This window comes from Dasypus novemcinctus, chromosome 28 (genome assembly GCF_030445035.2).
Source record: "Dasypus novemcinctus isolate mDasNov1 chromosome 28, mDasNov1.1.hap2, whole genome shotgun sequence".
Classification (NCBI taxonomy): Eukaryota; Metazoa; Chordata; class Mammalia; order Cingulata; family Dasypodidae; genus Dasypus; species Dasypus novemcinctus.
The window spans coordinates 15,305,402-15,377,490 of record NC_080700.1 but is presented as its reverse complement, the minus strand read 5'-3'; the positions used below and the strand labels follow the sequence as shown (position 1 = coordinate 15,377,490).

The window sequence follows — 72,089 nt, the reverse complement described above, 5'->3', positions numbered from 1 at the left end:
TATGAAATAGAACAACTGTTTGTCTGTATTACAAAGTTTTAGAAATGCATTGATACATTGGAAAATGCAACAAATGGACTATAGTCAGTGGTAATATTTTAATATGCTTGCATCAGTGGCAAAGAAGGTACTTTATCACTGGGAAGGGTTAACAATAGGGGAGCATACGGAGTATGGATTTTTCTTTTGGAATGATAAAGTGTTCTAGAAATGACAGCACAACTGTGTGAGGAAACAGAACCACTGAATGTCCACTTTGATGGATTATTCAAAGCATGGGACTGCATTACACAGAGAACCCCATGGTGGATTATGAACTGTGGTTAACTGTGCAAATATGAGAATGTTCTATCATGAACCATAACAAATGCTCAGTATATGGTGCTCATAGTAGGGTAGTTTGTGGAAAACACACTGAATATAAGCTATAGACCATAAGAATTAGTAATATTTTGTTAATTTTCTTTCATCATTCATACCAAATGTTGCACAACAATCAAGGTACTGGTGGTGTGGCCATGAGTGGGGGTCCTGTATGTTATGCATAGTTGTTTTGTAAGCATACAACTTTTCTAATTAAATAATAATGAAAATAAAATTGTTATAAAGCCCTCATTTTTAAAAAAGAGTGTGATACTGGCACAAGGGCAGACATATAGACTAATAGTATTGAATTGAGACCTCAGAAATCCAACCCCGCTTTTATGGTCAACTGATTTTTGACAAGGGGGCAAAGAACACTCAATTGGTATAGAAATGTCTATTCAATAAATGGTGCCAGAAAATGACATCTCCATTTACAGAAAAAAATAAAAGTATCCCTAAGTCATGAATTTATAAGAATATCAAGTCAAAATGGATCAAAGACCTAAATATAAAAGCCAGAACTATCTAATTCTTCTGAAAAGACAATTATAGGGAAGCATCTCCAGGACCTCCAGTCCTATTAATTTCTCTCTTATTACCTGCATAGCAAGTCTGCATTGACTACCAGCTTTTCTGTACATCTATTGACCTTTGGCCAAAGCTGTGTAATCTATTAACTAAACATAAATGGTTGTTAATCTCCACAGGCCCAGAGTTATTTCAGATGTTTAATCCTCTGCTTAGTTTTGTAGTTACAATAAGACTTTTGATTTGCACCTGATTTGGGAGAGCCTGGATTGGAGAGAGGGATTTGATGGTGCAGCCTGACCAAATAGAATGTGCTTACTTGACCAGCTCACCATAAGAGTTGTCCACACCCCAGCAGATTTTGGACTTATTGGCACCTCCCAATTTGTATACATTGTTGGTAACTTGAGACCTGAATTGAGCTTGTGTCCTCTGTGACTTGTGGTGGAAGTACAAAAATGTCCATGCCTGATATTGTCAGATCCTTGCAATGCGTAATGTTCTCCCCCTATTGCTTTGTTTTCTCCTTTTCCAGTTGTAAAGCTCTTACCTAAGTGTAAACTGCTTGACTCCTGTGAGTCCTTTCAGCAATCAAACACTTAAGGTGGGTGTGTATAAACACATGACTTTAATAATCCTTATTTTTCCTCAAATCTAAATTCAATGTCCATTCCTGTATTTTCTTCATCATCAATTTTCAATTTCAAATGTCTTACACTCCTTTAATGTGCTCATAATTTTATCTCACAATTATTTCATGATCATTGACAGTATTTCTCATATATTCATCTCATTATTGTTCAATATAATCAGTTCATCTCGCACTTCATTAACTACACTTGCTCTTTGTGTCTGCTTTACTAATAGGGCAAAATCAAAACTCTGCCTATTCTGGACCCATCCTCACTGCTGAACATGGTTTCAGAATAAGGCATGATCTTGCTGACTGCTTTAACTTAAATTTATGGTCTAAGAGTGCAAGTGGGCCATCAATAACGTCCCTTTATCTATAAGACTTGATTCCTTTTTCCCTCAAATTCCAGCAGCCTTACCATTGCACTCTTAGTTTATAAATACTAATGCTATTTTAATTTCAAAGTAAGAGCATACATAAGCTAAGGTTAACAATTTCACACTATCAAATATATAAAACAAATATATCTGTACCTACAGACTGTCTTCCCTCCAAATATCTTGTTAAAATAGGTGAACTTCCATTGTTTCTACATAAAACCAATCTGTTCCCAGGATCATAAACTCAAAGACTTGGCTCCTTCAATTATTCTGACTCATCCATGGACCATAAATATTACTTCATCGTTCTCACTAGCCTATACACATCTTAACAATAAAGCATTATATTTCTCCAAATACATCTAAATTAATCTTCAATAATTTGTAGGAAACTTCTCATACGGATTGTCTATTCTCCTGCCACACCCTTGCAAATCCATTTACTGTGACATAGTGAACACAAGGTGTACACTGGAACAAATATGGACCTTTAAAAACCAAAAATAAATGTGATTGTGAATTTTGTCCACGCTGGGGGTTCCTTGCAGGACTGAGATAAAGATTGACATTCATTTCACCCATCTCAAGATAGAGCAGGTTTACAGGTGGCACTTGGTAAAAGCATTTGAAGACATACTCTACCTTCAGTAAGCAACACATAATTGTCAAGCAGCAGGGAAACTTACAAGCCTGGACAGGACAAGGCTGAGGAGTAAGATTCTTATTGGAGTAAGGGCCTTGTAGAGCTAACACAAACCCTGGGTTATCCAGGGTTCTTGTGCATGCCCAGTACTGGAGACATCACCCTAAGACTGCACTTCTGGCTGATCTTTAGGACCCACAAAAGAAGGAGGTCAAGCCAGAAGAGGAGACAGCCAGGCTTTTTAAGAAGGAGTGCTGCAGCTCAGAACCAATCTGCAAAGAATGGAAGAGGTTTTTTAGTATTTTTTTCAACTCCTGGCTTTGAAGGAAATATGTCACTCACTGACTGCTGAGATAGGGATACAGGAACCTCAGAGACAGCACATGACAATGAATACAGTTTTCAAAAATAGTTGGAAATGTCATAAAACAGATAACAGCAACCACATGTACATACATGCAAACATATTTATGACAAAATAAGAAAGATACTCATAACAATACATGCATTACTTCTGCAGCTAGAAGCAAGGCCTTATTGGTATTTATAACTACTATTTTTTTTCACTGCTCATTCCATATTCCCTTTGCCCTCAAAATAAACCTCAATTGGGTATGGTTATTAGTCTGGTGGGATAATCTAAATATTCATTCATTTTTTGCTGTTTGTTTATCCTTTCTTTATTTTTCTTTTTAATTAGAGAGGTTGTAGGTTTACAAAAATGTCATGAATAAAATATAGAGTTATCATATGCCACCCTATTATTAACAACTTGCATTAGTTTAGTACATATTTTACACATCATGAAAGGTCATCAACTACAGAAGCATTCACAATTTGCATGGTGTAGTACTATGCTTGCTTGTTTTTATTTTCATTCTACTAATGCATATACAACCTAAACTTTCCCCTTTTTAACCATACTGACAACTACTGTTAAGTGCTATTAATTATCTTCACGTTGTAATACCATCATCACCATCCATTAACACAATTTATGATCAAACCAATTAGAAATTCTGTACAATTTAAGCATTAGCTCCTCATTTCCTCTGCTCATCCCATCCCTTGGTAACCGATATTCTAGATGCTGCCTCTGAGTTTGCTTGCTCTAATTATTTAATAAAAGTGAGATTATGTTAATACAATATATGTCCTTGTGTATCTGGTTTATTTCACTCAATTTGATGTCTTTAACGTTCATCCAGTTATGGCGGGTATAAGAATTTCACTTCTTTTTACACCTGAAAATATTCCATGGCATGTATATACTAAATGATATTCTCTTTTTGTTTGTTTGTTTGTTTTTCTTTAAAGTCACAAGAAAGCACAGATTTTTAAAAAATAGAAATCTATTGAAATGTACATCACTTTTGGGAAACCATATGAAAACTTGATTCCCCTCTCCCAATAAACTTTTCTCAGGCTCAAAAAACTAGAGATCACCTCCAGAAAAGCTGTGTATTAAATTCCCTGACGCCCCAAGATGTGCTTGTGGAAAAGTTTCACCGCAGACTTGATGGAACTGTGCTTTTACATTTGAAACAAGAGCGTATCTGTCAAAGGGGTGCTGTACAGTGTTTGAGCATGGAGCAGGGTAGGGTCAAAGCCCCAGGACTACCGCCTCCACCTCTGGGGACTTGGGGGACGGGAGCAAAACTCCCCGGGCGCGGGGTGCTTAGTTCTGCTAGTCCTGCGCGCGGCCGTCTGGCGTGGCTCCCGGTGTGCCGGCTCCCACGCGTTCCCGCACAAGTGCGAGCGCGGGCGCGGTCCACCTGGCTCACGTGCGCTTCCGGCAGGTTCTCCAGGCTGTAGTCCTGTCGCTCGTGGTTACGGTAGGTGCGCTCCGGTAGTTCCTAGAAGGCGGCGGGGCGGCAGGGCAGGGGCACCAGGGCAGCTCCAGTCTGGGGTGGGCGACGCTTGGAGGGTCCCACGCCAAGCCCAAGGCGCGCTCAGGCGTTGGAGGCCTGCGGGGCCCTAGGCCGAGACTCAGCACCCTGGGCCGCCCTGGACCCCCTCCTCTCCCCCGGGGACTCGCCGCCCCTCAGCAGGGGGAGGTTGTGCCACCAACCCCCCCTTCTCCCCTCCCCCCCCCGCCCCTTCCTTGACCTTGGGGAACCCTGGAGCGCCCTGGCTCGGCCCTCCTGCGGCCGCAGGTCCCCGCATGGTCTTTGGCGGGCAAACAGCTCTCATTTCCCCGGGGCCAGGCGGCCGGTGGCTCGGTCTGGCAGCCACGGAGCAGGAAGAGGGGGTGGCCCAGGGGTGGGCGGGGGTGGAGGGAGGACTCCGGTGAGGCCTGGCTCAGAAGGTCGACCTCTACAGGACGTCCCGGGGGCGGACTAGGCAGACACACCCCCAGCCCAGGCTCCTGTGTGTGTTGGGGGAGGGTTCCCTTTAGTCCCCTGGTACCTGCGGAGTTCCTGGAGAACCAAGGTCAATACTAGGGACAGCACCACCCCTCCCCTTCCCTGAAACCAACCAGAAACCAACTGTGGAGCTGTACCAGGGAGGCCTGCGTGCAGTAGGACCATGGGGACCGAGCCTCAACCTCAGCCAACAAAGCCTTGCCTGCAGGAATGTCAGGTGGGTCTCCACCCACACCCCACTCCTCTCATGGAACGGAAGTCCACTAGTAAAATAGGGACTCAATAGACGGATCTGGAACCTGGGCATCAATAACCCCCAAAAAATGGCTGCTGGAAGACCCATCACCCCCAAGATCTTGCCATCCAGAACAAAGACTTCCTCTGGAAGCCAGAAGAAACCCTGGATATTCCCTAAGGACTTTATGGTTGGGCCCTCACAGGGAATTGATGGGTGGGATGATCACTCAGAACAGCAAGCAGCTGGAACCTCTCTCCTGCCATTAGCAAAGGTGTGGGATTTTTTAGAGTTCAAAAGGCAGGCACAGAGCTAAGTGCTCTTGCTCTCCCACTCTCTTGTCTCTGGTCCCATACCTGCCCTCTGTGCACTGCTCTCACCATTTTTCCTCTGCCATGTGGCCATGCAAGTAAACCTGGGGATATATAATCTATAATGGGAAATTCTGTAAATCAGCCCTCTTTATCACTTTTCACCCCCTTCCTCTCTACCGGGGACCCCTGGTCTGTTATTTTCTCCCATTACTCATCCCTCCCTACCTGAATAAATTATGGGCCTCACTCACCCAGCATGCTCTTGAAATTTATTTCTGCAGCATAGCCAAGAACCTAAACAAAATCTGATAACGGAACCAAGAGGGTGGCATTTCACAGGCAGCACTGTGGCTTCTCGGTGGTAGCCCCTTGGCTGCTGTGAGTGACCAGCCTCAGGGGCTCCCTGTGGGCCTTTTGCTCTCAAGACAGCTTGGTCTCTGGACGCTGAGGCCAGGGTGCCCACGGCAGGAGAGGAGGCCACAGGGACAGGGTCCTTCTGGGGGTAGAGGGGCCTGGGCAATCGGGAAAGCTGGCCACAGAGAAGGAGTTAGGGGTGCCACTCCTCTAGAATGCTTTCTTTGCAAGAATTTGAGAAGGGTTGGTGTTAATTTTTCTTTAAATACTAGGTAGTGCTCCAAAATGTATTCACCAAATGCAGTGCACGTCCCATGATGATGAAAGAGGTTTTTTATATGGAAGGAATGGGGTGAGGGGGTTGGAAGGTATATGGGGACTTCATATTTTTTTAATGTAACATTTTTAAAAAATAAAGAGAAAAAAATGCTAGGTAGAATTCAGCAGTGAGGCCATCTGGTCCTAGGCTTTCTTAGATAGAAGGTGTTTGGCTATTGATTCCCTCTCTTCTTATAAGCTTGCTGTGGTCTTCATTTTCTTCTTGAGTCAATTTAGGTAATTTGTGTATTTCCAGAAAAATTTCCATTTCATTTGGATTATATACTTTGTAGTGTATAATTGTTCACAGTATTTGCTTATAATCCTTTTTATTTCTGTAAGATCAGTAGCAACATCACCATTTTCATTTCTGATTTTAGTTATTTGTGTCTTTCCTTTTTTTCCTTTGTGAGTCTAGATAGTCCTGTTAATATTATTGATTTTTAAAAAAATAAATATATCACTGGGGATATAATAGTTTCTTTAAAAAATGGGCTTGAGAAAAATTGATGTCCATGTACAAATGAATGCAGGTGGTTTTGTACTTCTCGCCATATACAACAATCAAATCAAACTGGAATGAAGACCTAGATATAAACCAGAATTGAAAGCTCTGGGAAGAAAAACACAGGGAAACAACTTCAGTATCTTTTATTAGGCAATAGTTTATTCACTTCTATACTCAAAGCACAAGAAAATATTAAAAAAAAAAAAAAGGTAAATGGGACCTCAAACTTTAAAACTTTTGCACCACAATGGATTTTACCCTGAAAGGAAAAGACAACCTAGACAATGAGAGAAAATATTTGGAAACCACATATTGGGTAAGAGTTTAATATCCAGAATATATAAAGAAATTCCACATTTCAACAATAAAAAGGCATATGAGCCCATGGAAAAATGGGCAAAAGAATTGAACAGATGTTTTTCCAAGGAAGTTGTACAAATGTCCAGATAGCCCATGAGAAGATGCTCTCAACAACATTAGCCATAAGGAAAATACAAATCAAAACACAATGTTTAGTCTTCTAATCCTTGAAGAAATATGTCCTGCCATTAACTTTAGGTCTTTCTTGATTTTTGCAGCAATGTTTTATAATTTTCTGTGGACAAGTCCTTTACATTGTTGGTTCAATTTGCTCCTAGATATTAACTTAATTTAGTGGCTATTGTAAATCATGTTTTTCTTGGTTTCTTTTTCTGATTATTAATTAATAGTATATAAAAACACTACTGAATTTTGAGTGTTGATCTTGTACCATACCATTTAGCTGAATTTATTTATTAGTTCCAGGACCTTTTTTGGTGTGAATTTTCCAAGAATTTCTGTATATTGGTTTGTGTCATCTGCAAAGAGGGAAAAGTGTTATTTTTCCCTTTCCAATTTTAATGCTTTTGATGTGGGCTATGGGTGGGAGGCTCTTTGTCTCTTCAGAGATAACCTAAGCTGTCTGTGACTTGTGGGTGTGAGATGGTAAGAGGCTGCAGTCCTGCCCTTCGTGACCGTGGCAACGACTCCAGTCCCAGGAAACAGTTTAACAAAGCAAAGTCTATAAACTTTAAATATTCAGGGGAAATGCAAACCAAATGGTCTAAAAGCTTATCTAGAATGTATGAAGTACATGCCAAAAGTTTACCTAGGATGTGGAAGATATATATGCTAATTCAAGCCTGTTGAGAACTGAAACATAAGGACCATTTAACCTTTCCTCTCTGTATAAAAGAAACTCAAAAGTCTTGTTCGGGGCTTGGGTTTGCAACAGGAAGCTCCCAAACCCTGCCGGCCATCAATAAACCATTTTTCCTTCTCAAAATCATTCTTGAGTCCTGCCCTTTCTATATGCAAATAATTGAACCTCTCTCAAATTCTACAACATTTTTGGGGGCTCTCCCGGGATTGCAAATGAAGTCCAGAGATGGTAGCATCTTGCTGCCCCTTCCAAATCCCTGAGGAAGCTGGGAGGACTCAGGTGAACCCCAGTCTGGGCACCCCTGGATTAAATTTAATCCAGAAAAGATGTGGGCTCCACCAGAATCTTCCCGACAGAAATCGAGGGCAATGGAAGATCTGAAGAGAAGGATTCTGGGAATGAAAAAGAACTCCAAACATGGAAGAAGGTAAGACTCCCCAGGTGAGCACAGTCTGGAAAGCCCTAGCTTTAATTGCTAGGAGAGGGAGGCTGATTACCTCCCGAGAGAACCCTAGTAGCCCCAGAAAATTGGGGGGAAGCCGTTCTCTCTAGGTCTGGAAAAAGGAGGAAAACTGGGGAAAAGCTTGGGGTTTTGGGTTTGTCGAACTGCATGTTAGAATCTGGTACTGATCTTATATCCACTGAAGGAGTGGGGGCTTGATTATAATAGGAAGGGTTGTTTACAGGTTCAAGTCCTAATGTCCTGGAAATTGGTCTGGATTATTTAAAAAAACTTGGTTACAGAAAAATGGATCAGCTTTTCTAGTGAAGCTTAGTCTGGGTGTAAAGTTAAACAGTGAAAAAGAACTAGCTAGAATCTTTCATTATGGTGCTGAATTGCAAATGAGTTGTCTTTATACCGAATATTAATGTTAACTGTTCTCTCTAAGGTTTGTGATGGCTGTGAGGGCAACCGTGATGGAAAAATATAGAGAGAGAAATTGTGGGTCAGATTAGTAACCATTGTGCCTCTGTCTGTGTCAGCTAAATGCTAGTGTTGGAGTTGTATGGTTATGTAAAGCAGAATGTACTTAAGCTGGAACCCTCCCTTGCCATTGGCAAGGGGGTGAGTTGATTATGGGACAAAACTGCGGAGTCTGGATGTTTGTGCATGCTCTGCTGTCTCATCTGAGTCTGCACCTTTGCCAGGGCTTGGAGGCCATCTGTGTCTGTGCCACGCACCCGGGTCTGTTGGGGCTGCCCCAGTCAGGGTGGCTGGGTCCCCATGAGGGGTGCCAAATTTGAGTAGGTTCTGTCTGCCCATTTTGGCAGAAAGCTGGAAAGGGGGGAGTGGCTTGCCCCTTTCCAATGAGTCCACACCTTCTATTCATAAGTCACATTCCTATTTGATTGTTGTGCACTGACTGCCTGGAAGGGGAAAGGTGAAGGAGATGAAAAGCAGAATCAAAATAAATGCAGTAAAGTTCCCTCCCTAGGGTGTCAAGGCCAAAAATTACATTTGCATTCTGCTCAGCTTCTTTACTTTTCCAAATCTCTCTCTGTGTAAGACTGTAAAAATACTTTGAAATGTTTTACATCTGTAAAGTTGTCTGAAAAAAAGAGGCTATCGTTTGAAACAATAGACCTCTAAGACCTTAATAGTCTTTTCAATAGTCTGGCTAAGAACTTCAGGGTTGTGAGACTATAGAGGAAAAAAGGGAAAAAAAAGAATGAAGTGCCACTTTGAAATCTATGTTTGGCTTTTGTCAGTTGCTGGCACCTAAGAATTCATGGTAAAAAGGTAAAAACATAGTTTAAAATGAATCTTTAAATGCCAGTGCTCTCTTGCTGGTGAATTAAATGCATACCTTGTAGATGAGAATTTGTTCCATTACTAAGAAAATGCAGGACTTCAAAGAATTGTTGCTAATAAAATTCTTGTAGCTTAATAAAAGTATCCAATTCACCTTAAGGTTAAAAAAATTAATAAAAATTGTAACTAAGAGTTAAGATCATTAATAAATGCATTTATATTATAAAAGAGTGGAAAGATAATAACTGAAATTATAACTGGTTGAATATAGCCTGAAACTATTATTGTAAGTGTAAATTCTAAACTAACCTTACCTTTGTTTATGGTTACTTCAAGCCTAGCCTCACCCCTTGCCTTTGCCTATGGTTATTTCATAACAGCTCCTGTCCTACTGGTATTAGTAACCCTGCTTTTTCTCATGAATCCAAGTATAAATGAAATTGCTGCCTGGTGGAATTCTTAGCCCTTGGGTTTAAACGACCACTGGAGTTTTCTTATCTCCAAGAACTGGGGTGGAAAAAAAGGGGAGGGGGGAGTCTCCTGCCTTGACGGTCAGTGTTCCTAAGAGTGACAATTCATGAGAGAAACAGTCTGTCTCCCTGAGGCTTCAAATAGCCTCAGTAAATATACATAGAATTAATCTTGTTGCTTATCCAAAATTCTGCTGAATTCAAGGTAAAATATAAAGTTCTGAAACAAAAGAAAATTGTGTTAAAACATTGGGAACATTTTGGTTACAAGCCATTAGTTAAGAAACAAAATTCTTGTGTAAAACTGCATGGTCATAGTGTAAAACTGCACAGTCAGTGCAAATTAAGAAGAGTTTCAGGAGTTTGAAATGTTTTACAGTCACACTTATTTTGTAAAAAATGAAAGTTTTAAGTAACTAAAGTTATGTTTTTGTGTCAAACTATTCATGTATGCCTATTTACTCAAATTGTTGAATTTAAATATGCAGTTATATAAGTAATATATATATTTCTGAAACCCAAATTAAGCTAAATAGTGTATAAAATAATGCAAATTATAAGTAACATCAATGAGTTGTGTTTCTGTGTCTAACTCTATTTGTGCCTACCATTTGCTCGGTGTATGTCTTCATATATCAGGATGATAGTATCAAATTAAAAAGTGAGAATTCTTTTTTTTTTTTAAAGATTTGTTTATTTATTTATTTAATCCCCCCCCCCAGTTGTCTGTTCTCTGTGTCTATTTGCTGCGTCTTGTTTCTCTGTCCACTTCTGTTGTCAGCGGCACAGGAAATGTGGGCGGCTCCATTCCTGGGCAGGCTGCACTTCCTTTCCTGCTGGGCAGCTCTCCTTACGGGGTGCACTCCTTGCACGTGGGGCTACCCTACGCGGGGGACACCCCTGCATGGCGCGGCACTCCTTGTGCACATCAGCACTGCGCATGGGCCAACCCCACACGGGTCAAGGAGGCCCTGGGTTTGAACCGCAGACCTCCCATGTGGTAGATGGATGCCCTAACCACTGGGCCAAGTCCATTTCCCTGAGAATTCTTAAAAGAGCTCTATTCTAATTGTTAAACATTACATATGCAGTTATATATGTGAATAAATATTCTTGGAGCCCAAATTAGACTAAGCAGGATGAAAAGGTCATATAAAAATCTGATTACAGAAACTATTGGGAAAGGGCCTCCTCTTTGCAAGGGCTTTGACGGCAAGACTAGGTGTGGCAGATTAAACCTATATACTAGGCTAAGGAATTAAGAATCAGTTTGCCCTGTAATTTCCAAGTTTAAGCCTTTTATCAGCCATAAAATGTAAAAAAAAAAAGATTAATTTAGTTTTCACATAAAGGAAGGAAATATTGATGAATGTAACCTGGCAGCCTACTGCCTTAGTCTCCCACTCCCAGGTTAAACAGCAACAAAAGAAACCAACTTAAGCCAGTCCTATAGGCAATAAAAGAGATGCCCAAGAAAGAGCTAAGTCAATACCGATTCAGCACTAAATTCCATTCCTTATTTGACAAAGGGAAGCAGGTAAAAACTAGAATAGTTGGAATGTGATAGAGGAAGCAGTTAAATCACAAACTTTTGCACAGGAAAGTTAGATCTTCTCAGATAGGCTGTAACTTCTGAAGTATCCAATCTATGGAGAAACAGAGGAAGAGCTTGTGTCCTAGGCTTAAAGGTATAAATTGTGTCATTTTTCTTTGTTCGGGGTGCCAGCCATATTTTCTGGTTCTGTGCCCCTTCTTACAAGATTGAGAATAAATTCTTTTCTTCTCCACAATCAGGTGAGCCTTATTTTCTTCCAGAAGATTTCTTTCCAACAAAAATAAAAATAATTAGTGGCTCTGTTGACAAATTTCAGTAAGTAAAGTCCATAAACTCTATGGAGAGATGATTAAACTAATTAATTAATTGTGTAATGTGTTTTGAAACCTGGTAGTCAATGTGCTTTTTTTAAAAAAATATTCATTTTCATAACTTAAAGAAAAAGTTTTAGCTTCCTGAAAAAATAAAAAGAGAACATTCCTTGCATAAACTATAATGGTTTCAATTTTATTTAGCTTAAGTGTAATCTCCCATAGTTAACTTATAAACAAAATTAACATATGTACAAAATCTTTAGAGTAATAAAAATTTAAGTTCATGTTAATAAAATTAGCTAAAAAAGATTGTAGATATGCTCTCAAAGAAATAAAGTAAATTTCTTTGATTAGTAAATATAGCTTAATAAGTTTATTGAAACATAAGGTAACTAGTCAATGTGGTTGTAGTCTATTATAAAAAGTTTGTAAAACATCTTCCAAACTGAAAATGTTTAAATAGTTCTAGTTCTAGAAGTCATTGTTAACTAAAACTTGAATTAGTATTTGTGGCAAGAAAAAAAAAATCTTCATGATAATAAAACCTGTCTGAAGGTGCATATTTAAATAAATGGTAATAAAAAATTATCTTGATTCTATTGGGAATCTTCAGTTTTCATTTTAACAATGAAAAATAGTTTTTCTCCCTCTATTACTAAAGTAAAATACCTACTATTATCTTCATGGTAAAATTGTATAAGTAAACAGTCATTTAATATGATGTGTTGCACTAACTTGTTTAAAATACATATATAAACAAGGAATAAACTTAAACATTGTCAAACTCTTTTGTGCATTCAAACCAGGCCTTGAATACATTGCAGGTTGCCTCTCCATGTGAGTTTTTGGCTAGGCTGGTCACTGACCCCTCAATTAAAAATATTTGCTATATCAGCCTCTGGTTCTGCTCCTGAAGTCAATGGAAACTATGTTGCTGTTTCAAGCTCCTGCAGCAGCCAATGCTAACTCAGTATGGATCAACAATGCTGCGACTTGGTCACTGTGTGAAGAACATGCTAAGTGGAGCCATGATACCAGGATACTGTAAGTAAAACTTAAGCACAATTGGCATTATGGCCTGCTCCCATGGAGAAATAACATGTAAAGTATTATAAAGCTGAAACTTAAAACTATTAATTGCAACTCTGAATCCTTATTCATTAAATAATACATTAGTTAATATTAAGTGCTGTACTTTTATCCTGCACTAAATATATGCCTAATAATTATAACGTCATCTTTTCTATTTTGGATCAAGTGTAAAATATATTAGCCATGTTAAATTCCTAGTAAATTCATTTTCTAAACAGTTAATAAACATGTCTACAGAATAAAGTGGTAATCTCAGCCAGGGTCAATCAACTTACTACTCTACTGTACTCTACTGTGTAGCAAAAATGAAGCTTGCTTACTAATAATGAGTCACCTATTGAACATTCAAAATTACCAGAAATTGTACAATTAAAACCAAAATGTAAAAAAAAAAAACAAAAACAAAAACAAAAACCTTTATTCTGTAGTTCTGATCACTCCCACAGCTGAAAACTAAGAACATTTCCAACTTGGTGTACTAATCCTGAATGAAACCAGTTGCCCAAAGGATGCCAGTTCACCAGGAGCATCTGACAGAGCACATGAGTGCCAATCATTAAACAGCTTGAAATGTGTCTTCAAACAAAGTATCTATTGCAATTTCTCTCTGAAAATAAATAACTTAGAAATATATATATATACTGTTCCCACCAGCTTTTAAAAGGGGGTGCCATCTTTATAAGCACCTAACCTTGTCTACCTCTGTAATCCAATGTCCTCTTTTAAAAATGAGTATTCCAAAATTTTAATTGTTTGTTTCTTTCAGAGTGAACATCTTATTAACCATATGAAAACTTCATCCAACTTCATACAGAAGGCCAGATCTATCTTCCTTCAGTTAAAATAAGAGTTTTACACGTTGTTAGGCTATGACTACAGCCCATGGCCAGCAGGAAGCAGTTACAGAAAAGAGATCATCTCCCTTCAGCACCCCTTTAAGATTAAAGGTGTAAACTCTTTAAGAGTAAAACAAAATTAATAGATGGATCTGGAGCCTGACTAGAAGTCCACGTGAGTGCTGGTGGCCCCGGGATGACTGCAGGGGTCCCCCAACCCAGGATTCTGCTGTCCAGAATAAAAACTTCTAAACTTCTAAAAACAAGGTCCTGGATGCTACACTAAAGATTGATAAGTAATTAATCAAAACAACAAACAGTCATCCACCTCATAGCTCCAACAATAATTATGCCAAAGCTTAGCAAGGTAAACTTTGGCAAAGGGGGGAAATGATGTGGGCTATGGGTGGGAGGCTCTTTGTCTCTTCAGAAATAACCTAAGCTGTCTGTGACTTGTGGGTGTGAGACGGTAAGAGGCTGCAGTCCTGCCCTTGGTGACCATGGCAACAACTCCAGTCCCAGGAAACAGTTTAACAAAGCAAAGTCTATAAACTTTAAATATTCAGGGGAAATGCAAACCAAATGTTCTAAAAGCTTATCTAGAATGTGTGAAGTCCATGCTAAAAGCTTACCTAGGATGTGGAAGATATATATGCTAATTCAAGCCTATTGAGAACTGAAACAAAAGGACCATTTAACCTTTCCTCTCTGTATAAAAGTCTTGTTCCGGGTTCAGGTTTGCAACAGGAAGCCCCCAATTCCAGCCAGCCATCAATAAACCATTTTTCCTTCTCAAAATCATTCTTGAGTCCTGGTCTTTCTATACGCAAATAATTGAACCTCTCTCAAATTCTACAACACTTTTTACTTGTTTCTCTTGCCTAATTTCTCTAGCTAAACTTCCAGGACAGTGTTGAATAAGAGTGGGGGCAGTGCAAATCATTGTCTTCTTCCTGATCTTAGAGGGAAAGCTTGTGTGTTTTCACCACAGAGTATGTTTTGTTAGCTTTGGGTTTTTCATCTTTTAACATGTAGAGGAAGTCTCCTTCTATTCCTTATTTACTATGTGTTTTTATCAAGAAGGGTGCTGGATTTTGCCAAATGCCTCTTCTGCATCAATTGAGATGGTTGTTTTTTTTTTTTTATCACACACACACACACCCCCTTTGTGGCGTTTTGCATGCTGTCTGCTCTCTGTTTCCATTCACTGTGGGTTCTTCTGTGTCTGTATTTATTTATTTTTATTTCCCCTCCCCCCTTGAGGCTTGCTTGCTGTCTGCTCTCTGTCCATTTACTGCATGCTCTTCTGTGTTTTTTGCTTGTCTCCCTTTTTTTGTTGTGTCACCTCACTGAGTCAGCTCTCTGCAGCACTTTGGGCCAGGTGGCGCTCTGCAACACTTGTGGGCTGGGCAGCTCTCTGAAGCATGTGGATGAGCTTGCCTTCACAAGGAGGCCCTAGGACATGAACCCAAATCCTCCCATATGGTAGAAGGGAGCCCAACTGATTGAGCCACAGCCACTTCCCAACTGAGTGTTTTTCTTTCTGTGTTGGTTTATTACATTTATTGATTACCTTATGTTAAACCACCCTTATATACTTGTGATTAATCAAATTTGATCACATGTGTAATTCTTTTTATGTCCTGTTGTATTGATGTGGGCTATGGGTGGAAGGCTCTTTGTCTCTTCAGAAATAACTAAGCTGTTTGACTTGTGTCTCTTCAGAAATAACTAAGTTGTTTGACTTGTGGGTGTGAAACGGTAAGAGGCTGCAGTCCTGCTCTTAGGGACCAGCAGGCTCCAGTCCCAGGAAATGTTTAACAAAGCAAGGGCTATAAACTTTAAGTATTTAGGGGAAATGCAAAAACCAAGGCTTATCTAAAATGTCTGGAGTCCTTGCTAAAAGCTTACCTAAGATGTGAAAGAGATATATGCTAATTGAAGCCTATTGAGAACTGAAACAAAGGGACCATTTGGCCTTTCCTCTCTGTATAAAAGACGTTTGAAAATCTTGTTCCGGGCTCGGGATTCAAACAGAAAGCTCCCGAGTCCGGCCGGCCGTCAATAAACCATTTTTCCTTCTCAAAATCATTCCTGAGTCCTGGCCTCTCTATACTCAAATAATTGAACTTCTCTTAAATTCCACAACATTAATGGCAACCACGAAGGGATAATAAATGAAGGCCAGAGACGGTAGCATTTTGCTGCCCCTTCCAAATCCCCGAGGAAGCCGGGAGGACTCGGGTGAACCCCAAATCTGGGCGCCCCTGGATTAAATTTAATCCAGAAAAGATGTGGGCTCCACCAGAATCTTCCCGACAAAAATCGAGGGCAATGGAAGGTCTGAAGAGAAAGATTCTGGGAACGAAAAAGAACTCCGAACATGGAAGAAGGTAAGACTCCCCGGGTGAGCAGAGTCTGGAAGGCCCTAGCTTTAATTGCTAGGAAGGGGAGGCTGATCACCTCCCGAGAGAACCCTAGTAGCCCCAGAAGGCTGGGGGGAAGCCGTTCTCTCTAGGCTTGGGAAAAGGAGGAAAACCGGGGAAAAGCCCTGGTGTTTTGGGTTTGTCTAACTGCATGTTAGAATCTGGTACTGGTCTTATATCCACTAAAGGAGTGGAGTCTCGATTTTAATAGGAAGGGTATTTATAGGTTCGAGTCCTAATATCCTGGAAATTGGTCTAGATTAAGGAAAACAAAACTTGGTTACAGGAAAATGGATCGGCTTTTCTGGTGGAGCTTGGTCTGGGTGTAAAGTTTAAACAGTGGAAAAGTCTAGCTGAAATCTTTTGTTATGGTGCTAATTTGTGAATGAATTCACTTTATACCAAATGTTAAGTGTTCTGAGGTTTGTGATGGCTGTGGGGGCAGCCATGGTGAAATAAATATATAACTTGTGGGTCAGATTGGTGACCTTTGTGCTTCTGTCTGTGTCAGCTCAATGTTAGTGTCGGAGTTGTGTCCTTATGTAAAGTAGAATTACAGCTGAGCTGGAGCCCTCCCTTGCCATTGGCAAGGGGGTGAAATAATTCTGGGGCAAAAGCTGAGGAGTCTAGATGTTTGTGCATGTTCTGGTGTCTTGTCTCTGGTCTGGCCCTTTGCCCCGGCTTGGAGGCCATCTGTGTCCGCGCCAAGCACCCAAGTCTGTTGGGAATGTCCCAGTCAGGGCGGCTGGGTTCCTGGGAGAGTTGCCAAATTTGAGTAGGTTCTGTCTGCCCATTTTGGCTGAAAGCTGGAAAGGGGGGAGCGGCTTGCCCCTTTCCAGTGAGTCCACCCTTCTATTCATAAGCCGCATTCCTGTTTCTTGTGCACCCGACTGCCTGGAAGGGGGGGAAGTGAAGGAGGTGAAAAGCAGAATCAGAATAAATGCAGTAAATTTCCCTCCTTAGGGTGTCAAAGCCAAAATACGTTTGCATTCTGCTCAGGTTCTTAGAAGGTATTGTAGTAACCTTAAGTGAGAGAATGTGTTCTGTGAAGGTAAAATCTGTCTTAAGGGTATAAATATAAAGGTTTTACAAAGCATTGTTTAAGGTATTTAAGTGGCTAATTGCAGAAAGTCATTATTTAACAAAACTGAATTGATAATAATAATAATAAAAGGCAATTTTATAACAAACTTATTTGGCAGCCAATCTCCCCTGCCAACTTGCTTCCAAAAAAACTGTTTCTGGTATTACATGCTACTAAGTATTTAAAGAGAAGAAAAGTTCATTATTTTAACAAACTTGTTTAGTATTAATGGCAATTATATGTTGTAAGAAGTTTGCCTGGTAACTCAGTATGTGGGATATATGGAGTGTGTTTTTATTGTTAAGGAAACAGAAGATGATTTTGTCCTAAGATAAAATGATTGATTATTGGAAAGAGTAGAGTGTGGGACAGAACCTGAATGAATACTGAAAGTGTAGAAGGTTTGTGGAAGGGAAATTTTTATGATTAAATTGAGTAAGATCAATATATAAAGAAAATCTTTTATCAATAGCTTCTTGTGCTTTAACCTCATCATATCCTCAATGTTTGAAGAAGAGTCTTACCTCTTTTAAAAGAACATTTTATGTTCTAGAAATCAAATCCTGAAAAGTAGCCTTTTATTTCAAACTAACTGCAAGAGATTTATTCTTTCACTTTAAAGGAAAAATTAAAGTAATGGTTAAGTTCATTTAATATGTTATAAGTTGAATGAAAGGTATTTAAAGGTGTTATAAAATTAATAGGTTTTAAAAAATTAATAAAAACTGTAACTAAGAGTTAAAATCATTTATAAATGCATTTATATTATAAAACAGTGGAAAGACAATAACTGAGATTATAGCTGGGTGAATTTAGCCTGAAACTATTATTTAAGTGTAAATTCTACACTAACCTTTCCTTTGTTTATGGTTACTTCAAGCCTAACCTCACCCTTTGCCTTTGCCTACGGTTATTTCATAATTGAGAAGAGCTGGGACATCACTGTCTCCTCTCCTGGTATTAGTAACCCTTTCTCTCATGAATTCAAGTGTAAACTAAATAAATTGCTGCCTGATAGAATAAGGTTAAATGGCCACTGGAGTTTTATTATCTCCAAAATCAAAAAGGGGGGTGGAGGGGGAGAAGTCTCCTGCCTTGACGGTCAGTGTTCCTAAGAGTGGCAATTCATGAGAGAAAGCAGTCTGTCTCCCTGAGGCTTCAAATAGCCTCAGTAAATATATATAAAACTAATCTTGTTGCTTATCCAAAATTCTGCTAATTTCAAGGTAAAATATAAAGTTCTAAAACAATGGTGCTAAGGCATTGAGAACATTTTGGTTATTACAATCCATTAAGTAAGAAAGAAAATTCTTGTGGTAAACTGCATGGTCATAGTGCAAATTAAGAAGAGTTTCAAAAGTCTTTGAAAAGTTTAAAAGTAACTAAAGTCATGTTGTTGTGTCAAACTATTCATGTCTGCCTATTTGCTCAAATTGTTAAAAATTAAATATGCAGTTATATTTATAAATATTCTTAAAGCCCAAATTGAACTAAGCAGGATGGAAAAGTCATAGAAATCTGATTATGGAAACAATTGGGAAAGGGCCTCCTCTTTGCAAGAGCTTTTAAGGCAAGACTAGGTGTGGCAGATTAAACCTATCTACTAGGCTAGGGAATTAAGAATCAGTTTGCCTGGTAATTTCCCAGTTTAAACCTTTGTCAGCCATAAATTGGAAAAAAAAAAAAAAAAACAAAGATTAGGTTAATTTTTACAGAAGAAAAATGTTGATGTAACCCGGCGGCCTGCTGCCTCAGTCTCCCACTCCCGGGTTGGACAGCAGTGGAGGAGACCAGTTTAGGCCAGTCCTATGGGCAGTGGAAGGATGCCCAAGAAGGAGCTAACTAAGTCAGTGCCATTTCAGCACTAAATTCTATTCCTTATTTGACAAAGGGGGGGAGCAGGTAAAAACTAAAATGGTTGGAATGTGATAGAGGAAGTAGTTAAATCAAACTTTTGCGTGGGAAAGTTAAATCTCAGATAAGCTGTAACTTCTGAAGTATCCAATCTATGGAAAAACAGGAAGAGCTTGCATGCTAGACTTAGGGGTATAAATTGTGTCATTTTTCTTTGTTCGGGGCACCAGCCATATCTGGCTCTGCGCCCCTTCTTGCAAGATTGAGAATAAAGTATTTTCTTCTCCACAATCTGGTGAGCCTTATTTTCTTCCAGAAGATTTCTTTCCAACAAAATAAGGTAATTAGTGGCTCTATTAACAAATTTCAGTAAGTAAAGGAAAGTCCATAAAAACTATGGAGAGATCTTTCCTGGGTTATGATTTTTAAAAATTAAGTAATTGTGTAATGTGTTTTGAAACCTGGAAGTCAGTATGCATGTGCTTTAAAACCTGGTAGTCAGTTATGCTTTTAAATTAATAATTTTCATAACTTAAAGAAAAGAAGTTTTTAGCTTCCTGTAAGGGAAAAAGAGAACATTCCTTGCATAAACTATTATGGTTTCAATTTTATTTAACTTGAGTGTAATCTCCCATAGTTAATTTATAAACTAAATTAACATATGTACAAAATCTTTACAGTAATGAAAATTGTAAGTGAAAATTGTAAGTTCACATTGGTGAAATTAGGCTAAAGGGAAAAGATTGTAGATATGCTCTCTTAAATAGAGAGTAAATTTCTTTCATTGGTAATTGTAATTTAGTAAGTTTATTTAAACATGAGGTGGCTAGTCAATGTGGTTATAGTCAATTATAAAGAGTTTGTAAAACATCTTCCAAACTGAAAATGTTTAAATAGTTCTAGTTGTAGAAGTTATTGTTAACTAAAGAAACTTAGATTGGTATTGGTAGCAGAAATAACTTCATGATAATAAACCTGTCTGAAGGCCACTGCAAAATACACATTTAAGTAAATGGTAATAAAAAGTTGTCTTGATTCTATTGGAAAAATTGTTTTCATTCTAACAATGAAAAATAATATTTTTCCTCTATTACTAAAGTAAAGCACCTACTGTTATCTTCATAGTAAAATTGTGTAAGTAAATAGTCATTTGATATATGTATTGCATTAAGTTGTTTAAAATATATATAAAACAAGGAATAAACTTTAACATTGTCAAACTCTTGTGCATTCGAACCAGGCCTTGTATACATTACAGGTGGCCTCTCCATGTGAGTTATTGGCTAGGCTGGTCACTGACCCCTCAATTAAAAATATGTGCTATATCAGTCTCTGGTTCTGCTCCTGAAGTCGATGGAAACTATATTGCAGTTTCAAGCTCCTGCAGCTAATAATGACTCGGTACAGCCAAGTGTACAATGGATATCGCCTCCAGACTGGCACTGTTCCATGGTGCCAGAGAGCACTATGCACCAGGCTAGTAGAATACTGGAAAATCTCTGGAATACTGGAAGGATGCTGCAACTTGCTCACTGCGTTGAAGAACATGCTAAGTGGAGCCATGATACCAGGAGACTGTAAGTAAAACTTAAACACAATTGGCATTATGGCCTGCTCTCATGGAGAGATAACATGTAAAGTATTACAAACCTGAAACTCAAAACTAATAATGGCAACTCTGAATCCTTATGCATTAAGTAATACATTAGTTAATATTAAGTGCTGTACTTTTATCCTGTACTAAATATATGCCTAATAATTGTAATGTTATCTTTTCTATTTTGGATCAAGTGCAGAAGTATATTAGACATGTTAAATTCCTGGTAAAATCATTTTCTAAACAGTTAATAACATGTCTATAGAATAAGGTGGCAGTCTCAGCCAGTCTCAAGTTAGCAAAAGTGAGGCTTGCTTGCTGATGGTGAGTCACCTATTGAACAAGTCAAAATTGCTAGAAATTGTACAATGAAAACCAAGGTGTAAAAATCTTTATTCTGTAGTTCTGATCACTCCCACAGGTGAAAACTAAGAGTATTTCCAAATTAGTGTTCTAATCCTGAGTGAAGCCAGTTGCCCAAGGAGTGCCAGTTCACCAGGAGCATCTGACAGAGCGAATGAGTGTCAATCATTGAACAGCTTGGAATGTGTCTTCAGACAAAGCTAAGTGTCTGTTGCAATTTCTCTCTAAAGATGGATAACTTAAAAAAGAATATATGCTGTTCCCACCAGCTTTTAAGGAGTGCCATCTTTATAGGCACCTAACCTTGTCTACCTCTGTAATCCAATGTGTCCTCTTTTAAAAAAACGGGTATTCCAAATTTTTAATTAAGTTTGTTTCTTTCAGAGTGAACATCTTATTAACCATATGAAAACTTCATCCAACTTCGTACAGAATGCCAGATCCATCTTCCTCCAGTTAGAATAAATTAAGAGTTTTACACCTTATTAGGCAATGACTACAGCCCATGGCCAGCAGGAAGCAGTTACAGAAAAGAGATCGTCTCCCTTCAGCACCCCTTTTAAATTAAAGGTGTAAACTCTTTAAGAGTAAAAGAAAAGTAATAGATGGATCTGGAACCTGACTGGAAATCCACGTGAGTGCCAGTGGCAGCAGAATAACTGCAGGAGGCCCCTGCCCAAGATTCTGCTGTCCAGAATGAAAAGTTCTAAACTTCTAAAAATGGTCCTGGATGCTGTACTAAAGACTGATAAATAATCAGTCAAGACAACAAACAGCCATCCACCTCATAGCTCCAACAATAATTATGCCAAAGCTTAGCAAGTTAATCTTTGGCAGAAAGGGGGGAATGATGTGGGCTATGGGTGGAAGGCTCTTTGTCTCTTCAGAAATAACTAAGCTGTTTGACTTGTGAGTGTGAAACGGTAAGAGGCTGCAGTCCTGCTCTTAGGGACCAGCAGGCTCCAGTCCCAGGAAATGTTTAACAAAGCAAGGGCTATAAACTTTAAGTATTTAGGGGAAATGCAAAAACCAAGGCTTATCTAAAATGTCTGGAGTCCTTGCTAAAAGCTTACCTAAGATGTGGAAGAGATATATGCTAATTGAAGCCTATTGAGAACTGAAACAAAGGGACCTTTGGCCTTTCCTCTCTGTATAAAAGACGTTTGAAAATCTTGTTCGGGGCTCGGGATTCAAACAGAAAGCTCCCGAGTCCGGCCGGCCGTCAATAAACCATTTTCCTTCTCAAAATCATTCCTGAGTCCTGGCCTCTCTATACTCAAATAATTGAACTTCTCTTAAATTCCACAACAGTATTCAGTTTGCTAGTATTTCAAGTATTTTTGCAGTTATTTTCATAAGGTGTATTATCTGTAGTTTTATTTTGGTATCTTTATCTGGTATTGATATGAGGAATATAAATGTATGCAGAGTAAAATATAGTCTTATGTAATTTTAATAACTATTATATAAAGAATAACCTTGGGGAATATGAATGTACACTTTGGCCTGATAGAATGAGTTAAGGAGTGTTCCTTCCTATTCAATTTTTTTGAAAAGTTTGAGCAGGATAGGTATTAATTCTTATTGGACTGTTTGATAAAATTCCCCTTTGAAACCATCTGCTTCTGGGCTTTTCTGTGTTGGGAAAATCAACAGAGAAAGAAATGAGATGAATTTCTTTACTTTATTTACTTAACCTGTATCTCCTTAACCTTCTTTACCTAACATTTCATCAATACTGTGAAGAATGAATTTGTTAGAGAATCTCCTTATACCCTGAAGAGCTCTGGTTGCTCTTCTTTGTAGATTAGATATTACTGTGGGAACTTCTGCCATCAACTGGATCCCTCAGACCAATAGGAATGACCAAATCCTATATTGGCAGGAGAAAATCAGGGGCATTTATCACACACACACACACACACACACACACACACACACACAAAGGGCTTGTCTACCATAACGGAGGGTAGAGTCAAAGTGGAAATCAGAATACTCTGTCTTGAAGAGACCTATGGCATTGATTTGTTGATCATAGGGAACCTAGAAGTAAAATAGGTATACTATATAGTAATTTCCTATTTGCTGTATGTAAGCAGAAGTATTCTAACTCAAGCAAATAAAAGTCTAACTTGAATTACACACAAAAAAAGTCCTGATCCCTCAATCAATTTCCATACTTGACAAAGCTTACAAAACCAAAATCCTTTGAATGAAAGATTTATATAGTTTATTTTCTGGCTTTCCTATAGGAACGTATCACTTTTTACCAGGGTGTCTGTGCATTGGGGAAATGAAAATGCTCAGACATTTGGGGTATTGATAAACACTGGCTCTGAATTGATTTTAAATCTTAAAGATCCAAAATATTACTGGAGTACAGTAGTCAGGGTAGGAACTAATGGGCCCGAGGTGATCATTAGAATTTTAGATCAGGTGTGTCCAAAGTGGGTCTAGTGGGTCCCTGTACCCATTCTTTGGTTATATTCCCAATTCCAGAATGTAAAGTTAGAATAGACATACTCAACAACTGGCAGAATTCCCACATTGACTCCCTGATCTGTGGAGTATGAGCCTCTAACAAGGAACATATTAAACCAAAAGAAATACCACATTCTTTGAGGGATTGCAAATGGCAGTGTCCCCAATCAGTGTCCATCAAGTCCTTTATGGGGACTTGATGGATGCAGGGTTGGATGATTCCCACCATATTCCCATTTAGCTCCCCTACTTGACCTGCACAGAAAACAAAGGGGTCTTCTAGGATTACAATGGAATATCATAAACTTAATCAGGTGGTGACTTCAATCACAGCTGCTGTTACAGTGTGATATCATTGCTTGAGACAAGACATTTCTGGGTACACTGTTATGAAGACTTTGAGCTGGCAAAAGCTTCCTCTCAATACCTATTAATAAAGACCAGTAGAAATAGTTTTATTTCAGCTGTCAAGACCAGAAATACACCTTCATCATCTATCTCAGAGGTATATTAACTCTCAAGCCCCATGGTATAATCTAGTCTGTGAGGACCTTGATCATCTTTCCCTTCCACAAGACACCATACTTTCCCATTATATTGATAACATAGTGCTCACTCACTGAACCTAGTGAGCAAGAAGTACCAATTACTATATACTTGCTGTTAAAGTCATTTGTGGGTAAGCTATCAATCTAACAAAAACTCAGCGCCCTTCCACCTTATTGAAATTCATAGGCATGTGGGACATGCAAAGATATCCTTTCTAAGGTGAAGCTTGATCTAACTGCACCTACAACCTGGTGAGCTGCAGAAATGAGGGGTCTAATGCTAATAAGCATTATTCCCTTTTATTATGAATATGTTTGTATATATACATACAGTAAATATATTTGTTTTATTCCTCCTCTTATCCCCTTGATATATAGCTTAAATTTTAATAACCTTGTGTTACAGTATTTAAGTTGAAGCACATCAAGGGTAAGATTGAATATCACCCAAGGACTTGTACCTTCTTCTGTAGAAATGGTGAGTATGCTTCTGGTTGAACACAAGACAATTTAATCAGGTTAGGTAAAAATATAACTTACTGTGCTTATGTAGAGATTAAGTACAGAATAAGGAGGGTGTCAGGGGGTACCAAGAAGACATCAGATGGACCGTGTTAGATAATTTCATGCATCAGCTCTCTAGGTTACAGTGTCCATTGTTTTGTGAAGCAAGCACTGGCCTGCTTGTTACTGTTGCTGTAGTTCTTAGATTTAAATCATTTTTCAGTTTATGGTATCTGTGGCTGATTATATATACAACAGCAAAGGAAATTGTCTTCACCAATGAGAAGAATATCCTCATCCAATCAATTGGATTCCTTAAAGCAAGAATGGGGATTTCAGAAGTAAGAAAGAAAAACGTTTATCTCTCCTTCACTAAACCCACTTCTAAGGAGTTCAACAGGACCTTCACTGAGTTTATCAACATTTGGCTGCCCTATGGAATTCATACCTGCAAATTTCCAGGGTTGAGTGAGCAAATTCCTATAATAAATATCTTAATATTTACATGTGTAATATATCATATTGTTTCTGTTTCTCTGGAGAATCCTAACTGATCCACCAGGTAAGTAAGAAGATAGTGGAATGGAATGCTAAAAGTATTTTCTTTAAACAATGCAGCCCATAATTTCCCTATCCAGTAATATAATCTTTTAAAATTGGAAGGAGTATTTAATACATTATCAGGCAAACAAAACCTGAGACATTTCATCACCAACAGAACTCATCAACAAATATTCAAATAAGTTTTTCATGGAGCAGGAAAATGATATAGGCCAGAAATTTGGATTAGCAACAGTAAAGTAACAGTGTCATAGAAGTAATAAATGTAGGTAAAATATTTTATTCTTTATTACTTGATATAAAATATAATTTTTATTTAAATTCATAAGCATATCAATGAATAATGACGAAGCTTATAAATAAATTAAATAATGGTGGCAATTTTACAGGCATTGAGAAGAAGTAATTCTGTTACATGGCCATGCACTTGGTATTTTTTTCTACTTTTTCCACTGGGTTCCACTGAGTTCCAGGTTTGGCTGCTTCCCATTTCTTCTTTCTCCACCTGAATTTTAAAACAAAATCTGTACAAAATATATATAGGAATGTATTCTGAAAACTACAAAACTGATGAAATAAACTAAATATTATATAAATTAATAGTGTCTTAGCATGTTCATGAATTGGGAGACTCACCATGGTAAATAACCAGTCTTTCCCAAATTGATACAAGAAGTGATGTGATCCCTGTTAAATATCCATTAGATTTTCTGCATGTATAAAGAATATTATTCCAAAATTTATATGATTCATCAAGGGACCAAATTCCTCTACATCAGTATCTGCTTACAAAATACATGATAGAACAGGCATAGTAAAATCGTTCCTTTCCAAAAGGGAAAAATTGGAGGGAAAATGAGTTCACAGTACCAAGTACATCAGAAAACCAGCAGGGCAAATTCCTTTAGCTTTCAAGGTCTGGGAATACTCCTCTGTGGCTCAATGCTCTGTCCTCCTCCCCTACAAGGGTGGGTTCCCCACTCTCCCAGCACAAAGTGGTCCCTTTGGCCCAGATTCCTGCAGCCATGGCTCTGTGCTTGGAGTCACTGTTCTTTCATTTCTTTCTGTCTCTCTCTCTTTCAGTCCTAGTGGGCAGCATATCTGCTGGTATACAATTCTTAAAACCTATTCAGTATCTGCAATTTATGGGAGTCCAAGTTATCAGATGAGAGTGTTCCTCACAGATCTTTCCTGGATAATAGCATGTTTGTTCCTAGATTCTCCTGAGAAGATGGAAGCCACATTTGAATCATCAATAGGAGGAGCCTCAGGTGACCCTGGACATGGCAGGTAAGATTGTTAATTTCTTAATTAATGTGGGAGCCAATTACTTGGTGTAGCCAGCATGCTGGTCCTCTTTAGCCTCAGTTGTGCCTAATACGGGGAGGGAATGGGGAATCAAGATCTAGGCTATTTACTAAACCTGTCCTCTGCAGAATAAGAAACCTCCTCATGCACCATCAATTAAGATTAAAAAGTTCCTGGAGAATGCTTTCCATCAGGTCTTTCCCTATGCTAAGTAAGTGTGTAAAACAATCTCTTCTGTTCTAATCTGTGCTTACTTTACCTTTATCAATCTACTTGTGCCTAGGAACATGCAAATCAGATTTGGAGTTCACTTGTTACAAATGGGGTAATGATGAAATGTAATCTAAAAATGAGTCTTTAAATATCAGTACTATCTTGCAATTGAATTTGATGTAAATTCAATCACAAGTAGAATTAGCTTAACTGTTGGAAAAGCAGAAAAACTTTGCAACATTACTGTTAAACTAATAAAATATTTTTAATTGCTCAGTTAATAAATGAAAGTGTCCAACTTGTTTTTAAGTGGAAACTTACTAGAAAATGTAACTTATAAGATAATTTTATAGATGCCTTTATATTATAAAACAGCAAAAGCTGAAATTACTGCAACTGGGTGGATTTAGCCTAGACTTACTGTTGTGATGGTAATCTTAGACTAATTTACCTTTGTTAATGGTTACTTTTTCTAGCCTCTCCCTTGTGAATGTTTGGTATAGTAATGGTAATAATAAACTTACCTTTGTTTATGGTTACTTCAAGTCAAGCCTCTCACTCCTGTATGCTTGCTATTGTGATTATAATTCTAAACTGAGTTTGCCTTTGCTTATGGTTATTTCAGGACTGGCTTCACCCTTGTGGGTACTTGCCCACCATTGTAATGGTAACTACCCTATACTCTCCGGTTTGAATCCACGGAAATTTCTGCTTACCATGGCTTGGAAAAGGCAAATTTGAGACACCCTGGTCTCCTGTCCTGCTACTGGTGTTAATAACCCTGCTTTCTTTCATCATTATCTGGGTGTGGGCTCCAATTTACCAAATGAGGCAAAAGCCCTGAAGGACCCCATGACCTTTGAGGATATTACCGTGTACTGGGAATCCTTGGCACTTGGGATTGGTGTCCACTATTGCAATCCAGTGGCTGCTTGAGTCCTATTATCTCCAAGGACTGGGGGTTGGGGTCTCCCACCATGAGTATCAAGAATTCTAAAAGCAGCAAGTCATAAGAAAAAAAAAACTTTCCTTGTGACTTCAATGACATCAGTGAGTAATACTGGAATTAGTGTTGCTCATCCAAGTTCTGTCAAAGTCAAAGTGGGAAATAAGCAGATATCTGAAGTAAAGGAAAATGTGGTAGATTGTATTTTAAAGCACTGGGGATAATTTGGTTATAAGCCAATAACTAAAAAAAAAATCCTCATGTAAAACTGTGTGGTCACAGTGCAGATGAATTAGAAATAGGCTTCAAAGAGTTATTTTGAATATAATGTTACTTTGCAGTTGTTTGTTTTGTAAGAGAATGAAAATTATAAGTAACAGTGTTGTAGAGAAGTGGGGTGTGCATGGTATTGAAGGCCAGGACACAAGAACTCTGAGAAGAAAGTTGGTTTATTTTGACCAGCTGGACTTGGTGGACTCTTGTCCTAATAATAACAGAGTCCCAAATAGCACTGTTCAGTCCCTTTTATACAGAGGTTTAAGACTAGGGAGACAAAGGGTGATGGTATGCAAACAGAACTTTGGTTAGTTTCTTCAGTGTTTGATCTGAGTATCAGATAGGTTATTTCCTCCAGGTGAGTTGCATATTCCCCACATTCCAAGCCAGCTTGGATTTAGCATATCTTCCACAGCTTGGATTTAGCATATCTTCCATATTCCATCTGGATGCAACCTTGAATACATCTTCAGTCTTACATCCTTTCTGAACATTCAAAGACTGTAGGACCTATATTACTTATTTGGACATTTTGGGGACTAGGTATACTTGGAAACAATTTTGAATTTATGCACAGGCTATATCATATTCCCCCTTTTGAGGCCAAGCTCAAGTTATTAAGCTTCGGCATCACTATTGTCTGAGTCCCTCTGGACTGACTGAGATGTATATAGAGCCATGAGATGGGCGGCTGTTTGCCTTCTTACTATACCATTTATTAGGGTGCACATTCTGTTTATAATGAAAGGGAGGAGGCATGGAAGGATGGTACATGCTCCTATGAAGAAGGCAGTTATTCCCAGTAGAAGCTTGAAATTGTTTACTATTGACTGCCAGCTTCCAAAGGGATTATTTAAATTCCAACCATTCCAGGTTTGCACTGGGACATGAGCAATTTTTACTATTTTGCTTGTAATTTCATCAATAACCTTTCCAGTGCTATCTAATTCAAGGCAGCAGTTAGAGAGATTGAACTTTCCACAAACTCCCCCTTCAGCTGCCAAGAGATAGTCTAGGGCAAGACGGTTTTGATAGATAGCATTTCTGAATTTAGTTTGCTGTTGGGCTAGTAAGTTTAGTGCATGGGCAGTTTCATTAGTTATTATCTCTACCACAGCTTGTAGGCAGATGGTTCAGTTTAACATATAGATAGGGGTTTGATAACCCCACATGCCATCCTCTGTCTAAGTTGCTGGCCCATAGTATTGGATTATATGCCCAGGGGGCCATTCTTCACCTCCCCAGTTAGTGACAGCCCTTTTTTCTCTTATGTTTTGATATACTGGCTGGCTTAGCTCTTTCCCTTCTGTTAAGAGAATGAGGAAGAAGGAGGGTTTTATTGTGCCAAGCATACAAGTTCCACACCAGTTTTGCAGAAGTTTTCAGAATGCAGCTTTCCCACAACTGCACTACAAACCATTTGGGGCAGTAAAGGGGCCCTTTGCATTGGAGTTCCACACTGTGATTAATTTGGGAAAAGAATGATTTATGAGAATGAGGTCAGATTCATTCCATGTTCCCCAAGGCTCTGCTGTATTTGTGATATAATTTTGGAATTTTCCCCCTGTACATGTTAGGTTTCCAACAGCTATAGAAGAGCTTAGGCAGGCCCTTGAAGCACAATATTTTCCTATGACAGAAGTTTACAAGGGCCACATACTATCTTGGGGGACAGCTGGGAGGTCAGTTGCATTATATGGTTGGCTGTAATTGTATTCCCTGTTTTCCCAGGGCCATTGGTCTCCCATATTAGTACTTCCACATATGTAGCATGAGGAGACATTTAAGGCTGCCCCTACCACTTCAGCCAGGCTTATAAAGAGGTTTCTTGCTGCTTTGGGGATGGAAAAGGGCTTTTCCATTTCTTCATAGAAGGAGTGGAACACAGAATGGGCTTTATTTGTGAGTGGGTATTCCCAATACCCAACCCAGATGTAGGCTCCTGGGTCTATTCCTTTACCATCAATGCAGAGGCCCATTTGGACTCCCTGAGTCTGCCAGGATTCAGGTTTAAGGATAGTGAGATTTAAGGGGTTACATTGACCACGTGACAGCCAGGGCCATAACCTTGGTGAGGATAGCCATTTGTTTAGCTATGTCTGTGTTCCAGGTGGCCCAGGTGACACAAGACCAGTAGGGGCAGTAGTATGCACCTATGTATTTGCACCAAACCTCCCCCCCCCTCCTTGGGCTGCACTTTTTATTTCTGGAGCACACATATGCTTATTGTTATGAATATACATCTGCTCCCAGCTGAGCCCTCCACAGTCTGTGTTCCATGGTTTTCCAGAGTCTATAACTTGACATGCATCAAATAGGAGGGACACTCATTGGTTTTGGCTAGTGATTGAGGTGGAGGAAAGTAGCTCTCCATTTTGATCAAGCACTCTTATTTCTCATTTATGGGAGACTGTTGGGGGTCTAGGGTCATAGCAGATTATTTGGCCAGATGTGTTACAAACACTATAGGAGATTTCCTGCAACTGACAGGTTGTTATCTGGTCCTTGCAGGTGTAATGACTATGATATATTAATGCGGTGTTGACATGGGCCCCTGTCCGCACCTTTTGAATACATGGCTCACACTCTGTGGTGTCAGCCTGGGACCAGGAGAGGGTTAGGGCTAGAAGTAGGAAAAATAGCCAAAGGGGCATTGTAACAGATTAAACCGGATTCCTAATTTTCAGCTGTGTGTAGACCAATCAGCTTGCAGGGTGTGATTGGAGCAGAGCTCAGTGTTCTGTCCTCAATCTTCAGTTGTGCGTGGACCAGTCAGCTTCCAGGGTGTGACTGGAGCAGGGCTTGGTGTTCCCCTTTTTTGCAAGATGAGTTTGGTTGAGCTGTGGGTATCTGAAATATAGGTCCAGGACTCTGGGGCAGCTTGCTTGACTCGGCTATGGTGTATCCACAGGGTGATTTCCGCTACTTTAACTGCAGTGGGGATTGATAAAATGACAAGATAGGGTCCTCGCCATTGAGGGATTAGTGGAGCTGACTTTCAGTCCTTGACCCAAACTGCATCTCCTGGCTTGTACAGGTGTACAGAGCTGTCTAAGCTAATGGGGGCCCTTTCTTGGATCCAGTGATGCAGGTTTTGTAGGGTTTTTCCTAAACTGATCATCTGCTGAGCTATTGATAAGTTTCCTTTTTCTCTGAGATCCCCTTCTATATTTCTGATTAAGGGAGGAGGCCTCCCAAAGAGGATTTCATAAGGGGTTAGGCTTAGTTTTCAGCTTGGGCTGGCTCTAACTTGTAGGAGAGCACTTGGAAGTACTTGCACCCATGTTAGCCCAGTTTCTTGGCAAATCTTGGCAATATAAGTCTTTGTTGTATGGTTCATTCACTCTACCTTTCCTGAGCTCTGAGGATGGTAAGCAGTGTGCAGTTTCCATTGGATGTGTAGTGCCTTTGCAATCTTTTGAGTGATTTCAGAGACGAAGGCAGGTCCGTTGCCAGAGCCAATTGAGAGCGGTAGCCCATAGCAAGGAATGATTTCCCTGAGGAGAACCTTAGCTACTTCTTCAGCTTTTTCTGTTCAAGTGGGAAAGGCTTCCACCCAGTCAGAAAACATGCAAACAAGGACTAGGAGATATTTATAGCCTCTGGATCGTGGCATTTCAGTGAAATCAACTACTAGATCTTCAAGAGGCATACTGCCAGTTCTCTGGACTCCTGGGGCTCCTGTGGGCCCCTGGCGAGGGTTATTCTTTGCACATGTCACACATCGTTGGCATACAGCTTGGGTGATAGTGACTAGTCTTGGGATGTAGAAGAATCTTTCTAACACTTCCTTAAGATGGGTTTTTCCCAAGTGTGTGTTCTCATGGTAGTCTTGAACTACAGTTGCTGCTAATATTTGTGGCACAACTATTCTGTGATCAGGCAATGCCCACCATCCATTTTCTCCTTGTGTCCCACCCTCAGAGAGTATCCATTCTCTCTCAGCTTGAGTGTATTGTGGCTCTCGGTGACTCAGAGGCTGCGGGACAAGAGCAGGCAGTGTATACTGGAGGTTCTGATAATTAAGAGGTTGAGAAATGAGAGCAGTGGCCAGATTTTCAGATAGGGATCCTTCCCATGCCACTCTTTTTGCTTCAGCGTCTGCCCTCCAGTTTCCCTGGGCAATGGGGATGTGGCTTGTCTGGTGTCACTTACAGTGCATTACAGCCACTTTGACAGGCTCCCAAATGGCTTCTAGTAGCTCCAGAATCTGTGTGCCACATTTAATGCTCTTCCCTCCCGAGTTAATGAGTCCCTTTTGTTTGTATAAGGCTCCATGTGCATGCAGGGTAAGAAAGGTGTATTTGGAGTCCGTGTAGATGTTAACTTCGGCTCCAGCTGCAAGTTGCAGGGCTTGGGTGAGGGCAGTGAGTTCAGCTTTATGTGCTGATGTGTTATCTGGGAGGCGTTGCACCTCTATTGTGGTTTCAGATGTTACTGCAGCATATCCTGCTCGTTGATTGCTGCCCTGCGTAAAGCTACCCCCATCTGTGAAGAACTCCATGTCAGGATTTGCCAGTGGCTGGTCTTGGAGATCTGGCTGACTGGAATATACTTCTTGCAATATTTCCAGGTGGTTATGGGCTAGAACCCCTGGCTCCACAGGTAGCAGGGTGACTGGACTTGGGTTTTTACAAGTTCCAGCTGGATGGATGGATTTTCACATAATAGGGTTGGATATTTAACCAGGCAGCTGTTAGTAAGCCAATGTGTTCCTTTGGTTTCTAAAATTGTGATTACTGCATGCGGAACCCGGACAATTATAGGTGCCCAAGAGTTAATTGTATAGCTTCCACTGTAAGCATGGCTGCAGCTGCTATGGCTTGCAAACATGAGGGCCATCCCTGGGCCACAGTGTCCAGTTGTTTGGATAGATACACTATAGGTCTTTGCCAGGAACCAAGGTATTGAATGAGTACTCCTACTGCGACGCTTTAGTGGTTGTGGTGGTAGAGGTAGAACAGCTTAGTGAGGTCTGGAAGTCCGAGGCTTGGTGCTTCCATTAGAGCTTGTTTGAGAGCAGTGAAAGCATTTTTCTGTGGGCTTTCCCAGAGCAGGGGATGATGATTCCCTCCCCCCTTTGTGGCTTCATATAAAGGGCATGTGAGGACCCCAAAATTGGGGATCCAATTGCGGCAGAATCCAGCTGCCCCAAGGAACTCTCACAGCTTCTGGTGGGTATTAGGCTCAGAGAGACTACAGATCACTTTCTTTCTTTCAAGTCTCAATTCACGGTGCCCCTGCATTATTTTATAACCTAGATATTTGACCTGAGGTAGGCAGATTTGGGCTTTTTCTTAGACACCCAATAGACTTTTTGCTGTAGATGCTTCAAAAGAGCATGGGTTCCACCAGCGCAGTCTTGATAGGTGGGACTTCTGAGAATGAGGTCATCTACATATTGGAGAAGAAAACAGTTATGGCTTCCTGCTTTAAAGGATTTGAGATCACTGGCCAGGGCTTGTCCAAAAATAGTGGGTGCATTTTTAAATCCTTGAGGCAATCGCATCCATGTTTGCTGCCTTTCACCTGAGTTTGGATTTTCCCATGTAAAGGCAAAAATTGGCTGGCTCCAGGGTGCTACCCAAATGCAGAAGAAGACAGCCTTAAGATCTAGGCATAAAAAGTAGATTGCCAATGAGGGTATTAAGCTGAGAAGAGTATTAGGGATTAGAAACCACAGAATGAAGGGTTATTACTGCCGAATTGACTGCTAATAAGTCCTGAACTGGGTGGTAATCCCCATCAGCTTTTTTAACTGGAAAGAGTGGAATGTTCCACGGAGACTTGCATGGCCTCAATATGCCCTCATTCAGTAATCTCTGAATATGTAGCTGGACCTTTTCTTGCACTTCGCATGGAACTGGATATTGCCTCATGCTTACTGGACTGGCCATAGGCTTTATTTCAATAATAATTGGAGGAATGTCATGTGCCATCCCCATTGGGTTTTACCCTCTGCCCATACCTCAGGCACATCTTCAAAGGGAGCTGCATGGCCATGGATTGGCCAGTCTCACTGAGGCAAAACAGTCTCCATTCCTCCTGCAGAGGAAGGGTTAGCACTATATTCAGAGGGTCTTGTGGCCCGTGTCAGTGTGGATTGCCCTGTGGCATCAAAGGTGGGGTTGAAGGGATCCTCATATATATTTTTTGTAATGTAATATTTTTACAAAATCAATTTTAAAAAATTAAAAAAAAAAAAGGTAATTTGAGACTGTAGTTTAGACAGCAGGTCTGGACCCAGGAGGGGGACTAGGCACTCTGGAAGATAAAGGAATTCGTGAGTGACCTCCTTTCCCCCAATGTTGCAGTTCCTCGCTTGAAGGAAGGGCTGTTGGGCACTTTTGCCAGTTGTCCCTACGATAGTGGCTTGTCTTTTTGATAGAGGCCCAACTGGCTTGGTCATTATAGAATGTTGAGCCCCAGTGTCAACCATCATATGTATGGTGTGGCCCCCAATTTGGACTCAAACCATAGGCTCTGTGGGGCTGAGAGAATAGGAGCCTGGTCTGTCCTAATAATTTCTATCAGAGTCCTCCATTCCTGCCAGCCCAATGATCTGATGTGCAGGGGTTTTTTTTTGAACCTCTTCGGACCCAGTGTTTGGGTTGTGATGCCCCACTGGCTTTTCTGGCTAATGTTTTGGCTGCAGAGGCCGGGTCAAGTGGCCAGCTGGGACACTCTCGCTTCCAATGTCCATCTTCTTTGCAGTATGCACACTGATTTTGCCCTAGACATGGGTCTTTCCCTCTCCTTGGGGCTGGGGCTTGCCAGTTTACCTTCCTTGACACAGGAATGGATTTTTCCACAATAACCACTGCCAGAAGATCTGCCTTTTTTTTTCATTTTTCTATTTTCTTCCCTTTTTGTTTCTATATCATGATTGACATAGACCTTAGTAGCTACTTCCATGAGCTGAGAGATATTCATTCCAGCAAATCCATCCAGTTTCTGCAGCTTTCTTTGGATGTCAGTCTGTGATTGGGCAACAAATGCTGCATTTACCATTGTTTGGCTCTCAGGAGTGTCTGGGTTAAAGGGCGTGTATACACAAAACGCTTCACACAGTCTCTCATAGAATTGAGCAGGACTCTCATCCAGAGCCTGTAGAATTTGACTGGTCTTTGCCGTATTCACTGCCTTGCAGCTCCCTGCCTAGAATCCTTCAACTAAAGCCCTATGGAACGTTTTTAGTCAGTTGAGCCCAATGGCGCTATTCAGATCCCACAGGGGATCCTTTCCTCTGGGAACTGCAAGCGGGCGTATTGATCACTGTCCAAAGTTCCCTCAGGTGGGTGCTCTCTAAGCCAGGTAGAGCTCCCTGCATGACATGCATTCTCTCTTCAAAGTTCAATAAAGTCATTATAAGTTGTTTACAATCAGCCCAGATGGGTTTGTGGGTTTGTATAATGGACTGGAAAAGGTCTGTCATGGCCTGAGGTTTCTCCAAGAATGGTAGGGTGTGGCTTTTCCAGTTAAAGAGATCCATTGTCATAAAGGACTGATAGATGAATGTCTGGTTTCTCCCCTGAACCTGGCCATCTGCATCTTAAAAGATTGGGGTCCGGGCTTCATGGAGAGGTAGCTGGAAGGCAGCCTTTCTCTTTGCTCCCTCTGCCCCCAGGGCTCCCTGTGGTTTGGGTTGCCCCCTCTAAGCATCTCCTTCCTGACTGATGGGCAGCACTGCAGTGGCATTGCCAGGGGCAACCGGCTGTAAAAGCAGCTAGTCTGCATTTTCCCTTGTGGAAGGTGCCAAAGACCACTGCAGAGATGGTAAAAGCTGCTGTGGGGATGACATAGGGCTCTCAGGTGCAGATGGCAATAAAGGCAACTGTGGGGATGGTATAGGTGCCCTCTCTGATGGCAACAAAAGCAGCGGCAGGGATGGTGTGGGCGTCACACTTCCCTGTGCAGATGATGATGACAGGGCACTGCTTAGGGAGACTAGCTCATTTTCATTCCTTAGTTTTGCCGGGGCGGGAGTCATTGCATAAGGTGGTGGAAATTCATGTTCGTATGACCCTTCAAAAATAAGTGGATTGGCACTGGACTTGGGATGCACTTTCTCTGGGCCTTTTGCACGATGATCGTTTGGTCTGGTCCCTGGGATTGCCCTCCTTGGTTTCTGAATTAAGCAAATTCTAGCTTCCTTAGTCACACACTTCCCTAACCAAGGTGGGTTTTGGCTCACAGCATTTTCCCAAGCATTGATGTAGGGGAATTGGTCTGGATGCCCTGGATTTCCAGTTACTGCATTGTGGACTTTGTGGATGATCTGGGGGTCCAAAGTGCCCTCCTGGGGCCACCCCACATTGAAAGTTGGCCATTCTAACTCACAAAGCATCCTAAGCTTTCCTGGCTGAAGCCTTATGCCATACACATCTTCACAGAATGCACAGGGGAAGCTTTTCAGCATACAACCTAACAGGGTTTTACTGTGTGTGTTTCCCATTTTCACCCTGTGCCGGCGGTGCACAATAGTCACTCAAGCCTTACATTTTGTCTGTCTCTGGCTGCATCCCTCGTGGGAGCTTTTGGCACCTCTTAACCTTAGCAGATCGGTATAAGCCCCCAATACAGAAGAGGGTCCCTTTGCAGGGACCCCCCAGACCGCCCTTGATCATATGAGGTCACCACGGAACCGCGGGTCAGGACTCCACACTCACCCCGCAAAAGTGATTTTCTGCATCTCACTCAGGCGCCACAAGCACACACACACAACCACCCCCCTTTCCTTTCCTCGGACCTGGAGAGGAGACAGCTTCCTCCTGTATGCTCAGGACTACTAGGGCCTCCCCTTTGAGAGTTGATCAGGCTCCCTCCTAATTTTAGAATTAGGCTTTTCCTGCACTATGCCCTTGGGGGTCTTACCAGTCCATCGTGTGGAGCTCCTTGCTTTGTTCTCAGGGATTCTCAAACCTTCTGGTGCCCCCAGGTCATCCGGGAGGGCTCCAGTGAAGACTGCAACCTCTTTCTGGACTCAAGTGGGGTGCCCAGGGGCACTCAGGGCTGGGTTTCACCCAGGCCCTCCCACCCTCCCCGGAGACATCTGGGAGGGGCAAACAACTGTTGCCACCTCTGACCTCAGTGCAGTCCCATCTGGGTCACCAGAAATGTTGTAGAGAAATTGGGTGTGCACAGTATCAAAGGCCAGGACACAAGAACTCTGAGAAGGAAGTTGGTTTATTTTGACCTGCCGGACTCAGCGGACTCTTGTCCTAATAAAAAAACCAAGCCCCGAACTGTCTTTTTCAGACCCTTTTATACAGAGGAAATAGGATTAGCGAGACAAATGGTGATTGTATGCAAACAGACTTTTGGTTAGTTTCTTCAGTATTTTATCTGAGTATGAGATAGGTTATTTCCTCTAGGTAAGTTTGATTTAACACATATTCTCCACATTCCAAGCCAGCTTGGATTTAGCATATCTTCCACATTTGTATGGATGCAATCTTGAATACACCTTCAGTCTTACATCCTTTCTGAACATTCAAAGACTCTAGGGCCTATATTACTTACTTGGACTTTTAGGGACTAGGTACACTTGGAAACAATTTTGAATTTATGCACAGGCTATATCAACCCTGATTTCAATGATCAATATTAACTTTCATTTTTGTCTTTCTTTGGATGCAGATTGAGAGGCAGTTGAACTTTGTGTGGTTACATGTGTACTTGAATACTTGTGTAGGTGTTGAATCATACTTTAAAATGCCCTGAGGCACTTACTGCTCAAACCCAGTAAACTGGATGGTCCCTTATAATGTGAATATAATCACACCAAAGAATGCCTCAAATACAGTTTTTTATTTTTACAAATTAGATACATAACTAAAGGACAAAATGGGTCTAATCAGTGGTTGATTTTTCTTCCTGGGTTTGTTGCCTGATTGGATTTAATCTTTCCAAACATTTTCCTTTATTGCAGATCAACTCTGATATAACTTTGTATGGAAGTATGTGGGGCTCTAAACTTTACCAGACAAGCTTGCATATAACCCATCATTGATACTTTTGACTCCGTCTAGAATCATAGAAGAAATCTCTTAGAGTGAAGTATAGGAGCTAAATAACTACTAAGTGCGCAGGTTCACTTGGAGTGCTTTTACCTTGTAGATGAGAAGTCTTCTCACTTTGAATGGCAGTACAAAGGCTCGACTCAGACTGGTTTTCTTCAGTGCATCATCTATCTTTCTCAAGGGAAAAGAGTTCATTCTTGGGAAGCCTTCAGTGCCCAAAGGATAATCATACCACCTTGTAGGACTTCTTAGGCCCTATCCTTGGTTCCATTCCATTCTTTTTAGCCAGTGTCTTTATGGAACTTAGTTAAGCAGGAGCTCTTAACTATGACTGAACTGTCATCATTACTGGTCAGCCTCACAGTTTTAGTTCCTGGCCAGTCTCACAAAGTGGCAACTCCTCTAGCACCCCACTCTACAAATTGCTCTAGTTAGGCCACTTTCTGACTGAGTCCCAAAGGACAAATTGCCACCCTTGCAACTGACCTGTCATACTCTCTAGCTTCAGAAATAATCAGGTCATGACCAATTTGTTTCATCTGTATCCCCATCTACTTCCCTCCCTCCAAATTATTTGAACCATATCCCCAACAACCTATCATTTCCTCTTCAGTCCCAAATGTCAGTTTTGTGGGAAGTGGTTTTGAGTTAGGAACATGTACCTGAACAGAAGGTCCACTCTTTGGCCACAGACTTTGCTTCTAAAGAAGTAACAAATGAACCTCTGAAATTCTAATTTTCTGTTCTGTAGAACATGGTCAAGATTATTATAATATGTAAAATGTCTATGATTTGGATAGATTGGCTTGGCACAGAAATATATAACAGAATATTGTTTTTTTCTATTTTTTATTTAGGGCTGGTACTTCAGTTTATCATACAGATTCACAACCATGTAATAGTTCTCTCCCCTATACACACACACTAATTTTTCTCTTGAGACAAACTTTCACTTAGAAAGGGAAATTAGTTCCAATTTGCCTTATAGTGCAGAAAACTTCAGTATATTATTCTAAGATTTTTCTAGACTTTAAATAGGAGTAGCACAAAATGTAGTTATGTTACCCTCTAGCAAAGTTTAAAAAATTATATTACCTTTACCTCAGTCAGGAATTTTATCCTCTCATGTTTATCTTCTAACCTCCTGCATTTGTCCCCTATTGTGTATTTTGGGTGTAAGGATTTGGGTCATTCCTTGGATGAGAAAAGGCTAATGGGCTAGAGAAGAGAAAAACCTTGAATCCTTTAGGTTGATATTTATATTAACTTGGAAATCATGTATTTATAAATGGAATTATATTTTCCATTTATTTGCAAAGTCTCATGGGTCTAGTACATTATTTTTAAATCATGTTTAACAATATTTATGAGATTTTTTTAGGTTTAAAAGTAAAACAAAGTTACGTATGCTTTAAATTTTAAATGAATGCACAATGAATGTAACTCCTCTCATTGTCTGCTAATAAATGTATTGTATTTTAATACCACAAGGGAAGAGAGGTATAAAAACATCCATTTTTGAAAACTTTGATTGTTCTTCAATAGAGCGTTTTCTGGCTGTTATTCATTGTAGTAAAATCCCATTATTGGCACTAAGGTTGATTGACTAATGGTTTGCTGCCACAGTGCAATGTAGCACAAGTAATGACAACTTCCAATCTAGCCTCTTATTGGAAGACTGTGAAGAAGCTTTTCTGAAAAACCCTGAAGGAAAACCACGATTAATTTATCATTGTTTGGAGGATGGGAAAGTTAGTTCCAACTCTGTCCAGCAATTGATTGATCAAGTTTCTAATCTGAACAAGACCAGCAAAGTCAAGGTAAAATTCAGAGGGTTTCCATTTTTAATCTTCTATGTGAAAATTGATAATAGAAATATCAAGAATAGTGGGATTTTAACAAAGACAAGGAAATTAGGTAAGGATATTTTCATGTAAATTGATATTTGCTTCCATGTCTTTAAGGAACTAAGAATGAATCAACTCATTCATTCATTCATTCATTCATTCATTCAACAAATGTATTGAGTACTACTTTGTGCCAGGCACTGTTTTGGTACTTGGGATACCAAATAAAATTGTAGACCTTTCTATTTCAGTGAGGAGAGACAGATAATAAATAAGTTTAATAAATAAGCAAAATATATATTATGTTAAAAGGTAACAAGTGCTGTAGAAAAATGATTGTAAAAATATAGGCAGGTCCCTACCTCACACCATATTACAAAAATCAACTCAAAATGGATCACGGGCTTGGGAGCAGGTGTAGCTCAGTGGTTGAATGCCTACTTTGCATGTAATGAGGCCCTAATCCCCATTACTCCTTTAAAAAAAAAGGATCAAGGACCTATATGTAAGAGACAGAAGTATCAGACTCCTTGAAAAAAACATAGGAAAGCATCTTCAGGACTTTGTGTTTAGCAGTGGTTTCTTAGACTTTATTCCTAAAGCAGAAGCAACAAAAGAAAAAATAGTTAAGTGGGACCTCATCAAAATTAAAAACTTTTGTGCCTCAAAGGACTTTATCATGAAAGTAAAACAACATCTTACATAATAGGAGAAGATATTTGGAAACCACATATCTGATAGAAGGTTTTATATTTTTTTATTTTACTTTTTAAAAAACATCAATTTTATTGATATACATTAATAAAGCATACAATTCATGCAAAGTATATAATCAGTGGTACTTTGTATAATCACATTCATCACTTCAGTCATTACTAGAGCATTTTCATTATTTCAATAATAATAAACAACAAGTGGACAAACAAGAAAATTCTTCACTTCTCAATTTTCTATGCTTTTCCTGCCGTACATAGCTGCTCTGTTTCTGGCTATCCCTGCACATTTATTTATTTTAAAGCAGTTTTATTGAGATATATTCCCATACCATACAATCTATCCAAAGTTTATAATCAATGGCTTTTAGTATAATCACAATGTTGTGAACTCATCATCACAGAAGATTTTGGAAATATTTCATTACTCCACAAAGAAAAACCCCACACTCCTTAGCAGTCACGTCTCAATCCCTCCATCCTTCCTCAGCCTTACATAACCACTAATCTAATTTCATCTTTTTAAATTGATTTATATTTACATTTTATATAAATGGAATCATACAATATGTTGTACTTTGTGTTTGGTTTCTTTCATTTAGCACAATATTTTTTGTCTGATATTAACATCTTGTAATGTTAACATAGTTCAGTTTCAAAGAAAAATGGTTTTATATATGCAATTTTACCCATATTCATAATTCACATGCAGTATTACCATACTATACATTCCCATGTTACATTTTTTAGCTTTCCTTTTAGTAATATGTGTGACCTTAGACATTCCCTTTAAACCACTGCCATGCCTACATAATAGTACTGCTAATTACAAACATGTTGTGCTTTCAGCTTTTCATTTCCAAAATTAACACACACCTGTTTTACAAATTCTGCACAAGTTAACCCTCAGCTCTCCATTCTCTAAGCTCATTCTATTTTCTGGTGACCCATACTCAAGTTATTAATTCCATGTACACAATATATTTAGTTCACAGTAGCACAATCATACAGCATTTGTCCTTTTGCATTTGGCTTGCTTTGCTCAACTTAATGTCCTCTAGCTCTATCCATGTTGTCATATGCTTTATGACTTCATTTCTTCTTACAGCTGCATAATATTCCATTGTGTGTATACATCACAGTTTGTTCATCCATCTATTGATGGACACCTGGGTTGCTTCTATCTCTTGGCAATCATGAATAATGCTGCTATGAACATCAGTGAGCAGATTTTCTGTTTGTGTCACTGCTCTCATTTCTTCTGGGTATATACCTAGTAGTAGTATTGCTGGGTCATGTGGCAAATCTATAGTCAACTTCTTTAGGAACTACCAAAGATTCCTCCACAGTGATTGTACCACTCTACATTGCCACCAAAATTGAGTAAGTGTTCCTATCTCTCCACATCCTCTCCAGCACTCATAGTTCTCTTTTTAATAGTGGCCATTCTAATAGGTGTGAAATGATATCTCATGTAGTTTTTATTTTTTTAAAAAAGAGACTTAATTTTATATTTTTTACAGTTTTCCTTTTTTTCCCTTATTCTCCCCTCCTCCCCCACTGCCCCATTATCTCCTCTCTGTGTCCATTCACTTTGTGTTCTTCTATGTCTGTTGTATTCTCATTAGGTGGCTCTGGGAACACATCCTGGGACCTTCCAGAGTGGGAGAGAGGTGATTATTCTCTTGCTCCACCTCATCTCCCTAGTTCACTGCGTCTCTTATTGTCTCTTCTCTGTGTCTTTTTTTGTTGTGTAATCTTGCTGCGTCAGCTTTCTGTGTGGGTGGCTCCTCCTGTGCAGGGCTGCACTCCTTGCATAGGGGACACCCCTGTGTGGGGCAACACTCCTTGTGCACAGCGCACTACACTTTGGCCAGCTCACCACATGGGCCAGGAGGCCCTGGGTATAGATTCTTGGACCTCCTAAACGAGAGGTGGAAGTTCTATGCATTGAGCCATTTCCTCTTCCCTGTAGTTTTGATTTACATTTCCATAATCTCTAGTGATGTTAAACATTTTTATCATGTGTTTTTTTGCCATTTGTATATCTTCTTTGGACAAAGGTATATTCAAGTCTTTTGATGTTTTTAATTGGATCATTTGTCTTTTTATTGTTAAGTTGTAGGATCTCTTTGTATGTCATGGATATTAAACCCTTACCAAATATGTGATTTCCAAATATTTTCTCCTATTGAGTCAGCTACCTTTTCATCCTTTTGACAAAATCCTTTGAGGTGTAAAAGTGTTTAATTTTGAGAAGGTCCCATTTATCTATCTTTTTCTTTTGTTGTGAATTCTTTGGGTATAAAGTCCAAGAAACCACAACCTATCACAAGGTCTTTAAGATGTTTCTCTACATTTTCTTCTAGTAGTTTTATGGTCCTGGCTTTTATAATTAGGTCCTTGATCATTTTGGGTTGGTTTTTATATAGGGAGTGAGATAGGGGTCCTTTTTCATTCTTTTGATTATGGATATCCAGTTCTCCCAGAACCACATGTTGAAGAGACAGTTTTGGCCCATTAACATAGCATTGGTAGGTTTGTAGAATGCCAATTGGCTGTAGAGTTGAGGGTTTATTTCTGGGCTCTCAATTCTATCCCACTGATTAATGTGTATCTTTATGTTTTGACTAGTATGTTTCAAGGTTAGGCAGTGAAATTCCTCACACATTGCTTCTCTTTTTTAGAATGCTTTTGGCTATTCAGTGCACTTTCCCTTCCAAATGAATTTGGGTAATTACCTTTTCTATTTCCTTAATGTAGGCTGTTGGAATTTTGAGTGGTATTGCATTGAATCTATAAATCATTTGGGAAGGATTGAAATCTTGATATTTGATCTTCCAGTCCATGACCACAGAATGTCATTCCGTTTGTTTAGATCTTCACTGATTGCTTTTAGTACTGTTTTGTAGTTTTCTGCATATAGGTCCTATACTTCTTTGGTTAAATTGATTCCTATGTATTTGAGTCTTTTTGTTGCTATTGTAGATGGAATTTTTACCCTGATTTCCTCTTCAGATTGTTCAATACTAGTGTACAGAAACCCTGCTGATTTTTGCATGTTGATCTTTTATCCTGCCACTTTGCTGAACTCATTTATTAGCTCAAGTAGCTAGAATGTCAGCACTTGTTTAATAACCATGGTGACAGTGGGCATCCTTGTCTTTTCCTGATCTTAGAAGGAAATCTTTCAGTCTCCTTTATCATAATAAGGAATTTTCCTTCTATTCCTATCTTTTGAAGTGTTTTTATCAAGAAACACTGGATTTTGTTGAATGCTTTTTCTGCATCAATCAAGATAATCATGTAGTTTCTTCCTTCAATTTATTAATATGGGGAATCACATTAATTTATTTTCTCATGTTAAACCACTCTTGAAAAGCAGGGATAAATTCCACCTGGATGTGGTGTATAAGTCATGATATGCTGTTGAATTCTATTTTCAAATATTTTGTTGAGAATTTTTGCATCTATGTTCATTACAGTTATTGAACTGTAATTTTCTTTTTTTATAGTATTTTTTAAAAAGATTTATTTATTTAATTATTTCTCTCTTCTCCCCCCCCACCCCAGTTGTCTCTTCTCTGTGTCTGTTTGCTGCATCTTCTTTGTCTACTTCTGTTGTTGTCAGCGGCATGGGAATCTGTGTTTCTCTTTGTTGCGTCATCTTGTTATGTCACTTCTCCGTGCGTGTGGCACCATTCCTGGACTGGCTGCACTTTCTTTCGCACTGGGTGGCTCTCCTTATGGAGCGCACTCCTTGCACATAGGGCTCCCTATGCAGGGGACACCCCTGCATGGCAGGGCACTCCTTGTGCACATCAGCACTGCGCATGGGCCAGCTCCACACGGGTCAAGGAAGCCCGGGGTTTGAACTGCAGACCTCCCATGTGGTAGATGGATGCCCTAACCACTGGGCCAAGTCCACTGCCCTTTTATAGCATCTTTATCTGGCTGTGGCATTAGGGTGGTGTTAGCCTTCATAAAATGTTTTGGATAATTTTCCCTTCTCTTCAATATTTTGGAAGAGTTTAAACAGGATTGGTCCTGGAGTTTTCTTTGTTGGGAGATTTTTGATGATAGATTCAATCTTTTTAAAAGTGATTGGTTTGTTAAATTCTTTTATTTCTTGTAGTGTCAGTGTGGGTGGTTTGTGTTTTTCTAGAATTTGTCCATTTCATCTAGGTGGTTTAGTTTGTTCCCATACAGTTTCTCATAATATCCTCTTATAATCCTTTTTATTTTGTGGGATCAATCGTAATTTCCCCCCTTTCATTTCTGATTTTATTTATTTGCATCTTCTCTCTTTTTTTCTTTGTTAGTCTAACTAAGGATTTTTCAATTTTTATTGATCTGAAAGAACCAGATTTTGGTTTTGTTGATTTTCTCTATTTTTTGTTTCATTTATTTCTGCTCTAATCTTTATTATTTCTTTCCTTCTGATTTCTTTGGGAATGGTTTGCTGTTCTTTTTCTAATTTCTTCAGTTGTTCAGTTAGATCTTTGATTTTTAGTTCTTTTTTCTTTTTTTTTTTTTGATATATGTGTTTAGGGCTATACATTTCCCTCTCAGCACTGCCTTTGCTGTATCCCATAAGTTTAGATAAGCTATGTTCTCATTTTCATTACTAATTTCACTTACTTCTTTGGCCCACTGATTATTTAGGAGTGTGTTTTTCAGCCTCCACACATTTGTGATTTTACTTCTATCCCATCTATTATTGATTTCCAGTTTAATTCCATTGGAACCTGAAAATGTGCTTTATATACTTTCATTCTTTTTGTTTTATTGAGACCTGGCTTGTGACCTAACATGTGGTATATCCTGGAGAAAGACCCATGAGCACTTGAGAAGAATGTATAACTTGCTGATTTGGGAGGCAGTATTCTATATATGTCTGCTAGGTCTAGCTCATTTATCAGATTGTTCAAGTTCTCTGTTTTCTTGTTGATCTTCTATCTTGTTGTTCCATATAATGATATGAGTGGTGTGTTGAAGCCTCCAACTATTGTTGTGGGTATGTCTGTTTCTCCATTCAGTTCTGCCAGATTTTGCCTCATGTATTTTGGGGTACCCTGGTTAGGTAATAGACATTTATGATTGTTAATTCTTCCTGGTGGATTGTCCCTTTTATTAATATATAAGGGCCTTTTGTATCTCTCATAACTTTTTTACATTTAAAGTCTGTTTTGTCCAAAATTAGTATAGCTACCCATGCTCTTTTTTGGCTATTGTTTCCATGAAGATCTCTTTTTCCAACCTTTCACTTTCAACCAGTTTGTATCCCTGCATCTAAAGGAGTCTCTTGTAGGCAGCATGTGGATGGCTCATGTATTTTTTTTAAAGATTTTATTTTATTTTATTTTATTTTATTTTATTTTATTTTATTTTATTTTATTTTATTTTATTTATTTATTTCTCTCCCCTTCCCTGTCACCCCAGTTGTCTGCTCTTTGTGTTCATTCACTGTGTGTTCTTCCATGACCGCTTCTATCCTTGTTAGCAGCACCTGGAATCTGTGTCTCTTTTTGTTGCATCATCTTTCTGCATCAGCTCTCCATGTATGCGGTGCCATTTCTGGGCAGGCTGCACTTTCTTTCACACTGGGTGGCTCTCCTTACAGGGTGCACTCCTTGTGCACAGGGCTCCCCTATGTGGGGGACATCCTTGCGCACATCAGCACTGCATATGGGCCAGCTCTACACAGGTCAAGGAGGCCTGGGGTTTGAACTACAGACCTCCCATATAGTAGGCTGATGCCCTATCCATTGGGCCAAATCCGCTTCCCATGGCTCATTTATTTTTAATCCATTCTGTCAGCCTATATCTTTTGATTGGGAGTTTAAGACATTCACACTCAATGATATTCCTGTAAGTTAATTATTTACTTCCACCATTTTATTCTTTGATTTTCATATGTCATCTTATTTTCCTCTGTCTTATTTACTCTTGGGTTATTCTTTCTGCTATTCTTGTCTACAGTACTCTCCTGCAAGCTTCTCTCTCTTGTCTTTTTCTTTTAGTCTGTAAGGCTCCCTTAATATTTCCTGCAAAGGTGGATTCTTTTTTATGAACTTTCTTAGTTTTTGTTCATTTTTGAATATTTTAAACTCACTTTCATATTTGAAGGACAGTTTTGCTTGATAAAGAATTTTTGGCTGGCAGTTTTTCTTTTTTCATCTCTTAATTGTATCATACCACTGTCTTCTAACCTCCCTGGTTTCTGATGAGAAATCTACAGTAAGTCTCATTTGGCATCCCTCACATGTGATGGTTTGTTTCTCCCTTGCTGCTCTGAGAATTTTCTCTTTATCTTTGATGTTTGATCTTCTGAGTAATATGTGTCTTGTGGTAGGTCTATTCAGATTTATTCTGATTGGGATACATTGTGCTTCTTGGACATGTAAATCCATTTCTTTCATGAGTGTTGGGAAATTTTCAGCTATTATTTCCTCAAATACTCTTTCTGCCCCTTTTCCCTTCCCTTCTCATGACATATACATCATTGCATTTTTGTGTTACCATTCAACTTCCTGAGCCCCTGCTCATTTTTTCCATTCTTTTCTCTCTGTGTTCTTTTCTATCTTCAATTTTGTCTGTTCTGTCTTCTGTATCACTTATTCTTTCTTCTGTCATTTCGAATTTGCTGTTATATGTTGCTAATGTGTTTCTAATCTTACCTTTCATGTCTTTCCTTGCCATGAGCTCTCTTACTTTTCTGTTCAGTTTTTCTGGTTCTTCTTTGTGCTTCATCCATGTTTTCTTGCTGTTATCTCTTTAGCCATATTGTCTTTCAATTCATTAATTTTCTTTTGGAAATTTGTGTACATCTCATTGATTAGTTGTCTCAGATTCAGTGTCTCTTTTGGAGCTTTGGTCTATTCCTTTCCCTGGGCCATTTCTTCCATTTTCTTAGTATGGCTTGTAATTTTTTGCTGATGTCTAGGAATCTGGTTAGGAAGGTGAGTTTACTCAGATGCTCAATCACTCTTTCATAGGAACTTAGTGGGAAAAAGCTGTGTGTTATTCCTGTTCTTTGATTCTTGCTTTAACCTGATCTGGGTCTTTAGGATTGTCCCTGTTAGTTGCTCAAATCTGGACCTGGACCCAGTAATGGGTTGCAGACCTGCTTCCAAGGGCCTTGGGAAAGGAGGTTGTAAAGGCCGGATAAAATTTTTTTTTACAGGTAGTAAGAAAAGGTATATTTATTATTGCACAGTGTCTTTCAATACATTTGAAAAAGTCATTCATATTTATTATCATGCTATTTTTCTTAAGAAAAAAAATTGTTACCATTTCACAACTCTGCTAATACCACATAATGCCACAAATGTTTTAATTTCAATAATAAAAGCATTAAAAAACCTTTTTTCTCTCTTTTAATATGTTCTTCCTCCCAGTCCACATATTTTCCCCTAAAATCATTTGTAAGAATTTTGAAGATTAAACTTTGCCACAATTGTGTCTTGGTGTGGAAGTATTAAAGTATAAAAGTAAAACCTGCAGCATTAAAGAACAGATACAAATAAGAAATGTGGATCTGACAACATATCCAACTTCACTACTAATCAAAAAAGGACAAAAGCAAGATTGTACTTCCAATTTTTAAATTGTAATAAATACACGCCAAAAATGCTTGTACATGGAGAATTGATCTACGTTCATGTCTTTCAGATGGATTCTCAAGTATCGAGATTGTAGTTCAAAACCTATGAACATTTGCAGACATTTGAAGAATATTTTCAAAGTATTTTACAGAAGGACAACACCAAAGCATATTTCTACCAGCTATGAATGAGAGCATCTCTCTTACTGCTGGCAAGCATGAAAATTGACAATTTAAAAATAGAAAGATTTTCCACCAAAGTTAATGGACAAAACATTTGAAATCATATTTGCTTTAATTTCCTCCCATGCACTTCCTTAGTTCTCCAGCAGAAGGCGATTGTTGGCAGCCTCATTTCAAATCCTGGTTGGAGTATGTTTGCTGCAACAGGGACCATATCAGTGTGATAGAGGATCCTGCCCGGAAGTTAAGAGCCTTATATTCAAAGTTCTCTGAGGCAGTTCTCCAGCCTTTGCTGGCAGTCCCATCCCTTTCCTGAGGTAGGGAATAAGTCCACTCCCCTCTGTCTTCAACCAGTCCAGGTCAGTAGAGAGGGAGATTGAGAGGGTCGGCTCTCCTTAGCCCCTTGGTGGCTTCCAGGACAAACAATGGTGCAGCCCCACCTGTCCGGGACAGGTTCGTGGGCACAGCAGACCAGATTTGTGGGTCAGAAGCTGAGTCAGCCTTGGGCTGCATTCCTCTCTCCCCCCTTTCTGAGGAGCTGGATCTCTGGGGCCCCCTTTGTCTGTAGCTGCAAGCCCCAAGGCCTGGGAATTCAAGAGTGTCTATAGGATGAGGAAGTTGCCAGACTTGCTCCTTCTAACTTACAGTTTTACCAATGTGATTCTTTTCCTTTGCCCCTCTCTCTTCTGGGCAGGGTCCAGCCTTCTGGTATGCTAAGCCCTACAAGATATTTTTCCAGGCCATTTCTGCCTGTCCTCTAGCTATTTTTCTGGAAGAGAAGAGAGTCCTATGTCTTTCTCCATCTTTCTCTGATAGAGCTTTAATTTCCAGAATATATAAAGAAATCTTGCAACTTAACAAAAAAGACATATAACCTAGTTTAAAAAAATAAGCAAAAGATTTGAATAGGCATTTCTCCAAAGAAAATATCTGAATGGCCAGAAAGCTCATGAAAAGATTCTCAACATCATTAGCCATCAGAGAAATCAAATCAAAATCACAATGAGATACCATTTCATACCCATTAGAATGACGGCTGTTAAAGAGGTGGAAAATGGCAATTATTGGAAAGGATGAAGAGAAATAGGAACACTAATTCATTGCTGGTGGCAAAGTGAAATGGTGCAACTTCTGTGGAAGACAGTTCGGCAGTTCCTCAGACAATTAGGTATAGAATTACTTGATGACCTGGCAATCCCACTACTAGGTATACAACCAAAAGAACTGAAAACTAGGATTTTTTCCACACTGATGTTCATAGCAGCCTTCTCCATAGTTGCCAAAAGATGAAAGTAAGCCAAGTGTCCATCAGCGGATGAATGGATCAAAAAATGTGGTGCGAATATATATATACAGTGGAACACTGTTCAGCCATTAAAAGGAGTGAAGTTCTGATGCATGAGACAACATGGATGACCTTGAAGACATCATGTTGAGTGAAAAAAGCCAGACATAAAGGACCAGTATTGTGTGATGTCACTGACATGAAATAATTTTAATAAGCAGACTCGTAGAGTCAGAATCTAGAATGTGGGTTACCAGGAAATGGGGTGGGGATAGGGAATGGAATGTGAGGCATAAAATGTACGGGGTTTTATTTGAAACGATGGAAATGTTTTGGTATAATGCATGATGGTGATGGTAGCACAATATTGTGAATGTACTTAACAGCACTGAAATACATATCTGGATGTAATTAAAAGGGGGAAGACTAGGTTGTATATATGGTCGTAGAGTAACAATTTTTAAAAACTCTGTGGAACTGCACTACACAAACAGTGAGCCTTAAATTAAACCTTGAGCTATAGTTAATAGTACAATTATAAAAATTATCTGGTTCAGAATATACTTGGCAGAGGAAAGAGCAGGAGCGGAGGAAATGGGAGTGAGCCTGGCACGTTTAGGGAGAGAACAGAGGCCAGTGTTGCTAGAGCAGAGTGACGGAGAAGAGCAGAGGAGGAGAGAGAGCCAGAGGCAGCAAGTGGCCTGATCGTGAAGAACCTTAGAGACCATTTAAATAACCTTGGCTTTTCGTTTTTGGAATGGCATAGGAGCCGTTGGAGGACTTGAAGCAGTAGAATGACAGGATCTGACGTGGTCGTGTGACAGTGATGTCTTAAGCTGCTGTGTTGAGAGTAGACCTTGGTTTGGAGGGTCGTGGGGGAAAGCAAAGTCAGGGAGCTATTGTAGTGTTCCAGGCAGGAGACGCTGGTGGCTTGGACCAGGGTGGTAGTAGAGGGGGCCATGAGAAGTGGCTGGATTCTGGATAAATTTTTGACAGTAGAGCCAACCAGGTTTCCTAATGGATTAGATGTGGATAGAGAGGAGAGAAATAAATAGCAATATATGACTACAGATATGCTTTGTGAGTGGCCATGACAGGTTCTTCTCTGTGCTTTTCTCGCAAGGACTGAGTCTTCTCTCTGCTCACTGAGGATTAGTGTAAAGAGAAGCCTTTTTATAGTGACCTTTCTAAGAACATTGGGAAAAACAAAAAACTGAGGATGGGTTTGAGAGATGCGTGGCAGGATTTTCGAACAAATTATAGGCTTTGCAATACTGTAGACTGAGATACCTTGATATATGTGTTTATAATTAGTGTTAAGAGTATATTGAAAACAACTCTAGGATTTCTGTGCCCAGCCAGAATTTTTCTTTGCATCTTTTAATGTGGAAAAGACAGTTTGAGACTAGCAGAGATTAAACCAAAGAACTTTAAGGATAAAAAGAAGTGTACTTTTATTATAGTTCATCTCCAGAACCATTTCATTCTTTGTTTTAATTATTTTAGTATCAAGCTACTCTTTCAGGTCCCATGAGAAAAGATATTAATTCCTATCACTTACCTTTATCCTATAAATACTGCTTTTTAAAAGCAATATACTAGAATGCTGAATTTATTTAATCAAAATAAGAGTAAAATAAGCTCTCTCTACCATGATTTATACTTGTAAATGTAAAATGAATTTCCATGCCAATTCACTTGATAGGCTTTTTGAAACCATTCTAGTTTAATATTCTAATCTTATCAAATATTAATCATTTATTAACCATATGTATGTTCTTTATAGATAGGACATTCTTCTTTCAGTAAACTCAGCAAAGTACCATTTTTATATAGCAAAGTATCATTTTGCTTTTTATATTTTGTAGAGTTATAACTGCTGGTATAAAATTTGATACTGGTGTATTTCAAAGGTTATTTATGTTGAGTGGTATGGAAATAAGACAGAATTTGCACACATAGGCAAAAAAAATGTATACTTTTTGTTTTGTTGTAACATTGTCCACATAAAATCCCCTATAACTGAATGCTCTGGAAAATATAAAAATACAGACTCCATGTGACCAATGTGTGACCTCAGACATATTACTGAACTTACCTAGTTTCCTTCTACGTAAAGTGGGGATAATAATATTTTCCCTGTAGAATTGTTGTGAGGATAAATGTAAAGTACTTAGAACAGTCCTGGTGCATAATCTAGCATTATAAAATTGTTTATCCCTATATGGGAACTCTGTATTTTATGCATGATTTTTCTGTAAACACACAACTTCCCTAATTAAAAAAATGTATAAAAAAGTGTTTACCACTACTACTCCCTCCCCCTTCTGTTATTCTTATTTTTGTATATCTTACTTTCACACTTCTCTTTTTTTCCAGCTCATTGATCACTCAGGAGATCCTGTAGAAGGAGTATATAAAACTTATGTTTATGTAGAAAACATTATTAAACAGGTACATATGCAAACCCTGTAAGATTTTCACCTAAAATATCTTAGACTGTTTTCCGTAAAATGGAGTTTTCCAGAGAAAACCACTTTTTTTTTCAAACCACTTGTTATTTACAAACAATGCGGCTGTTTCTGTTGTCAGTTCATCCTCACGATCTTACCATGATATTTCTCGCACTAGACATCTTTCTTTCTCGTCTTTCTCACAGAGCTCTCTGGTGCTTGAATGCTTGTTATATGTAAAATATATTTCAAAAGTGCCAGTTCAAAGGTAAGTATTTGAGGAAAACTTTAGTTTTTTGCAATAGAGTCTCCTTAACTTCCCTGTACACTTTGAATTTTTATGTATCAGAAAAGTCCTTCTCAAATGTTTCCACCACATGATCCCTGACAGGAGAGAAGAAGCCAGCTCACCTCTAGGGTCTGAGAACAGAGGACCACAGAGGTGTCTCAAGGTCAAACTTTCTTTGAAGCTTCAAGTATTATCTTGAGGTTTTGTAAGAGTTATATATTCTGCTCAGTAGTATGCCTGTTTATATTTAATATAAAAATCAGCTTTAAAGTATACATTAGCAAAAATGCTAATAATGATTATAAAACAAAATAGCCCCATCTTCAAGTAAAACGCATATTAAAGGAAAATATACCATGGTTAGCCCCTTGACCACCTCCCCAGGGTACTGGGGACCTATTGAGAAGCAGGGGATTAGATTATCTTTTCTGATTAATTTGCATTACCAGCATGGAGATTTGTTAGCTCAGAAGAGTAAGCTCCAAACCTAATGATATGAGTTCTGCCAACACTATTTGTGGAGTATTCTTTAGTCTAAAGGCTATTACCGATTTTGATCGTGTCGTTAACATTGTGAATTTTAGGATCATGATAAGTAAAATGCATTGGGTAGAATGAATAGCCACATATAAAAATGAACTTATTAACCATCTTCTAATGCTTGAAGGACACACAACATATTTTCAGTCATCTAATATGAAGACTAGACATAACGGCAGAGGTATTTGATACCAAGAAACCCCATCTTAGTAATTAAATTCTTATAAAATGTAACACAATCTATTTCTCAGGCATTAATACAAATCTTTAAAATTTTTCATCCACCAGATATAACCAAAGATATTGTGAAACATTTTTCAGGAAACAAGTTCCATAAGATTCAAATACCCCCCTAGCTTTATTTTTAATAAAAGGAAAAGGTTTTCTTTTTTATTGTTTTTAGTATTTCCTTTTTTTCTCAATTGGTGTTTGTTTTTATAACTATAGACATATTTTTGTAGTTGTACTAAGGCCTCCTGGCTTGGATTTGCCTTCATAAGTAGGTAAAGCTCACTGCAGACCTGTGTGCTGTCCCACACTGCAAGGTTTTTATACTCATTCATTTTCATGTGCTTGTTCTTGGTGTTTAGGACATACTGGGCTTTGAGAACACAGACCTGGAGAGTAAGGATTTGGGCAGTGAAGATTCCATTCCAGAAGAAGATGATTTTGGTGATGTTCTGTGGGACATACATGATGAACAAGAGCAAATGGAAACTTTTCGACAGGCTTCTAATTCAACCCATGAGTTGGGATTTGAGAAAGTAAGCATGCTTGTTCCAACAGAGATCAGTCCCCATTTAATGGCTGTGTTGTGATTGTGTTCCCACCTAAACAGAGTCAAGGTGAAGACTGCCCTTATGCTTTGATTATCCATGTTGAGATGCAGTTAAGTTTATTGTATAGTGAAAGAGTCAAATAAACTTATAAACATCAAACATTTTCATCTATAGATTACGATTTATAACCCACATGCTCATTATGCCACCATCTGTAACCACCCAGACCAAGATTAGGATTTTAGGAAGCCTGGTAGAAATAGTAAGGCAATTCTTAGAAGAATCAAATTATTAAAACATTCAGAAAACAAAGCACAGAAGTTTATCCAATAGGCAGATTAGTCCCTTTTTATTGGTCTAATCAACATCCTTAAATATCTGAACAAATTAGTAGAATTTGAAGTGCAAAAGAATCTATGTCCAAGTTCAAAAAATACTTAATAATGTAAAAAATCTGTGTAAGAACTAATATGTTAAAGAATATTATAGTAGCTAACATCAACATCTGTGCTTTAATAATTTAGACTGCCTGGGTTTGTGTCCTGTCTCCACCGTTTCGTACCTGTGGATTTTGATCAAGTTACTCAACCACACTAAGCTTGGATTCTCTTGTCTGTAAAGCGAGAACTAACATAATACCTCAGAGGGCTACTGAGGATTTGATAAAACAATACATGCAAAGTTTTTAGCAGAATACTTACATAGTAAGTGATAGATTAGTCATTTTATTTATTTTATGAGAGAGGTATTATTACTATTATTAACTAAATGATGGAGGATGATTATAAGTCAACTGTATTTAGTATTCTGGGGCATGTGCATCATCACAATTTAAATTCCCTTTTGTTTCTAGTATTACCAAGGACTTAATGATCTAGTGGCAGCACCAGCACCAATTCCACCTCTTCTTGTATCTGGAGGACCAGGTTCTGGAAAGTCTTTTTTTTTTTTTATCCAAGTGGTATGATGCAGTGCAAACTGTTGTTGTTTTATGTTGTTGTTGTCTAAATTGCTGAATTCATTCAACAGAACACCTTATTGCATGTCTGGCTTCCTGTGTGACCTGTACAAAACATTAAAGAGAAAAGGAGTAAAGTAATAGGCTCATGCCCGAAGTATATATATAATTTGGATATAAGAGAAAGATATAGGTTAACAAAGAAATAGGAATGGTGGGCATTTGTACTTACATACATAATTTATATAGAAGCACTAAGGGAATGCTGTGTAGGGAAGTAGGGCTGTGTGGTGTGGAATTAGGTGAATTATGGAGGTGATGTGCTTTTATTTTCAAACATTGACTTCATCTTAAAGGTTTCATTGAGATTTTAAATATTTGAAACCATAAGACAAATATGCGCTATTTAGAATGAAATCAATCTTAAAGAACACCAAAAGGCAGGATAACTGTTACCATGAATGCAATCTAATTCTTTTAATCATGGACTTCAAATAATATGAGAATAAATTTTTTTCTTTCATTTTAGTTTATTACAATACTTAAAAATAAAAGAAATAGTAAGATATTCTTTCACTCATAAATATCATTTACATTGAAGTGTTAGCATATGTTTCCTTTTTATTGCCCTTTTAAGTCATATTTGGGAAATAATATTTTTATACTTAATAATGAAAGATACATTCATTTTACAAATGCCTTAACCTCCAGTACAGACTACTGTACTTAAATTAGTTTATGCCAATTTGTAATTAGAATGGATCTATAATTACTTTTGAAAGTTTATTTAAAGGATCAACAAATGGAGTAAAAATGTAAATCTCTGTATTTATGAAGGTGGCTGACCATGTGGTGCCTGAAGGTGGCATTTGATGTTTAGTGAATTGTGAGTTCTTTTTTGTTGTTGACAGTAAAGGGGCTTCATTAGTCTTCAAAAAAGTCTTATCTTTTTTTGGATTCAGTTACAACAGAAGAATTCCCCTAACACACTAATTCTTTCTCATTTTGTGGGGAGGCCCATGTCAACTAGCTCAGAGTCTTCCTTAATTATTAAGTGACTCACTTTAAAGGTATAGTATGCCAGCTTTTAGAACATTTAGCATTTTAATTCAGATTCTGAGATTGTTGAGGTGGGTAAGTCCCTGATGATAAACCAATTTTCATTGGTATCCATTTGTTTTGATTTTGTAGAAGCTTTCAAATCAACACTTTATACACCTGGGTCATCCTGGCGACTCAATTTGGGTTTAAAAGTAGGGCTGGAATATTTCCCACTAGCTGTAATAAAGTGTCTCTCTCTTAATTGGCATGTGTTCTTATCTTGTAGTTGATGCAGTAAGCTTCTTGAGGAGTTTCCACGTTGGCTAGAAAAGCTCTCTAGGCCCACCATCAGGGCAGCAGCAGCATCATTGATTCTATAGATCAAGTTCAGGTACTGTTTTCACTTTGTAAACTACTAATATACTCAGGCAAAAATATTAGTAATGGCTGTAGCAGGCTTTCACATGATGTATTTGTGAGAAGAGGTTGATGTTGTTTATTTTATTTTTGCTTAACTCCTAGGGAGGAAGCATGTGGATAAAAGTATACCTTATGTCAGTAGACACTAGTATCTTTTTGGGAAAGTCCAACTGCATTAACACAATTAGCAAAGAATGGTCACTTTGGCATATTTTTAGAAGCCTTAATGTTTTCTTAAGTGTTCAGAATTCAGAGCAGTAATAACAGTGTTTTACTATTTGTTCTTTTAATGTTCTAAGAGAAATAATCCCAAAATAAGATATCCTTAATTAATAACAGAGTAAGAGAAACTTAATGAGAATTCCATTTTACTTGGGGAGCTTTTATTGGGTTGTCTAGTAGATTTTAAATTAATAGATTGATTTTGTTTTTATATTTTTAAGCAAGTTGAAAAACACGTGAAATGGCTGATAGATCCACTGCCAGTGAATGTAAGAGTAATTGTTTCTGTGAATGTAGAAACTTGCCATCCAGCATGGAGGTAGGATGCTAACTTTTAGATTACATAAAGTGTTTCAAGTGCAAATAAGGAAACTGTTTTTGATATGTGTTTGTTGTTTTCATATTTTTCATGTAAGTATCAGTGAGGATGGGAGAAATGGATGAATTAAAGTAAAGATAGAATCTGTAGGATCTGGAGAAGTTTAGATGTGACAGGTGAGAGAGAAGGAAAAGATATACAAGTTTCTGACCTGAGAATTCAAGTAAATTGTGGTTCCATCTGCTGACATAGGAATCACAAAGAAGGCTCAGGTTTGTGGGGGAAAGATCCTGAGTTTAGTTTTTAGACATGATTAGTTTGAGCTGCCTATTGTAGCTCCAAGTAGCAATGTCTAGTGGGCAGTTTAATTTATGGATGAGGAGAACAGGGAGTGCCAGGCAGGGGTGATATCCTGGAGAACTGTTTTTCTGTTTAGACATTTTTCTCCTAATTGCCTCCTCCCCATGAAATGTTAATACCACACATATTCTGTATATCAGTGTATGTGTGTATGATATGTATGTATGTCTGTGCTTGTGCATAAAAAGAATAAGCTTTTTTCACACACACCACCTCCCTCAACCAATTTGCACCATCCTTGTGAGAATGCATGCTGTAGGAAAATTAAATTCAGACTGGATTATATGTACCTATGGAACATGCTGTGTCTTTTCTTCTTCTTAAAGGAACCAATACCTACGTTTTACTTTTCCTGATTGTATAGAACATAGAATTAGAATGGTTTACCACCTACTTTTATAATAGTAATACATATGGTCCTTATTTTATAATTTTTGTTGTGATTAATAGTTGAAAGTAATGATACTCATGTTAGGATGAATGAAATAAATTAGTATTACTATTAATATGATTAACAGAAATTAGCTTTGCTTACTTTATAAGGGTATTATTAAAATGTAAGTTCTTAATGAATTCTAACCTTTGTGAGTAGATTATAGCTTTTGTATTATGAGAAGAGAATTTCATTTTTTTTTCCTTCAAATAAAAGATTGTGGCCTACACTTCATCTTTATCCTTTAAATCCAAAAGATGCAAAGTCTGTTATAATTGCAGAATGTGACTCTGTAGACATTAAACTGAGTAAAGAGCAGGTAAGTGTTTTTCATTTTGATGCTCTCTTTCATTCTATCAGCTTTCCTGCCTTTCTTACATGAGACTCAAAATTAAAAATAAGAACTCTCTACTATTATAAGGTTATTTGGCATTGAGTAATTACCTTGTAAAATGCATTCCATCTTAAAAACTAATGACATTTATAGAATAGGCATTAAAAAGATTTTGGTCTTAAGATTTACTTTGATGTATAATAGGAAGTATCTTCAAAGCAAAACGCACTTGCACAGTGATGGCTTGTGTAACTTTGTGGCAGGAGGGCTGCCCACAGCCCGGCTTCCCCCGTGGCGATGCCACTGATGGGACGGCAGGGACGGTGTTGTGCTCGCCGGGGTATTTGTTGATGGCTCAGTTGTAAAGATTGCTCCATTCCAGGATGGTTTTGTATTTTTGTTTTGTTTTTTGGGAAACTGATGCAGGAGTTCTGCTACACTGTCGTTCTACTACAACCTGCTGTGCTCTTTATGTCACCCTTTTCAGCAAAATGGTTACACGGTAAGTGCTGGCTAATTTAAATGCTCTTCTGCGTGTTTTGCGTTTGCTGCAGACCCTTCCTCACCGTGTGGAACTGAGAACGGATCACTCCAGCAGTCTCTTGGGCCACTCAGATTCTGTTTATTCTAACAGTGATACAAACAACCTGTGAGAATGTGACTACATTAATGACTGAAGATTGAGTAGGTCATGAATTGTCATGACTTGCTGGATATGTTTGCTCAGTTTTCATCATACTAACTCTCCCTACTGGGGATGGCAAAAGAAGGCCGTCTTCACCTTTGGGACCCACCCGTGAGTGCTCTGTATCACTTGCTCGAGGCCCCCGGCGCTGAGAAAGGGAGCATGTAGCCAAGGCACAAAAACGTTATTTTGTCATGTGTCCTTGAATGTAGGTAGATATGTATGTCGGTTGGAATTTTTTTTCAATTTTATTGAGATGTGTTAATAAAGCATAGTAATAGAATTCATCCAAAGTGTACAACCAATGGTATTTTGTATAAGCGTGTAGTTGTGTGTTCATTGCTTCATCATTATTAGGGCATTTTCATTATTTCAATGATAATAATAAACAAAAACAGGCAAACAAACAAGAAAATGCCTCACCTCTCATCTCTCTATGCTTCCCCCACTCTACATAGCTGCTGCTTCTGGCTATTCTCTCCAAAGTGTATAATCAATGACTTTTAGTATAATCACAATGTTGTACATTCATCATCTCAAAAATTTTAGAACAATTTCATTACTCCAAAAAGGAAGATTCCACAACCCTTAACATTCCTTCCTCTGACCTACATGACCACTAATCTCACTTCATTTTTATAAACTGATTCATATTTACATTTTATATAAATGAAATCACACAATATGTAGTACTCCATGTCTGGTCTCCTTCACCTAGTATAGTGTTGTGGTTTTTTTTTTTTTTGGCTGATATTAACATTTCATACTATTAACTTACATTTGTTCAATTTCAAAGAAAAACAGTTGGAATTTGTAATTGTCTCCATTCTCAAAATCCTGATAAACTTTTCATTTTAAAATAGAAATTCTTTTATACATATCCATTAGTATTTTGCCTTTCAGTAAGGCATTAGAATGTTCCACTCCTTTTTTCTTCCATACATCTTTATCCTTAGTCTATTCTAAACCAGAGTTTTAAAAAATTTAATATTTAGGTATCAATCACAATAGATAATAATCCTACCACAACTCGTATTTCTAGACACTGAATTGAGTACTCCTAGCATTTAATTCCATACTCTCATCGTAAGCACCAAATTTTAAATGAAAAAACAGTTTTGTAAAACTTTCAGTTACCCATATTTCTACCATCCTTTTCTACTGTCATCAGTTTTGTAGCACTGTATCTGGCAGCTGTCAACTTGAGTAGCTGGCATAAGTACAGTTTTAGAATGTGAGACTTCTTCCATACATTTCATAATGCTTATTGAAATGATCTATTTTAAAAGGGACCATGGACCACTTTTGTTTTTTGTGTTCTTTACACATCTTAATGTTTAACAAAGAGACTACTAGTAAGTATTGTGTCACTATTTTAAAACAAACCTTTTCTTTAATGATTGTTTTTAGCCTGTTGTTTTCCAAATTCTGGCTGTAAACAAATGTAGTTTGCATGGGTAACTAACTAATAAAACTTAACATAAAATTATTTTCCTGTTTTCTGTATATATACAGGTGGCATGCTTCTGGGTGATAGAGCCATGTCTTACTCATTTTTATAGTCATAATGAATAGCAGCATATATTCAATAATGCATAGTAAGTCCCAGCATATGATAATTGAATTGAATTAAATGGTACACCAAAATTAACTCAATGACTCTAGCAGCCCCATAAAACTGCATTTTCCTGCATCATGTTTTATTGAATTCCTGTTATCAATTGCAGTACAAAAAATAGAAACAGTATTGTTTTATTTACCCCCAAACTTTCACAAATGTTGGTAGGCCATAAGAAATGAAATCTATTCTCAATTCCAACAGTGCTAGGCAGAGAGGAAATTTAGATAATGTACTTCATCAGTGTTTCCAGTGTCAAGATACTGTTTCATTATATAGACTTGTTCTGCAATCTATACAGGAGTCCATGGCCAATGATACAGAACTAATGAAACAGGTAAAGTATAATTTAGAAATTATGCAAAGACGATTACTTTATACATGAATTAAGGTAAAACTTTTTTTAAAATTTGTGATTAAATATGTGAAATAAACATATACAGGTACATTTGCAACCATAGTGAGCTTGTTAGCCAGAAATGATGTCTTGGGAGAATTTGCCTTGTCATGATTACCACTAAGATTTATCATCTCTTTATATTCATTGGCTATTCTTGTTTCCTCTTTTGTGAATTGTGAGTTCAAGTCCTTTCCCCATTTTGTAAACATATTGTTTGTCTTACTCTCATGTGTAGGAGTTGTTTTTTTTTAGTGGTAATACTGATATATATTTTAAATTAGAAAGATAACCTGTATTGATTACTTATTACAAAAATAAGGAAAAAAATACCAAAAAACAAACCCATAAATTCATTTGAAGTAAAATGAAAAAGACAGTTGAGCATTGGTCTCATGTTTTCAAACTTTCTTATACTTCTGTATAGGTTTCAATTTATTTAATATCCCCATGATCAGGATTAACAAAAGTTTCTGGGTGAGAATTTAATAAATCTGACTAGATTTGTTTTATATTGAAGAAGAGAAAAGGTAAGGTAGGCATTCTTGCTTCTAGTGAGATTAATGCCAATCCTAATTGCACTGCAAGTAATAAAGTTTTTTGATCACAGTTTAGAATTGTCTTTTTGTAAAAAACAAACAAACAAAAAAACCTTCCTATAAAGTCATTATATATTTCAGCATATCTGAAGAAGCCAGCTCAGGAACGTGTAACTGCAGAGCATTAAAGATGGGGTGATAGCAGAGGTGCCTGCGCTGTGTGGCGCTGGGGCTAAGGCTGGGGTTGGTCTTTCAGGTAGAAGTTTCCAGGCATTGGAATTGTCCTGAATGATGTTTCAGTGATGGATGCAGGCCATGGTATATCTTGTCATAACTTACAAATTTGTGTGGAAGAGAGTGTGAACGATAATGTGGGCTACCGTCCACATTTGGTGGCGCACTCCGACGTGTGTATCCGTTGTGGCAGGTGTGCCACGCTGATGAAGGATGTTGGTGTAGGGAGTGGGGGAGGGCTGGGGTGGGACTGATGGGCATCCCCTACATTTTTTATGTACCATTAACGTAATCTAGATATCTTTTAAAAAAAAAAAGTATAAAACAAAACAAACACCAGCAGAACCTTTCAGGCTCATTTCAAGAACCAGGTAATTCCCAAGCCATGGTGGAATTCACTTGGATTGTATAACCAAGATTTTAAATTACATTTTAGAATTCTTTATTTGTGTAAGGTGATTGAAATGACCAAGAAATAATAAAATCAAGGCAAAAGAATTGAAAGATTAGGTCATAAATACCAATTTTTTTCTTGTGACAAGTTCTCATAGGTGTTTTGTTACAAACTATTTTCATTTTTAAGAATATGAAATGCATAGAAATTCTTAAATGTACTGCATACAAATCCTTCGTTATAGAGTTGGCAAATAAAAGTGTACTGTTTGTTTCTTGTCTTTTAACTTTATTGTATCATTCATAATACAAAGTTTTATTTTGATGAGGTCAAAATTATTAACTCTTTTCCTTAACAGTTAATGCCTATTATGTCTTGTTTACAAAAAACTTAGCTCTCATAAAGTTACTTAGATATCATTTATGTAAGTGTATCTGCATGATAAATGTAAAGCCCCCGTCAAGCAGCACACTCACATGTTACCATGGGCCTGTTTCTAGACTCTCCTGCTCCAGTTTTCTCTGCCCCTTGCCAATACCACACTGTCATGGTTATTAGAACTCTAAAGTAAGTCCTGCTATTTGCTTGGGCAGGTCCCCTTTCATTATTATTTTTCACAATTGTCTTGGCTAATTTGCCATATATGAATTTAGAAATGGCTCAGCAAGTGTCATGAATTTTAATTGGAATTGCATTGAGTTTAAAGATTAAATTGGGGAAAATTATGTGAGTTTTCTCCTCCATGGAAACCTAAATAACCCTCCCTTTATTCAGTCAATTTTTAGTGTCTTTCAATAGTGTTTTGTCGTCTTCTCCGTAATGGTCCTGCACATCTTTTTAAAAATTTGTTTCCAAGTATCAGTATCATATAGTTAAAATTAACATTTTTAAATTGTTTGTTGCTTGTGTGTTTAATTCTTCTTTTTGAGTATTTTATCTCCAGCAACCTTGCTTTTAGAGTTTGAACTTGAATCCATTTTTATGTTAATTTCTCAGCTTGTAGGTTCCTGGGTTTTTTGTTTTTTGTTTTTTGTTTTTAAGATTTTATTTATGTATTTCTCTCCCCCCCTCCAATAGCCACTCTCTGTGTTGGCTTGTATTCTCGTCAGGCAGCACAGGGGATCAGTGTCTCTTTCTACTGTGTCATCTTGCTGCGTCAGCACTCCTTGTGTGCGGCACCACTCCTGAGTGGGCTGTGGTTTTGTGCTGGGCGGCTCTCCTTGCACAGGGACCACTCCTTGCATGGGGGGCACCTGTACACGGGGGCACCCCTGCGTGGGCCGGCACTCCTTGCATGAAGCAGCACTGCACATGGACCAGTTCCACATGGGTCAAGGAGGCCCTGGATATCGAACCCTTGGACCTCCTGTGTGGTAGGTGGGTGCTCTATCTGTTGAGCCACATCCGCTTCCCTCCTGGGGTTTTAACTTCTTGTCCCACCCTCACATCTATAAGCGTTCTTGTCATTGTCCTGTGCCTATGGGCACATGTTTTGCTCATGCACTTCCTAACTGGAGGTAGGGCCTTTCGGAGGTGCTGGTGTTGGCAAGCATTCCGTGTCCAGCTCCTCGCCTGGGCGTGCGAATCCCAGTTACTGGCCCTGCTGCCTGTCTTGTCACCTCAGCCATGCCTACGCCACCTTATCACCCTCAGCCTCAGTTTTGGCACTCGGTGATTTCCCTTTCTTAATCTGCAAGTTCAGCTGAGCATTTAGAAATGTTTTGTTACATTGTCAGGTACTGTTAGGTGTTTGTTGTAGGAAGGTCATTTTCTTCCACCATCTTCCCAGAATTGGAACCCTGCATCAGTTTTAATAGTACATTTCATGCAGTTTTACTTTTCACTACACTTTTTTTCTGTGTGTGCTATATTTGGTGTGCTAAATCTTATATATGCACTCTTAGTTGATTAAGCCTTTTGGATGGTGTGTTTTATTGTCAGAAATCTTTTTTGGTTTAATACATCATTTTAATGATAAGTTTGAATAAAAAGTTAACAAAAGAATTATTGTAGAACTTTAAATGACTGCTGGTTACTTGCGGAGGTGCTGTATGATCATGTGGATTTGTTTTTCTCCCTAGATTCTCTGCCTTGTCAATATTAGTCACAATGGTGTGAGTGAATCAGAACTGATGGAACTATCCCGAGACGTCCTGCACTGCCCTCACTTCCCTTCTTCACAGTTTATACAAGATGTGTTTGTTGACTCAAGTTTCAACATTTGCAAGTAAATATCATTTTAATAACTTTGTAATAAGGTTTTTTTCTTTTTTCTTTTGCTTAGAAACATCAACATATCATCGCATGGTTTTACAATGTTGTTATTTTAAATGTTTCAAATATAAGACAAAATTGAAATTTGGTATTACAAAAGATTTTGTAATGATTTTAGGTTAGCTATAAAATTTGCTTATGTACTACCTTAAAGGGGTAGCTATTACTTTAAAAGTAGAATTTTTTTAGAAGAGAAAGAATACTGTTTTCAATTTTATGTTCCATTTAATTACACTATAGTAATGAGCTTGTCCTCTGTAGGTCAGTCTGCCTCCATTCACAGCCCAATTCTTCATAGCTTAATAGCTCCACAACCTTGGCAACTTTCAAGCTTATCCCAGGGACTGTAAAGAGACAGCCCTTGGTCCTTCTGAGATGGTAGACATGATGTCTGGCACAGAGCAGTAAATGCTTAGTATATATTGGCTAATACTATATTATCATTTGCAGTTCTGTGGTTGATTTATAGATGTGTACAAATACAAATGAAGTCTTTTATTTGAGTATGCTTTATGGTATTTGTGGGTGTGACTGTTATTTCACTGATTTAACCTTCTCCTTTATTGTGTATTTTTAAAATATGTTTTACTCTTTTTAGTACTTTTTCACTCCAAATTTATGGGATCTTTAATATATTATCTAAAATTTTGAATTCAATTTCATTTTGAATTCTTAAAATATTAGTACAGATATCTTTATTCTAATTTATGTTTTTCACATGAATATATCCTGAATTTAAAAATATTCAAATGCCATTTCAATTACACAGCTATAAAATTGAAAAAATTATCAATTCTTTTTTAGACATTCACTGTTATATGTATAGCAACTTAGAGAAAATAAGATGTATTATTTTTCCTTTTTTTCTCCAGGCTTGGGAAACAGTAAGATTGGAGTATATAGACAGTCCAAGCATTATTTCTTCATATAGGCAAAAGCTCACTAAGTATTTCACCATGCAGCTAAGGTATTCTAAATGTCCATGTTGTTCTTATGTAGCTTCTACAACACACTCTACCTTTGGGTCCTTAATATTTTTCCAAAGGTTTAAACTTAGGTGAAATCAAGTCAGGATTATTTTTATTATTTTTATTTAATTCTAGTTAAATAGTTTAAAATATTTGTGCCATTGTGTATCCAAGGGTGTATATTTAGATCCATTGAAGTTTTTTTTTTTTTTTGGTAGTTCAATTTTAGGAAATGTCTTTAGAGTTTGGTTGGTTGGTGGTACTGAATTTTATTGAATTTATTTTCATAGTTTGGTAAAGTTTATGACTTTGAGCTAACTTTCTCAATATAGAGTATTCTTAAAGAGTCAGGGGCATATGATAAATATGTTTTCCTGAAGACTGTTTGAAGCAATCTCATTGTGGGAAGATATCATTGAGTACTGTCCCTTCTCTTGTAATAGTCAGGACAGAGTGACTTGGAGAAGTGCAGACGAACTCTCTTGGCTTTTTCAGCAGTAGGGAAGTAAGCAGAAATTGCAGCATTGCCTCCTCAATCTCTTTGTATCTCAAAACCTTTATAAAAGGTAAGAAACTTGTTGTAGAACATCTTTGTCCAGGGAAACAATAAAATGGATTTAAAATAGTTGTTCAGTTTAGCAAAGAGAACAATGGCATTTTCCATTTAAAAACTGGTCCAGTTTATAGTGGTACCTGAAGTATCGTGTGGGAGAAAGTTTAGGACAATTTGCAAATATGCCATGAAGTCTTCTTTTCCAAGAGTAAAAGTAAAATGATAGTGTAATTGTTGCAACATAAAATCAGAGCTGGAATGTCTTCTGGGGCAGGTTTATAGCTTACTGAATTTAAGCACCCAGAATTGTTCATATTGTCTGCCTCTCAGGACCTCAGACAACTCAAAGTGTGGCCTTTAAATCAGACTCTGGGCTCCAAACAGGATCTTACTTGTGTTGAAATTAAAGAAGGGGTTACCTTGTGAGTCATAAATTTATTTTGTTTGTCTCCTCCAGGTTGTTTGAATTTATCAGTGGCAGAACCACCTCTTTATGAGCCGTACTTCTGATCTCCTGAGCCTCATGAGGATTTTCCTGCCTCACTTAGAAATTTAGTCACTTCTCATAACATAGTTTGTTTTGCTCTTCAGTGAACAGTCAAATTTCTTCACTGAACTCCTTACATTATTTCTGATTTCCATCCCACTTTTCTGTGTTTGCTCGGAAATCAAATTCATTCTTAGGTCTACCAGCTCTGCCATCCTACTCAATATCATTTACAAATGAATAAGCTTACTTTCATCAATCTGTTTCTGGATGAAAATACAACACAGACACTGTGATAATTTGCTGTATTTCAATAGTTTCTTCTGTTCTAATTTCCATCATTTGAGATGATTTTGGGGTAAGTTCAGCAGTCAACTATATATATCATGAGATGTCTAAAAAGGAAGGATGCAGATAAATTTCTATTATTGAGTAATCATAATGTTGTTAGTGATAACAGCCAAGCTATGGAGGATTTACTATGTGCCATTGTCTAACACCTGAAGCACATAGTGTTGGTATCTCCATTTCTGCAGATAAGGACAATGAAGTGAAAAAGGTGGGACAACCTGCTCAAGGTCACACAGATTCAAGTCGAGATCATTCCAAGTTTATAGCCTTACCTTATTATACTATACTTACCTACTAATCAGTGTAACTAGCACAATATGAATTGTGGCATTTTCACTATTTTAAATTTTGTTTTTTTATGAAATTACTGTTATTTGTTAAAACAGAAGACACTTTGCTGAGTTGCTGAGTTATTGGCAGTTTGTTGACATAGACAAAAGTGCGATGGCAGCGGAATATTTTGATTCATTGAAGCAGTATGAGAAAGACTGTGAAGGCGAGGAGACCATGATTTGCTTAGCTGATCTTTCCAAAACTCTGGGGCGATTTCTCAAAGATCTAGGCCTTCTTAGTCAGGTAACTTCATCGGGGAGCCAGTGATGGTGTGGGATTTCATGAGGTCTGACACGTTTACTCTTCTTTCCTTGTAAGGGGTTAGTACAGCTTTTCATTTATTGTGCTAAGATTCTTAAGGGTTCATCAGATGACAGATCTTATAGTATTTCATTTTTTAATTGCCCTTTAACCTTTTTATTTTCCCAGGCTGTGGTGCCGTTGCAGAGGTCTTTAGAAATTCGAGAAACAGCTTTAGATCAGATCACCCAAGAGTTGCTCAGTCCCTCCACCAGCTAGCAAGTGTGCATGTGCAGTGGAAGAAGTTTGGCAATGCAGAACAGTTACATAAACAGGCATTGGAAATCTCAGAAAATGCTTATGGGGTGGACCGTCCACATATTGCTCGGGAACTTGAAGCACTTGCAACTTTGTACCAGAAGCAGAATAAGTTAGATTTAGATCAGTCACACTCTGGTTTTATGAGGGAGAGTTTCAGTTTTTAATGTACTTTTGTGATAGGCTTTGTTTGGTGGCTGTGTACTTTTCCTTGTTCTCTATTCTTTTGAATGCACCATGTTCAAATAATATTCATCTTTATTCATGGGGTTAACAAAATTAAAACTACAAGATTCATCTGTATTTGAAGATGCGTGGAGGGTGTAGTATAGACTTTGGAATCATAGAGGCCTGAGTTCGAGTTCTGTCTCATTGCTGATTAGCTTTGTAATATTGAGAATATTAATTAGCATAATATGGAGGTCAGCAAACTATAGCCTGTGTGCCAAATTCAGCCAGCCGCTGATTGGAATCTCTTCCTCTATCAGAAATCATTTCTTTTGTTCCATCATAAGTGATATACTAGAATTTTTTCTTCTAACTTATAGAAGTACTGTTTAACACAGATTTTGTAAGAATTTTGGATTTATATTTGACCAAAAATTACCTTGTATGGAAGGTGACATAAAACTCAAATTTTGGATTTTCATTTAGTTAGCTTGCCCTACTGAGTTAAACCCAGTTAAAAACAAATGCCAGCTGCTTGGAGAACTACGTTCATTCCTATTCCATAAGATTTTGTTTCCTGAAGGTTTTTGTTAGAGTTTTATGTTTCCATATGAATATCACTTCTAGAAATAGTAATATATTTAATAGTCAAAAGCAATTTTTACACTAGGAGAGGAATATTTTCATTTCACTGAAGTATGATATTTAGAACATGTTTCTTTTGACTTATTTTACCTTTTTTTTTTTTAAAGATACGAACAAGCTGAACATTTTAGGAAAAAATCCTTTAAAATTCATCAGAGAGCCATGAGAAGAAAAGGCAACTTGGTAATGAAAGATTTTTTGTGTTGAGTTTGAACTAAAGAGGTAAAGAGCATTTTGGCATAACATAATATAGGCGCATAACTCTCACATTTAGGAGCTTTATTTTAAAATGACTTCTGAAAAAGGATAAAAATTTTCTTATTTGCTTATATGTATTTAAAGGATAGTATTATTGAGAACAAATTAGTAAAATTTTGAAGTTCATTTCAACGTTAAACTTTGGGAGATGGATTTTAAAGCTGGTTTGATTCTTTTTTTATAGAGTTGGAAAAGGGAATAAAAGAAATTCAGTTAACATTTTATCTTAGATGCAAATGTAGAGAAATTCTTTCTCTTGAAAGCAAGAAATATTATTCTTTAACTTGCTGGTAAAATCCAAACATCGCATGTTTCTTTGTTATGACTTAAAGTGCTAGGTGCAATTTTAAATACTTGTTTAAATGTTTAAGCATTGGGGCTGGTAAATATCTGCAAGTTAATTCTGTTTTCTAATCTTTTGAAACGCTTTGAGGTATATGTTCACTTTGCTAAAATATCTCATAATCCTTTCACACAAAAAGCTTTTATTTTTAGAATATGATGCCATGTGGAAATGTGTAGTCTTAGTAACCATTAGATTCATTGTGACACTTAAAATAATGTGATTTACTTTTAAAAAGAAAAAAGAAAAATCTTTTTATTTTTCCTTTTTTTACACTCAATATATTGTTCCAGAATCACGGATTATGCTTACTTGGTGATTGCTTTTCTTTCTGTGTTTGCTCCAGTATGAATTTGCCCTTTTACGTAGAAGGGTTCCACAGTTAGAAGAGCTCACTTTAGGTAAAGACACGGCTGATAATGCCCGGACGCTCAATGAGCTGGGCGTTCTCTACTATCTCCAAAATAACCTGGAGTGAGTACCACGGTGTCGGGTAATGAAAACATGTATCCGTTTGTCTCTTAGAAGCAAGGCTATTTTCCATTTCTCTCAAATTTATCATAGAAAAAAATTGCTAAACGCTAGAAAAAACTGATAAAAACCATGCCAAATTTCATGTATTTTCTCTGCTTTCACAGTGTTTCCTTAATACTTAGAATTCTGTAGCTTCTGTAGTTTGTTTTATGTGTTTATGAAAAGTGAAACTTGAGATTACTGGAGATAAAGACAAGAGTAAGGATGATTGCTGGTTTTATTCCTTCAGGTTCTTTGGATATAAAATACCAAAAATGGCATTTATGTGTACACTTTCTGAAAAAGTATTTTTGGACTTCTTTGAATGTCAGAAAAAAAGAACAGATTTGACATTTTGGATGTTAGAAAAAAATGTAAATATTTATCCCAACTTCACAGAGGTTCTTTTTTAAAAAAACTATTTAGTATTAACATCAAAGGGAGAGGGAGTAAGTAAAAGTCTTTTGTTTGAGTTAGGTCTAATATTAAAGTTTTAAGAAGTTTGTTTAGGAAAATATTTATGGGGTTTGTCTTTAGGAGAAGTGGATAATACATATTTTAGAATCTATATTTTAGGCCCTCAAATTTTGAGGGAAAGCATTTTTAGTTTTCGGAAAAGGGCAGGAAGGGATGGGGTGGGAAAGAGGGAGAGAGAGAATCTTGAGCTTAATCCTTTAACTATCTTGGATTTAAGAATAAAAAATGTTGTATCATTTCTCTACATAACGACGAGTGATTCTGACCTCTAGAGTATAAATTAATTAAACCATTTTGGGTTTTGTTCATAGAACAGCTGAACAGTTTCTAAAGTGTTCCTTAGAAATGAGGGAGAGAGTGCTAGGACCAGACCACCCTGACTGTGCCCAGTCTTTGAATAATCTGTTGGCACTGAAGTGGACACTGCTATCATTGTTACCAATTCTGCCCAACTTTCAATAACAGGAAATAGTTAAAAGAGTCTGGAAGGGGTTTAAAGCGAAAGAGATAAGTGGAAATGAGTTTTTATGATGCTATCTCTGAACTATGTACAGTAGCAAATGACTGACATTTCTCCACCACCAGGAACAGGGAGAAGTAAATTGGTGATCCTAAAGGGCTTTCTGAATCATCAGAGAGTGTTTTCTTATTCATATAACTTTACCTTTATATTTTTTACCATATAATCTCTTCATATATTTTATTCTATTCTATAACTTTAGCAGTTGAACTGAGAAGAATGCTTTTACTGAGATTTTTTTTTCCCTCAAATAATTTAAAAGATTTATTTATTTCTACACACACACACACACACCATCTGCTGTGTCAATTCACTGTGTGTTCTTCTGTGTCTGCTTGTTAGAGAGGGCACCAGGAACCGAACCTGGAACCTTCCAGAGTGGGAGAGAGTTGTTCAATCTCTGGCGCCACCTCAGTTCCCTGGTCTGCTGTGTCTCTTATTTTCTCTCCTGTGTCATTTTGTTGCATCATCTTGCTGCACCAGCTTTCCGCGTGGGCTAACACTCCTGTGCAGGCCAGCCCTCCTGTGAGGGTCAGCATGCCACATGGGCCGGCTCTATGCAAGGTCCAGCTCTCCACTCAAGCCAGCTCACTGCACAGGCCAGCTTGCCTTTCACCAGGAGGCCCTGGGAATCGAACCCTGGGCCTCCTATATGGTAGACAGGAGCCCAATCACTTGAGCCACATCAGTTTCCCTCAAATAATTTAATACCATATTTTATCTTAATGGGAACAGCTTTCTGATCAGATAGTTTTTATTGCCTTAACATTTTTTCCCTCAGATTTCACTGTCATTTTTTAGGGGAAACTTGACAAGGCTATACCTTTGTATGAATTGGCTGTTGAAATTCGACAGAAATCCTTTGGCCCAAAGCATCCTAGTGTGGCAACTGCCTTGGTGAATTTAGCTGTTCTTTATAGCCAAATGGTAAGTTCCCCCATTTTAATTCTTTACAAATGAATGATGTTTTGTTATAAACTAGAGAGAAACATGAGTTAGGTATGGCACATTACCAATGATTAAAGAAAATTTAGATTATTTATCCTCTAATGCTTCCTTTAATACTTGAGACTACTGAAGATGGTTCCTTCCTCTTCATGTAAAACACCAACTGAGTGTTTAGTTTAGTATATGAGCTTAATATTTAAATACTGGGGACTCCTAAGTCCTATATAAGAATGTCTTTAGGCTTGTGGCATTTTCCTCTGATAAGTAAAGAACAGATGTGTACTCACTGGGCAGTCAAGAGAGGTTTGTGCTTATGTTTACCAATTAAAGTCAAATGGTTACCAAGTCAGGTCTAAGGCTCAGATTTTTGGCTACTATACTGCATCTCATATTATGATTGTTTATAAATTAATCTATGGATATTAACTTAAGTGCTTACCACAATAGGCCAGCTTAATCTCAAGCAATTTCAGAAACCCACTGTGTTCAAGTAAGCATTACTGCTTTTTTTTTTAATAAGAAAAAACACATTGAAGCTTTGCCATTGTATGAAAGGGCATTCAAGATTTATGAAGACAGCCTGGGTCAGATGCATCCTCGAGTTGGAGAAACATTAAAAAATTTAGCTGTGCTTAGGTAAGAATTTTTTCACTTTCCTTCTACAGCCCAACTCTCTTTTAGAGCAGCTTTGACTCCTCTTAGGACAACACAGAATATTTATTGCTGCATATCCAGAGGTGAAATAAAGGCTGCACAATGCTCTGTAGAGGAGTATATAATGGCAAATGGTGAAGGATGGTTTACATTTGTAACTAATTGGTTGTGGGAGCAAAATGGTCAATTTGACGTCCTCAGAGCTTATTTACCATGAATCGTGTTTGATTTTTGCTTCCTCATTTGTGTTTACATGAGGACAGAGGGAATACCTTACCTCCCCTTGCAAATTCCCTACATCCATTACTACACTGTCTTAATACTATCTATATAAAATACTGCAGTGTTCCACAGCAGT

The 72,089-nt window shown here is 38.1% G+C and overlaps 1 protein-coding gene across 1 annotated transcript; it reads left to right on the top strand.

Annotated features, from left to right (window-relative positions):
• The first annotated feature begins 32,813 nt into the window (after window positions 1–32,813).
• LOC131276392 (nephrocystin-3-like) lies at window positions 32,814–70,071 on the top strand. Its single transcript, XM_071212455.1, is given in 24 exon segments — window positions 32,814–32,914; window positions 33,109–33,184; window positions 33,337–33,484; window positions 39,659–39,852; window positions 52,046–52,120; window positions 53,539–53,712; window positions 54,581–54,663; window positions 55,614–55,755; window positions 55,975–56,064; window positions 56,067–56,117; window positions 56,590–56,687; window positions 57,697–57,803; window positions 58,241–58,316; window positions 60,322–60,454; window positions 63,763–63,821; window positions 63,823–63,876; window positions 64,782–64,922; window positions 65,367–65,489; window positions 66,701–66,890; window positions 67,077–67,125; window positions 67,128–67,317; window positions 68,126–68,201; window positions 68,966–69,093; window positions 69,921–70,071. Coding segments are annotated over 24 exon segments (2,709 nt in total).
• Window positions 70,072–72,089: the final 2,018 nt, after the last annotated feature.